At 40.6% G+C, this 52202-nt stretch overlaps 2 protein-coding genes and 1 non-coding gene across 6 annotated transcripts; 1 reads left to right on the top strand and 2 right to left on the bottom strand.

Moving 5' to 3' along the window:
- Window positions 1-219: 219 nt before the first annotated feature.
- On the bottom strand, window positions 220-8828 carry gltpb (glycolipid transfer protein b). Its single transcript, XM_063014098.1, has 5 exons — window positions 8691-8828; window positions 5750-5808; window positions 5535-5668; window positions 4316-4466; window positions 220-1276 (listed from the first exon to the last, which is right to left on the bottom strand). The coding sequence occupies exons 1-5, from the start codon at window positions 8791-8793 to the stop codon at window positions 1094-1096; spliced, it is 630 nt and encodes a 209-aa protein (XP_062870168.1). The 5' UTR covers window positions 8794-8828; the 3' UTR covers window positions 220-1093.
- Window positions 8829-12964: 4136 nt separating this feature from the next.
- Window positions 12965-51919, bottom strand: git2b (G protein-coupled receptor kinase interacting ArfGAP 2b). Of its 4 annotated transcripts, XM_063014840.1 has the most exons (20): window positions 51736-51919; window positions 49577-49710; window positions 49133-49245; window positions 43730-43835; window positions 43520-43606; window positions 41835-41965; window positions 40152-40246; window positions 39663-39708; window positions 37199-37250; window positions 35981-36053; window positions 35698-35795; window positions 34709-34820; window positions 34306-34448; window positions 31353-31505; window positions 27720-27932; window positions 27389-27478; window positions 24652-24734; window positions 23287-23478; window positions 18977-19040; window positions 12965-15522 (listed from the first exon to the last, which is right to left on the bottom strand). In XM_063014840.1, exons 1-20 carry the CDS (start codon window positions 51785-51787, stop codon window positions 15316-15318), a joined length of 2244 nt encoding a protein of 747 aa, XP_062870910.1. In that variant the 5' UTR covers window positions 51788-51919; the 3' UTR covers window positions 12965-15315. The 4 variants fall into 4 exon arrangements, with proteins under 4 accessions (XP_062870910.1, XP_062870911.1, XP_062870912.1 ...); XM_063014841.1 differs by lacking the exon at window positions 27389-27478; XM_063014842.1 differs by lacking the exons at window positions 27389-27478; window positions 27720-27932.
- Window positions 28374-28447, top strand: trnat-agu (transfer RNA threonine (anticodon AGU)). Its single transcript has one exon. It is a non-coding gene; the product is annotated as a tRNA-Thr (tRNA).
- Window positions 51920-52202: the final 283 nt, after the last annotated feature.

The raw sequence follows: 52202 nt of genomic DNA, 5'->3' as shown, positions 1-52202 counted from the left end.
GGCCCGGTAATAAATGACCTGGCCCGGTGGTTGGGGACCACTGTTCTAGAAGTTGCTGTTTAGGAATCACTTATTGCTAAGAAACCCAGTAAACAAGTCAAATGATTTGAGTTTGGTAGCTGCCATAGACTACATTTTTCAAGGATTCATGTTGAATTTATTCCAACCTTATAAAAACTTGTAGCGTTTAAAAACAGCACATATGAAAAAATAAATGAGTTATGCTTCTTTAACATTGCATGGTACCCCACAGTACAATATGGTGTGTATCCAAATCCAAAAACGTCTGTGCCGTACCTGAGGTGCTATTGTCTGCTTCTGATTGCTCAAAGGTACTCATAAAAGTAGGACAAGATTGCTGAACATTAATTGTCATAATACCAAACAATTGTTCTTTTGGTTCGCTCCACTGGCAATTCTGTGACGATTGCAGTTGGCCAATCAATGCTCTGTAATGTTTCTTTGTTTCTTTCTCCAGCCATACAGCCTTCTCCAGTATGCATAGTTTTTGATCAAGTATGGTAACCAAATCCAGCACAGGAACTTACGTACAGTATGGGTTACTTAAAAACATTTACTAAATGTTGAACCATGGATTTAAAAACATACCATATTATAAGGTACCACACAGTAGAAAAAAGCCATCTCTGACCAATCCTAAGCAGTCTTTCAAACACACACACACACACACTGCACATGTTACAAGTCTGCCACCACTAACTACTAGCTGGAATGGATTCCAGTACAAACTCTTCTACCATGCAATAGTGTTCGTTATACAGACTACAATTCAGCAGCACAATCGTGTTTTGTTACACTGGGTGCAACATCCCTAATAGAAAAGCTAAAAAAAAAAAACACAGCATTTGTTGGTAAAATATCACATTCACATCACAGGAAGTTCATATGACCCTTTAAGAATATATAATGCACTTCAGGTTTTTGCATAGCCTAAGCTCTGACATCATCTCACCGCAAAACCAATATTATTATTAAAATAAAATGAGACTTGCATTGTTAATTTCAGTGGAACACTATCTGACCTGAGAAGGACACAGCAGGGCTGAACCCAAACTGCACACAGTGCAGAACTTCAAACGATGTAGTCTAACTCGGCATTCATCTCTGTATACATCTCATAAATAGCATCCACGGTGGCTGTAAAGTTCACCAAGAACTGCCGAACTTTTGCAAGGCACTCTTCATCAGAGACCTCCTGACCTTTAGACAGGGCCTTCAGGAAGGCTGACCTGTATGGTAAAGCCAAAAGAGCAGCCTAAAAGACAGAGCAAGAAAATGGTTATGGCTTGGTTACTATCAGGGTGGCTCCTGCATCAGCTATCGCAGGTAAAGATACACACTTACACATTGACTTATGCACCTAGATGTAATTGTGAGAACATGTTAAACGTATTATAGTAATCAGAGGTACAGTGGGGCCAAAAAGTATTTAGTCAGCCACTGATTGTGCAAGTTCTCCTACTTAGAAAGATGAGAGAGGTCTGTAATTTTCATCATAGGTACACTTCAACTATGAGAGACAAAATGAGAAAAAAAAAATGCAGGAAATCACATTGTAGGATTTTTAAAGAATTTATTTGTAAATTATGGTGGAAAATAAGTATTTGGTCAATAACAAAAGTTCAACTCAATACTTTGTAACATAACCTTTGTTGGCAAAGACAGAGGTCAAACGTTTCCTGTAAGTCTTCACCAGGTTTGCACACACTGTAGCTGGTATTCTGGCACATTCCTCCATGCAGATCTCCTTTAGAGCAGTGATGTTTTGGCGCTGTCGCTGGGCAACACGGACTTTCAACTCCCTCCACAAATTTTCTATGGGGTTGAGGTCTGGAGACTGGCTAGGCCACTCCAGGACCTTGAAATGCTTTTTACGCAGCCACTCCTTCGTTGCCCGAGCGGTGTGTTTGGGATCATTGTCATGCTGGAAGACCCAGCCACGTTCCATCTTCAATGCTCTCACTGATGGAAGGAGGTTTTGGCTTAAAATCTCACGATACATGGCCCCGTTCATTCTTCCCTTAACACGGATCAGTCGCCCTGTCCCCTTTGCAGAAAAACAGCCCCAAAGCATGATGTTTCCACCCCCATGCTTCACAGTAGGTATGGTGTTCTTGGGATGCAACTCAGCATTCTTCTTCCTCCAAACACGACGAGTTAAGTTTTTACCAAAAAGTTCCATTTTGGTTTCATCTGACCACATGATATTCTCCCAATCCTCTTCTGGCTCATCCATATGCTCTCTGGCAAACTTCAGATGGGCCTGGACATGTACTGGCTTAAGCAGGGGGACACGCCTGGCACTGCAGGATTTGAGTCCCTCTTGGCGTAGTGTGTTACTGATGGTAGCCTTTGTTACTTTGGTCCCAGCTCTCTGCAGGTCATTTATCAGGTCCCTCCGTGTAGTTCTGGGATTTTTGCTCACCGTTCTCATGATCATTTTGACCCCACGGGATGAGATCTTGCGTGGGGCCCCAGATCGAGGGAGATTATCAATGGTCTTGTATGTCTTCCATTTTCTTACAATTGCTCCCACAGTTGATTTATTCACACCAACCTGCTTGCCTATTGTAGATTAACTCTTCCCAGCCTGGTGCAGGTCTACAATTTTCTTCCTGGTGTCCTTCGACAGCTCTTTGGTCTTGGCCATGGTTGAGTTTGGAGTCTGACTGTTTGAGGCTGTGGACAGGTGTCTTTTATACAGATAACGAGGTCAAACAGGTGCCATTAATACAGGTAACAAGTGGAGGACAGAAGAGCTTCTTAAAGAAGAAGTTACAGGTCTGTGAGAGCCAGAAATCTTGCTTGTTTGTGGGTGACCAAATACTTATTTTCCACCATAATTTACAAATAAATTCTTTAAAAATCCTACAATGTGATTTCCTGGATTTTTTTTCTCATTTTGTCTCTCATAGTTGAAGTGTACCTATGATGAAAATTACAGACCTCTCTCATCTTTCTAAGTAGGAGAACTTGCACAATCAGTGGCTGACTAAATACTTTTTGGCCCCACTGTTTGGCATAAACTTTACCAGTTGTGCCAACATGAAACCAAAATTAATAAGAAAATAAATGTCTTTTTATGTCTAGAAAATAAAGAAAATCTGTATGTTTTAGTAAGAATGTTCTGTTCTTTAAAAACCCTCTTTTTGTGTTTACATCACTCCTATGTACTACATACACCGATCAGCCATAACATTAAAACCACCTCCGTGTTTCTACACTCACTGTCCATTTTATCAGCTCCACTTACCATATAGAAGCACTTTGTAGTTCTACAATTACTGACTGTAGTCCATCTGTTTCTCTGCATGCTTTGTTAGCTCCCCTGTTCTTCAGTGGTCAGGAGCCCCACAGGAGCACCACAGAGCAGGTATTATTTAGGTGGTGGATCATTCTCAGCACTGCAGTGACACTGACATGGTGGTGGTGTGTTAGTGTGTGTTGTCCTGACCATTGATGAACAGGGTGAAAGGGGGCTAACAAAGCATGTAGAGAAACAGATGGACTACAGTAAGTTATTGTAGAACTACAAAGTGCTTCTATATGGTAAGTGGAGCGAAGTGGAGTGAGTGTAGAAACAAAGAGGTGGTTTTAATGTTATGGCTGATCAGTGTCTTTCTAAGGAAACAGAGTTCAGTTTTTATTTAACCAACCGAAGGGCAGCACGGTGGCTTGGTGGGTAGCACTGTCACCTCACAGCAAGAAAGTTTGATTCCCAGGTGGAGCGACCCGGGTCCTTTCTGTGTGGAGTTTGCATGTTCTCCCTGTGTCTGCGTGGGTTTCCTCCCGCAGTCCAAAGACATGCAAGTGAGGTGGATTGGAGATACAATATTGTCCATGACTGTGATTGACATTAAAACTTAGAACTGATGAATCCTGAATAACCAGTGATTACCTGTTTTGTCATGAATGTAACTAAAATGTGTAAAACATGATGTTAAAATCCTAATAAATAAATACTATTTAACCATCTTTACATAGGGACATTATATAACCAAATGTTTTTGGAACAGGTGCATTAAATCACTTGCAGACTTTCTAAGCAAGTCTGGTATGCAAGAACCTCAGCAGCCTACATGGATCCCTCAGTCTCACTGAGCACAGCTGGCATGAATTGGAACATCACTGCTATTTTGACTAAGTGGACACAAATATCCACAGATATACTCTAAAATCTTGTGGAAAGAGAGGAGGATGTTAGGGCCCCCCAGTTAGACAACCTCCCCCTTAATCCCTATAGCTTTGGAATGAGACTCAACAGATCACAGATTTCATTTTTATCATCACTGACCTTGAAAATTTGCTGCACTATCCAGCCGTGGTATCTCTTCAGGGCTTGATCGTAGGCTTTAGTGATATTGACTCGAATCAGATTGGGATTATTCTCATCTCGGTCTCCATCTGCCAGACTCTGAAGAAGGATCTGAATGAAACGCAGACCTCTGAGGAACACAGTCAGTAAATGGTAAGGTGTAAATTTTTACAAGCAACACAGTCCCAAAAATTGTACTTTCAGAGTATTTAAATAAGCAAACTACACTCTAGAACATTTCAGCTGATTATACACATCAATCTTCAAGATTACTTTGAACTAATGACACTCAGTGATTTAAAATGAATCCCTTGAGGCTTTAGATTAATAGTATACTATTCAATAAGCAAGGCAGAGTAAACATGCCTTAAATAGCAACTCTTGTCATTATGCAACATTAACTGGGGAACTTGATTGAAGCAGCAGTCTAATGGGCTAGCCCACCACTACTGAGATCTCCTGCTCGAAGTTCGAATTACAGCTGTTTTACTGACTGGCCAGGTGCCCACACAGACACGTTTGGCTGTGTCTGATAAAGGGTGGTCAAACTGGCTCCTTATTGCTACTGCAACCACGGTCTCTGCTGGCTGGTAGAGGCACCTGCACAAAATATGGTTGATTCACAGAAAGCAGTGTGTGACTTCATATATTATACTGCTCTCTGTGAGACTCACTGGCAAGTCAAATAAAGGGGTCAGCAACTGGGCATGTCGAAAGGGTACAGGATAGTTGGCGGCTCTCCTCGGTCAGCGTGCAGGTCTGCAGAGGTTTGCATACTGTGGACAGTGTCATTCATTTCCGTAGATTCCAATTCATGGTTGACCTGTTTTATTAATGGTTTTAACATTGCATCTGACCATCCAGACATGTTTCCTTTTAGCATCATTTGAAATTATTTGTATGCAATAGATAGGGGTTGAGATCAGGGGTTTGTGCAGTCCAAGGGCCCAACAGTCACAACCTGGCAGTGGTGGGGCTGATTATTAGTCCAGTACCTTAACCACTAAGCTACTGCCTCGATACAAATGTCTTACAAGACATTCTCTAAGCAGTATTTGTTTAAACCTGATGGTGCTATAATACACCTGTGGTTATGGTTGTCCCAGTGGTCCTACATATCGGCTTCTGTCCCATTTTAGTTAGAGTCAGCTTTGTACAGTTATTACTTATAGCAAACAATTTGGCTCAGGTGTCTTACCTTTTTAACCACATAAGAGCCAGCGTTGCGCCTACTTTAGGCCATTCGGACCCATATGTGCTCTTCTCTACCTCCAGGAACTTCTGTAGCGTCTCATACTTTGCTGGGTCAGAATCGTACACAGCTTTGATTTTCTTAAAACAATTGAACAAATAGTTAATTACAAATCTTTTGAAAAAGTTTAAAAGCACAGTTTAATAAGTGATCAGACTTACTGTGATGTTTCCGGTAATGTCTGCTTTGATAGGTGCAAATATTTTGGATCCGAGACAGTCTGTTAAAACAGAAAGAAAGAAAACTTTCAATTGGGGCGCTCGGGTGGTGCGGCTTAAAACACGCTAGCATACCTCATGAGTTCGAATCTCAATGATTGGCATGTCCATGGGTGGGATTAACAAAAGGGATTCCTCATAACTGCTGCAATTATGATCTCTGCTGGCTATCCAATGGCGCCTGCACAATGGGACGGGGGGATAATGAAGATTGGTGTGTGACTCTCTGTGTGCAAAACGGATCTCCGTATAAACCCACCTTGTGCAAGTGAAAAGAAGCAGTCAGCTATTGCACGTGTTGGAGGGTTCCTCGGTCAGCACTGGAGGTCAGCAGAAGTCGAGGAAGCAAAATGTGATTGGGTAATTGGATACAACTAGCTTGAGAGGAAAATTGGGGCAAATGCATAAAAAAAGGAAACTTTCAGCTGTAATTCTAATGTATTTCCTCAAATAAAAACTGTGGCAGAGAAAAAGTGTTTTTTGAATAAGATTAAAAACAATGCATCTGCAAAATAACTACTGTCTGATAGACTAGCATTTGCAAAATACTACATTGGTAATAGGATTCCATTTAGGAGATGCATGCAAGAACCTTGAACCTTTCTAAAAGAAACCAGTACAAAAATGTTTCATATTATTAAGAAAATGTAAATATGAAGTAAACATAGTTGCCACAATCATATTTTCTTTCTTTGCCCATTTGTTTCAATTTCCATTTAATACACCAATCAACCATAACATTAAAACCACCTCCTTGGACGACTTGTGGTTAACTTTCAACTTCTGACTCATCAACCCAATTACTGACAGATGGTTTCACTTTTTCTAGCACTTTCATTCAAAAGTTGTTTAATAATTTAGTCCCTTATTATTAGTTCCAGTAGTTATTTTTCCATTAACATCTAAAACTTAATTTATTTTTATTAAACCTTTGAAAATACACTTTTTAAAATTTGGTGACAAAACCCCCCTTTAATTAGAGTTTTTATGTACACTGATGAGCCAAAACATTAGGACCACTTGTCTAATATGCTTTCAAAACATCTCCGCCCGATGAGACATCTGACATGAGACACCAGCAGAACATTACCAGCAGGTCTGTCTGTTCTGGAGATACTTCAACCCAGTCATTTAACCATAACGATTGCATAACAATAGAAATATGCATCCACCATCCATTTAGCTCAGAGTGTCATGTGTGTATCACGTGTCATTCTTCTCTGCTCTGGATTGCCTTCGTGTCCATTGTTTCTTTGATATGCTTTTGATTCACAATTTTTCTGACCAGAATAAAACCACAACCGATTGATAAATGAAACAATAAACAGATCTGACCAGAACCACACTCAGTGTTGCCACTCCTTAGGATTTTTCCCGTAATCTTGGGATTTTTACTTTGCACTCAAGCAATTAAAATCTGCATGCAGTTTTATGGTCGACAGCCATAAATAAGGAATGACACAGCGTACTACTAATAAATAACAACCTTTGGTTGTCGCAGGCCATTTCTACAGCTACTGTAAATTTACTTCTTTACTTACTTACATTTTCTTGGACGTGAGAACATGACGTCAGGTCTGTTTTTTGTTGTTTTTTTTGGTAATTTTTGTGATAGATTGCAGAATTAAATCTGTCGATTGTGGTAGTGTAAACAGTTTAAAATCTGATTTTCTCATGGCATCGTTTGATGATTGCGACACTCTATGGGTTTGAAAGACATTCGTTTTTTAATATTGCAATTTGTATATATTAATATAAATATATAATAATATTATATAATGATCCCGCTTTTTCTTTGTCAGTTATTTTGGGATTTTTGTTTTTGTGAATAATTGTAAAAATACATTATATAAATCTTCACAATTTTGTCGTTTTCAGTTACTTGGGATTTTTAGTACAATCTTGGAATTCTTTCTTGCTGTGAGGCGACAGTGCTACCCACTTAGCCACCGTGGATGCCATGCCATGGAATGCAGTGGCTTTCCTTTGGGTATTCCGGTTTCTTTCTAATTTCCCCACAATGTGATGTGAGTAAATGAGTAATTGAATTTTGTTTGTTTATTAGGATTTTAACGTCATGCTTTACAATTCGGTTACATTCATGACAGGAACAGTACCTACTCATTACACAAGATTTATCAGTTCACAAGTTTATATTGAACACAGTCATGGATAATTTAGCTTCCCCAATTCACCTCACCTGCATGTCTTTGGACTGTGGGAGGAAAGCGGAGCACCCGGAGGAAACCCACACAGGGAGAACATGCAAACTCCACACAGAAAGGACCCAGACCTCCCCACCTGGGGATCGAACCCAGGACCTTCTTGCTGTGAGGCGACAGTGCTACCCACTTAGCCACCGTGCTGTCACAGTGTATGCCATGCCATGGAATGCATGTGTATTCAGGTTTCTTTTTAACTTCCCAGCAATGTGATGTGATTAAATAAGTAATTGTATTGGTGAGTTTGTGTTACCATGCAATGAACTGGGACATGGACCAAGTAGATGAGTAAAGTGCACTTATCACATCAGCATGCTCATTAATATTTAATCAGACCGGAATTTGGACTGCACCATCTCGGACTTTAGTGGGGGAGACAAGAATTTACATCTGTTTATAAAACGCTGACCTACTTCGACCTATTTAAACTCCAAACAAAACATACTAGAACGACAATGGTAAACGTTAATTCCATACGTGTCTTTTAATATAAATGTGGTGTGTTGTTTTATAAGGTTTAAGTTTATATTAGCCCCCCCCACCAACTTCAAAGTCCCACCTGTATATTGTACCCTATATTAATCATTATCTATATAAGGGAGGAATTAGTGTGCCACTGCTCGTTCAATCGACTCACCGTTCCATAGACTAACGTTACTCACCGAAAAAAGGCGGAAGATGAGATACCGATTCCAAAAACGCTTTTGTAGACACCTCTTTGGTATTTGAGAGCTCAGAGAACTGGTTTTCTATTAAAAGCGCCATTATTAAACAAACAAACACCAAACAGCAAAAGATAAACACCGCCTGTCAGTGGAAACACTATCAACCCGGAACAAGCCCGAGAGTCACAGTACACTAACAGGGACGCAGGGGAAGGAGCCAAATGTGAATATTCAACAGGTGGAAACGAAAAGAGCCAATCAGAGATCAGACATTCAAGCGCGTGTCCGAGCTGACCAATAAGAGAGCTGTATGCCGTGGCAGGTTCACAAACGGACAGTTCAATTCAAGTCTCTAGATACTTAGACCTAGTGATGAGCAAAAGCTTAGCAACACACGCCTGTTATGCTGTCAAAGCAGCTCTGCCCCGCCTAGAAATTGACTCAAAACAATCTAAACGAACTTCTTTATGGTGCCATCCAGTGGCGGCTCCTGCCAAATCTCTCAGGGGGGGATTAATCATAAAATCATAAAATGAAGTAAAGCCTTCACACTAACAATTTAATTCACTCATCATCAGATATCATTTTATTTTAGGTGCAGCAGATCCTGAGGTATGAGGTCATGTTGACGAGATCGCTAGCTGCTCCAATTAGGGTTGCCAACTTTCAGAACTGAAAAATAAGGAACACCCTGGGCTGGCGAGTTGGTGGAAGGCATAGGGGGGGGGGGGGGGTATGGCGGGTGTTTACCTGAGCGGGAGCGGGGGGTAGGCGGTTAGGGTTGCACCTATGAAAAATATAACGGGTCTTACACCGTCATAGGAACATTATCAAAATGTTTTATTTAGGCTGTTTAACATTTATTATTTTCATTCTTTATAATAATAAATCAGATTCATATTTTAGGCAAAACAACATAAAGAACATCATGTAACATTTTTTCTCAATAGTGCAAACAACATTTTTACATAATCCATCCTCACACTGACATGCAGCCCCGGTTCTGGACTGCGTTGCTTAGGGGGCAGTGAGAAAAGTGCCGGCCCTGCTTGTGTTACTTTATTTTCGCCCTAAGCCGGATTGGAACCTAGGGCGGAAAAATACACGCGACGCGCTCTGCCCACTGCACTACTCAAACACTGAAGTAATAACAGGTTGTTACACTGATATGCCTGCGCACACACGGCGTTACTAAGACTAAAAGTGAACACTACTTAAAATAATAACCAAACGCTTTCTAATTCCCACAGTAGCAGCAGTTTCCTTCTGTTACATACCACACTTCGCCCTGTCTCAGTCTACTCTGCAGCATTTCTCTCCCATTGATAAAAATACGGAACATCACGTTTAGTTTTCAAATAAGGAACGATTACGTGTGACGCAATTCAATTCAAAATGCATTGCAGTGCCTGCAGTTCGAAAAAAAGAGCTTTAACATATGAGAGTCTATCAGAGCAATCCGGGGCGATTTTCAGTCAGACTGGAGTCTGTACGGAACACAACTCGACGCTGATTGGACTACGATATTCCGAGGCAACTCCAGAACAGTCACAGCTAGTTTAACACTGGTTGAATGTGATAGAAAAATGTCTTCCCTTTTGCCCTTTGGTGGTGCGTAGCCCGATCGCCCTAAGGAACAAGCCGCCCCTGGTGCCATCTCTGGTGCCATCTCTTCTGCGGTTGAACAGTGCACCCATGTTCAGTCTTCCACATAGTCTTGGGGGCGGCATGGTGGCTAAGTGGGTAGCACTGTCACCTCACAGCAAGAAGGTCCTGGGTTCGATGCCCAGGTGGGGTGGTCCGGGTTCCTTTCTATGTGGAGTTTGCCTGTTCTCCCCGTGTCTGCGTGGGTTTACTCCGGGTGCACCGGTTTCCTCCCACAGTCCAAAGACATGCAAGTGAGGTGAATTGAAGACACTAAATTGTCCATGACTGTGTTCGATATAACCTTGTGTGAACTGATGAACCTTGTGTGTGGTGAGTGATGACCGTTTCTCTCATGAATGTAACCAAAGTGTAAAACATGACGTTAAAATCCTAATAAACAAACAAACAAACATAGTCTTGGAGAAAACAGGCTTTCACCCTTGCATTGTAGGCACTTTTGATAGTGGACAGTAGTTAGCCTGTGCTCTTTGACCGACCTGCGACTAAGCAGCACCATACACAGAAGGGTTTGATGCACTGTGCTGTGACACATTGACATTCTCTGGCACGTAACCCTCATCACCAGTATTAAAATGATCTTCAATTTAACCCACAGTAGCTTTAAGGACTGCATCAAGGCCAACATCGTCCACAATGGAATAGCCCCCAAGCAGCTTGAGGAGTGTGCACAGGACCGAACTCGATGGTACACCCTGACACATAAAGCAACAGAGATATTTAAGGACAAACGGCGTGCCAGCATCTCTGAGACACGTGCAAAAAAAGAAAGCAGCAGTAGCAGCACTGAAACCCCCAGGCCAGTTTCCCTGCCCCCAATGCGGACGTCTTTGCCGTTCCCGTCTTGGACGCCATAGTCACCTCCGAGCCCAACCCTGCACATAGATGTCATTGTTGAACTCGACGGACCACCTATTATAATTTGACCCACAGTAGCACTTCTGTTTCTCTGTACCAGACACCATAGCCTCCATGTCTTCTGGCATGAATACATCTTGGATGCCCAACTACCTGTAAGTGGTTCATGGCATGTCCCTTCTCTGACCACTTTCTTTGGGTGCTCACCATGGCTGGCTGTAAGCTCGCCTTGCTGTTTCGGACGTACTTCGACTCTGTCATCTGACCATAATGATTTGACTGATATTCTGATATTCTGCTAGCGCACCAGCACCAAAATTCTGAACTCTTCGGTTCAAAACCCAGCGGTCAGCTGGGTGCCATCTGGCGGGAATAACTGGCAGTGCCTGCAGGCAGGGATGACCGGAGTATGTGGACGGGGTCTTCAAACCCTGTTGGCGGATAGAGGTGCCAGTGCAGAGTGCATGGGTGGAAAAGGGTTCCGTTAAGGGCTGCGTGCAAATAAGAGGAGGCGTGAGCAGCACCCTATATTAGTTTAATGTGGGTTTCTTAAAAGTATACATACAGCACTAACATTTGATTATACATACTTTAGGTCTTTTCAGCTCAACCAGGCACTTGATATTCATTTTCAAGCCGGTAAACATAGCACTGGTTGGATGTTTACCCACTTGGCAAAATTTGTTTGGCTAATTGGTCTTGAGTTATTACAGTCCACTTATTCTTGATAGAGTTGAGGTCAAAGCATTTTAAATGCTTAATGTAAGCCTGAACTAGCTTTTCAAAGAACATATTTTGGTCAGTGTCCAGTTGAAACACCCAACTTCATCCAGCATTTATTAATTTCAGTCTGTTCAGGTTGGGGCAAAAATGTTAGGTAAGTTTTTTTCCTCATTACTATCTGCAGTGCAAAACTGCACTACAGCATAACACAATATCAACCATGATTGACAGTAGATACAGTGTGGTTGGGTTTAACTAAACATTTGTTTTATGAGACCACACACCATTAGAAGGATTTTTCTTTGTTTAGCAATAAACTAATTTTCAAGCAGGATTTTAAATTTCACCTGCATTTAGCAGGTTTTGGAGTATGGCATTATGGTATTTTTTGGATATTGGGTTGTGTATGACCAAATTTCCACTTAATATGACTCAAATGACAGTTTGTGATGTCTTGCTCCATGTACTTTGTATTACAGAGCATTGTTTATACAAAGGTCTTGGGACCTGAAGTTGATTAGAAACAGAAGTGGAATCTGCACAGAACTCTGCAGACTTTCCCAATTTAATGCTTGTCACTCAGGCTGATGCAGGGGCATGAAGATTTGTGTTTTCCCCCTTTTAAGGGACCTAGGTCAGTCCACAAAAGGGCTAATAATATGTGTTTAATGAAGTTCTACGCCAAAGTGATGTACTGTGACCCTTGGTCTGTGTGTGTGGTAAGGCTTGCCCTATTTAAACAGGCACAGAGAAATCACGTTAGTCAAACATGCTATTTTATAATGAGGAATTAGGAGGCATTCATTGTCATATGTATAATTTTAGAAAACCCACAACAAACTTTTTTAAATATTTAATATCAGATTTAATTCTGATTCAGCAGGAATGACCTTATCAATGTTAGCAATCTGATCTGGGCATCCATATTCAAGGACAGTAGGTTCAGAGGACTTGAAGTTGATGGTAAGCGACATAACTACACAGACACAGGCATCCAGACACAAAAATTATACATGTACGATAGATATGTTAAAAATTCTGCTTTTATTATATTCAATGGCAAGGTTTTCACAGAAGCTAAACCAACACGGTTTTTTTATCCCTGTACGAGGATGGGACTGAGCCAACACCACCTTATTATTTGCATATATAGGACAGAGCTTAGCAGCATGTAGACATTATACACTGTAATGAAGAATACAAGGAGTTATTTATTTATACCACATATAAAAGTCACAAGCGCAACTGCTAATGGACATACGAGACAACGCAACCAAACACATCCTTTGGATGAATCTCCATTCATAATTGCACAAAGCACAATTACAAAGAAATGCAATGAAAAGAATAGTGGAAGATATGTATGTACAGTTGAAGTCAAAAGTTTGCATGCACAAGTGTGTCATGAGATCTCAATAATAATAATATCAGTTTATTTTGGGTCAGTATTACACATAACTGGTATTTGTTATTATGATGGAATGCATCTGGTTCAAGCCTCACTACAGCCAAATTGCCATTGTTCAGTCTCTGAGCAAGGCTCTTAACCCTCAATTGCTCAAAATGTATTCAGTCACAAGTGTAAGTCGCTTTGGATAAAAGAATCTGATAAATGATGTAAATGTCAATGCACCAATTTAAACAGTAGTTTAAAGGTCTAGACAAAAAACTTCAAACTGTCACCTCATGCTAAGAGTCTGGCATGAGTCAGATGCTGTTAGAACATGGGTGATACTGGCATTAGTCATTTAACTTAACATTGCCATAGGCTTAGAGGCTGCTATGACAGAAATAAGCTCCTGCTTTACATTAGGCTCCTTTAAGAAACTTTAACAAAAAAATGCTCATCACACACATAGAATAAAAAAAACATTAATAGGTGCTTTTTCTTTGCTTTACAGCCCCGAAGCCTCTACAAGTTATAGGCTCGCTTGACTTTGAAAGTGCCAAGCCATGTTCCCACAGCTTCTTATTTATGGCAGACTTTATTTTATGGTTCTTGGATTTATATCTGACCATCTGGACAAACTTCCACTAAGCACAAGGTAGAGATAATAACACTCTGGCCGTCTTAACCCGCAACGCACGCAATGGGTAAATGTTCCAGCCAGCTTCCGGCATAGTGATAAAGTGCCGCTCCCTACTTCAAATGGTGGAACACCCTACATAGTGCACTTCACAGTAACAGATCATGCGAATGGAACGCTCCTACAGAATTGGCGCTAATAATTGTAAAAACCGCTTTCTGAACCAGTCAGACCTTCTAATTTTAATGTTTAGTAAGAAATGCTGTTATTTGCATGTATTTTGTTTGCAGCGTCACTACAAGGTAAGGTAAGCAGTATTATGGATTTTTTGCTGTGTTTGGGATTTTGGCTGCCGCGCTGCCATTTGCAATGAAATTAAAACGTCAGTTTAAGCTTTTAACTGGTACCTAGGAAAGTAAAGGCACGAAGTAAAACAGCTAAATACAGTTGCTAATCTGTTGTTGTTTTTTTATCTGAACTTACAGATTATTTGTTTATTTCTACGCTACATTTCCAATACATGTTTTGTGTAGATTATATTGACTCGTGACTTGACCCGGACTCTAGCCTAAAGACTCGTGACTTGACCCGGACTCTAGCCTAAAGACTCGTGACTTGACTCGGACTCGTATTTTGTGACCTGTGAACATCTCTGGCACAAGGTGACAGTTTGAGTTTTGTTCCCTACCTTGGCGAAGAGACCAGAAAAAAAGAACAGTTGCAGAAATCTGCCATGACATACAGTGCATGTTCTACACTTCTGACTTTAACTGTACTCGGTTTATTTGCCAAGAAAGAGTATTTGGGGAAAAAAGCTGTTAAAAAGCAGAAATGTTTACTTCAAACCCAAAATCAAAAAAGTATTATGGGTTCTCTGGAAGATGTTAGCACAGTGGAATGAGGTATTAGAGTTTACAGACTGAAACATTACGAAGTGAGAGGCTCTATACTTTTGGTACTGTACATTTTGTAAAGGTCACAGGACGAAGATTAAAGTGGTGGTTCATGCGTAACGGCTCAGAGGACTAAATATTCACAAATTATGGCTGGGATTTGTTACCACATTAGACTAAATCGTCACATAACCATTTCACAAATGACCAAAGATTGGCAGTACAGACTGAAGCTACGTGATTGTAGAAAGGTAAAACCGATGCTTCGTCCACATGAACGTTATGTGTAAAACATGAAAGGTTATAACTTAAAATGTTGTTAAAACACAGATCCAAATTCCTTTAAATAAAATAATACGATAAAAATACTTTTCATAATACTGATGCTGTAAAAAAAACAGTAAGGACGACTCAAGGCGTCTATTGAAATGTAGAGGACAGTAAAAGGCGAGTGTCTCAGTTGCTCTCTTTGGTGGTGACGGTGACGAGCTGCTTGGCAGCCTTTGCGATGTCGTAGGCGCACTGAATAAGCTGCTGCGTAACCAGCTGGGAGTCGGCAGGGCCGGAGTCGACCGGGGCTGCCCGCTGGCACTCACCCTGCAGCCGGCTGGCGCTGGAAGTCAGCAGGCGCAGTGAGCCGCGCACCATCTCTGATCTTGGCCTCTAAAAGAAAGAAAGAAGGGCAGGGGTTATCGATTAACATTTATTTCGGGATGAAATTATTACATCACAACTTTATAAAGATACAATGAAATCTTCATTACAAAACCAAACATAAAGAAGTAACAACCAGCTTTTGGTTGGCTCAGCTCTCTAATATGCTAGCCCTCCACCGTTCAAATCCGGGTCCTGATCTCAGCTGTTATCTGCCTGCCCAGTGCCTACACAAACAAGATTGGCGGAATGTCCAGGGTAGTTCTGCCTCGTGCCCAGTGTTTCCTAGTGGACCTGGACCCACCACAACCATAACCTAAGAAAACCCCTCCTTAACCCTTTGCTGACCAAACCTCAGGTGAAAAATTTAAGAATTAAAAATGAATTTTGTGCAGTGGTTTAGACAACCTTCCTGTTGTAATGCCTCCAAACTTAACGCCTGACTGTAAATGGACTTCTAGGCACCCAGGTGGTGCAGCTGGATATTCCACTAGCACACCAGCTCCAAGATTCTGAACTCCTCGGTTCGAAACTTGGCGTTGCTACCGGTCGGCTGGGCACCATCTAGTGGGCGTAATTGGCTTCTGCTATGGCGAGATGACTGGACTTTGTGGGTGGGGTCTTCAAAAGCTGTGTAAAAGACCCTGATTAGCAGATAGAGAGGCACCTGCGCAGAATATATGAATAAAAAAGGGTTCGGCTAAGGGCTGCACACGGATCGGAGGAGGCGTGAGCAGCAATATACCCACTTCGACTGCAATCAGGGATCCCCCAGCAGCGGAAGACAAACTGACTACACTAAATTGGGAGAAAATGGGAGAAAACGCATAAATGAAATAGAAAAAAAAAAAATAAATAAAATAAATAGACTTCCTAGGAATCGTTAGGAATTATAAGCTGATGACAGTTCTAGAAGTGTTCAAACCTTGTGCTAAAGCAAGGGTGCCCAAACCTTTCTTGTTAGAGGCCAGATAGAGTAAAAAATATGCAAACAAGGGCCACAGACTATTTTGTAATAAATAAAAATATAATAGACCTACTACTTCTTCCTAATTATCTATCTTATTTATCTATGTACAGTGTTGTAAACTAAAATGTTGCCAATTTCACTTACCAGTTTATAATCCCAATGGGAATACTTATTTAAATTAAACTTCTTTAAATTAAACGTACACACTTCCCTCTGAAAAAAATATTTATTTTCCCAGCACGTCTGAAATCTTCTGCATTCGCTGTTTTGGGGGCAGCGCGGTGGCTAAGTGGGTAGCACTGTTGCCTCACAGCAAGAAGGTCCTGGGTTCGATCTGTGTGGAGTTTGCATGTTCTTCCCGTGTCTGCGTGGGTTTCCTCCGGGTGCTCCGGTTTCCTCCCACAGTCCAAAGACATGCAAGTGAGGTGAATTAGAGATACTAAATTGTCCAGGACTGTGTTCAATATAACCTTGTGAACTGAAGTGTAATGAGTAACTACCGTTCAAACAAACAAACAAAGCTGTCTAGTTTTTGTTTCTTTGTAGCCGCCATGTTTATCCAAAAATGGGAACATTACTGTAGGTGTAACGTTAATGTTTTGAGTTGGGGGAAAGAAGATGGGGAGCATTTTAGATTAGTTTTAAAAACTGCTTAATAGCCGACAAGCTTTAATGTTATTTCTAAAATACCTTGCAAGCAGTTTCGAGTTTGAACATCCCTATGCTAAATGGTTCAAGCTCCTATTGTGGCACTGTGTTTTACTGATGGGGAAAAAAGCATACAGTAGTGTTAAAAAAAATAGCAGTGGTTTTAAAAAAGTTAATAAAGCACAAAATCATTATGATAACTTTTATTTCCATAAATGCAAATGCACTGAAAATACTCCACTTTCAATTCTAATTCAAAACATTAACAAAATTTAGCCAGTTTGTGTTAATCCTTTACAGAAAGTTAAGAAAAATTAATATTAGGCTGTTCAAAAAAATAGCAGTGCCAGCATTTTTCTTTAAAAACTCAAAAAATGTATCTATAAACTGAAAAAAATGTTTGAGGTTTTACTTTACTTTAATATTTAACTAATAATAACTAATATTTAGTGGCATAACAATTGTTTCTGAGATCTGTGTTGCATGGAGTCGACCAACTTCTGGCACCTCTGAACAGGTATTCCAGTCCAGGATGATTAGACGACATTCCACAGTTCTTCTGCAATTTTGGGTTTTGCCTCAAAAAAACGTGTTTCAGCTATCAGCCCACAAGTTCTCTCTGGGACTGAAGTCAGGGGATTGGGCTGGCCACTCTATTACCTCAATCTTGTTTGTCTTTAACCAAGATGTTTTGGGTCATTGTCATGTTGAAACACCCATTTTAAGGACATTTCTTCTTTGACAAAGGGCAACATGATCTCCTCAAGTATTCTGATATATTTAAACTGATCCATGATCCCTCGTATGTGATAAATAGGTGTAACACGATGGTATGAAAAACATCCCCATATCATCATTTTGTACCACCGTGCTTTACTGTCTTCACAGTGTACTGTGGCTTGAATTCAGTGATCGGGGGTCGTCTGACATACTGTCTACGGCCACTAGACCCAAAAAGAACAATTTAGCTTTCACCAGTCCACAAAATGTTGAGCCATTTCTCTTTGGACCAGTCAATGTGTTCTTGGCAAATGTTAACCCATTCAGGACACGTCTTTTTCTTAACAACGGGACTTTGCAAGGAGTTCTTGCTGGTAAATTGGCTTCACTTAATCATCTTCTGTACTCACTGATAACTTCAGATGTTCCTTGATCTTTCTGGAGGTGATCATTGGCTGAGTATTTGCCATTTTGGCTATACTTTGATCCATTTGAACAGTAGTTCCACACTTCCTTCTGCATCTTTCAGGTTTTGGTTGTCACTTCAAGGCATTTGAGATCATTTTAGCTGAGCAGCCTAGAATTTGCTGCACTTCTCTGTATGTTTTTTCCTCTACAATCAACTTTTTAATAAAAGTACGCTGTTCATCAGAACAATGTCTGGAACAACCCATTTTACCCAGTATTTCAGAAGGAAATGCGCTATGACCAACCTGTGCAACATTTGCCACCCTCCTACCTTAAATAAGGGCCAAAATTGACACCCGTTCTTCTGCATAATTAATGATTTCACCAATTGAACTCCTCACTGCTATTATTTTGAACAACTCACTTTCAATCAATGCTTCGATTACTCAGAATGAGCGGCATGCATGTTCTAATTGTTGGGTTTGTTTTGTTGTCATTACTCTACTACACTTTCAAGTGAATTTTTTGATATGTAGAAATAGCATTTCTACTAAAAACAGTGATTTATCAGGTTAATGGTGTTGGACTGCTATTTTTTTTGAACACCACTGTATGTGCGGAAACAGCTACAACACAAGCTGCATTGTTGAATGGCTTTAGACGGCTGGTATGTAAAATGCACAGAAGTGCAGTTTTTCTCTGTGTGTGCAGCCTTACCTTTGGAAAGAGGGTGGCCATTTCAGTCACAGCTAGATGAATTCTTTCAGAGCATGGAACAAAGCTACAGAAAGAGAAACCATCAAAATCAGTTGGCTGTACAACAAAAGTCATGAAACATGCAAATTCACATCAAACTTTTTTTTTATTTTTATGAAATATTCCAACTTAATAATATGAGGCACATGTTTAGAAAGGTATAAATGTGCTCATGTGCCTAACAAGGCTGCAAAAACTGGATGGCAAAGATCTAAAGGTCCTGAATGTGGACAACAATTGAAATCTAGAGTTGTCACAAATGTGCAGTACACACAAACACACCGGAGAGGTCGCCAGTCAGACAGACAGACAGACAGACACAGACACAGACACACACACGCCAGGTCACTACGTGATGCTGGTGGAGGAAAACGTTTCCTGACTCGCTTCTCCAAAACACCCCAAAGTGGCTCAATAATATTTAGATCTGGTGACTGTGCAGGCCATGGGAGATGTTCAACTTCACTTTCATGTTCATCAAACCAATCTTTCACCAGTCTTGCTGTGTGTATTGGTGCATTGTCATCCTGATACATGGCACCGCCTTCAGGATACAATATTTGAACCATTGGATGCACATGGTCCTCCAGAATGGTTCGGTAGTCCTTGGCAGTGACGCGCCCATCTAGCACAAGTATTGGGCCAAGGGAATGCCATGATATGGCAGCCCAAACCATCACTGATCCACCCCCATGCTTCACTCTGGGTGGTACGCTTCTTTGGGGCTTCTCCACACCGTAACTCTCCCGGATGTGGGGAAAACAGTAAAGGTGGACTCATCAGAGAACAATACATGTTTCACATTGTCCACAGCCCAAGATTTGCGCTCCTTGCACCATTGAAACCGACGTTTGGCATTGGCACGAGTGACCAAAGGTTTGGCCATAGCAGCCCGGCCGTGTATATTGACCCTGTGGAGCTCTCGACGGACAGTTCTGGTGGAAACAGGAGAGTTGAGGTGCACATTTAATTCTGCCGTGATTTGGGCAGCCGTGGTTTTATGTTTTTTGGATACAATCCGGGTTAGCATCCGAACATCCCTTTCAGACAGCTTCCTCTTGCGTCCACAGTTAATCCTGTTGGATGTGGTTTGTCCTTCTTGGTGGTATGCTGACATTACCCTGGATACCGTGGCTCTTGATACATCACAAAGACTTGCTGTCTTGGTCACAGATGCACCAGCAAGACGTGCACCAACAATTTGTCCTCTTTTGAACTCTGGTATGTCACCCATAATGTTGTGTGCATTGCAATATTTTGAGCAAAACTGTGCTCTTACCCTGCTAATTGAACCTTCACACTCTGCTCTTACTGGTGCAATGTGCAATTAATGAAGATTGGCCACCAGACTGGTCCAGTTTAGCCATGAAACCTCCCACACTAAAATGACAGGTGTTTCAGTTTCATTGTCCAACCCCTGTATATATATATGGGTGAAAGACAAATAGGGTGTTCCAAGTACCAAAAAAATAAAATGGTTAAATTGTAAAATGTTTTTATTTAATATTGTGCACAAATGTGTCACCTACTGTATGTAAATATGTATTTTTTTTCTCAGCACTTTGCTTATTTGATAATTTTAGTGTTGTTGACACACAACAAGGGCACAAAAATTTCATTCAGTGCAACGACTAATTTATGACAAAATACACACACAAGGAACAATCTTAGCCATTTCAAATTTATAAGTTTAGTATATCTCTTACAAAAGATTTAAAACCTCAGAAGAAACTGTACTTACTCTGTTTTGAATTTTCTGTGCATTGTTTGTACTCTAATGCGTCTTGGGATTTTGTTTATTTGTATACAAGATGTTTTTGCTACACATTCTATTCTACTGTATTTAAAACCTAATCAAACTCTGTTTTCTATGAAGCAGGCCTGGATTCTCTTGCATTCACATGAAAAAAATATATAATAATTACTTATTACAGTTATTTTAAGCAAATGTTTTTGTTGCACTGTATGATGATTGTATGTTGCACTGAATGACATATTCCAAATTATCCTGTTACATCAGAATATTCATGACTTAATTTGTTTTTAAGTTCTTTATTGATTAAAGTAGCAGTAGTAGAATGAAAATATGCTACACCAGTGGCAAGTATGTGTTATAATATTACTACATCATGAAAAAAGTAAGGCAATCAAAAACATAGCTAATGAAGCCATCATAACAACTTGTAAGGCACCAGAACAGTGTGGAAGTGTGGAATTTGTGACATAACACGTGAAAAAGTTGCTGCAGTAAATCTAAATTCATTCAGCCGTGAAAACCATTTGAAGTCGCATTTTATTTCATGAACTGAACAAATGTCTTTTGTTGTTAACCTTGAGGTTCTTGCTGTACATGGCTTTGGTTCTGCGATTATGATTTTGACATCAGACTTAAGGTAGTAAATTTCATCAGGTGGATTTGGCCACACAAAGGAATTTCTGTTTCAATTTTGTAGCATGCAGCTAACTTGCACCTCATCTCCTACAGACAGCAGTACCTGCCCAACGAATGGCAGGTCATCGTACTTGACAATAACAAAATCTCAGGGACCACTTCATCAAAAACATAATTATTAATATTCATTGTAATTACTGCTCTTATTAAGGAAGACTAGAATGGAAAAAAGTGGTTTTAATATTTAAAAATAATTTTAAAACATTATAAAGTCAGTATAACAATGTCATTGTCAATTTAGTGCAACAGCGAAATTCTGTTGCACTGAATGACAGAAATTTTACTTTAGCACATTTTACAGTTATCCCAGTGGTTAGCAAAAGCTAACATTGACCTTAGCTCAAAGACATTTCTACACATATTCACATTTAAATGTTAATAACCTTGTTTGTTTACAAGATTAACCGTAATATTACGTTTTCTGTGTTGTACTGAATGACACTCAGTTTTGTTCTTTAATGTACTGTGTCAGTAAAAAGACATTTTTATCAAATAATGTTAAAATGCATTGACCTCGTGTGTGTGCTGAAGGGTCCCCAGGAGTCTTCTTTTGTTGTTATAATTGGTCACATGACTGCAGTAGCTTGATTGCATATTAAAATAAGGCTTTTTATTAACGTTGTACTGAATGACAACTGAAGATTGGGAAAATGGGGACTGAAAGTATCCTGAATATTATTAATATTAAAAAACACATCTGATTGAATATTATTTAATATGTCACACATGACATTTGTACAATTATGCCAAAGCAGTAAATTTTAAGTTTTACTTAAGATTAATTAGTTTTTTCTTAATGGGGGACCGTTGCACTGAATGACATTTTGGGGGTTTCAAGGGTTATTTTTTCAAAAATCATACATTTTCCGTAAAAATTACTTTAGGTTTCAGTAAAGATGTACAAATGGATTAATGTTTATGATTAATGTTCTGATTAATGTTACTATTGGTGTTAATGGCAAACAAGAAAAACACAAGTCATGCACCCAAAAAAGTTAAAAAAGTTAAAAAAGCTGAAGCATTTAGTAAAGTTGTCCAAAAAAGTTACAACACATTACTTGGCGGTGCTACTGAGAAATTATCAGAATGCAATACACAAACCTCAAACAGACATAGCCATTAATGTCTGTATACAGAAGCTTGACTAGCTGACAGCACAGCTGGAGATTCGAAACCTCCGAGCCAGCTCCCAGCTTTGATTCAAAAGTACCAACTCAAAAAATTATTGGATTATTACTGTGACACCATTATTAATCCAGAGAGCAGCTTACACAACACTCTGGCATCATCTGGACTCCTGATCGCTAGACTTGTACTTTTCACAGCAGAAGCCAACAAATTCCATAAACATATACACATATTTTATTTATGAAGTAGGGCAGTCTAGGTGAAAAAGACTAGTCTAAGTCAGGATCCGACTTCTCCTTATATAGTACAGTCTGCCAAGACGTGTGGGATTGCCTGTTGTTTAGCTGATAGATATAAATGCGGGGAATGTGCAGTTATGAATGCCAGCTGCATTTAACACATCAACCACTCAGCACTCAAACAAAAGAGCTCCTGTGCCCACCATGCCATAGGGCTGAGCTTACAGTACCAGCAGGAAGAGTCCACCTGCAGCTCGGCGCAGGGCAGCAGGCCACTGAAACAACCTGGCCTGAAATACCCACATACCCACCCACAGAGACACCAACACAAAGACATTCCCACACAGTAGACAGGATGTAAAAATGAATGATAATAGAAGAAAAAAGAAGACATTTCATGTGTGCATCCAGCTGTCTGCTTTCAGTTCCCATTTTCATGTCTGTGCGCTCACCTTTCTTGTTTGTTTTCCTGTGCAGCACGTAGCAGCTCCTGGATGTTTTTGGTGATCTGCTCAGTCTTGCTGATGACGTCCTCTGTGGAGGGCAGCATGGGGTCGACCTCGCACTCGTCTGGGTCACCCGATTCAGGGATGGCACCCTCGCTAAGCCAGCCACCAGTTCTGGAAATGTTTACAGGGCATGTCCTGACATGGAAAGAAATCAGGACAGGATTATGTTGAAGTTGTCGCATTTAGCAGACAGACAATTCATATGGACTGAATAAAGTATTGCTGAGCTACCACAGGTTTGCATGGTTATGCACACTTGTAATTGAATTATATATGGACAGTTTCCACAGTTATCTGATACCTTGATACCAAACTGCATGTATTATTAGTAGGTTCACTTCTCCATGAGTAGGTATGCATGCAAATTGGACCGAAATTATGTGGACACCTTGCCCAATCATAGAAGCCAGTGGTTTAGCCAAACCCAATGGTAACAGGAATCTTAGTAGTTGGCTAGACATTAACACATGCTTATGACGAGCTATGTCTAAGGTGGGGATGGCTGAACACCAGCCATGGGCACAATGTTTCCCGGTAAAATCAGACCCACCATTGCCCAGACCAGAATAAAGTCATTGATGAAATTAAATGAATATGCACTTTTAACTTTGTGGAAACTGTTTGAAGAAGGTCCTTTCTGGTTCCGGCATTACTGTCCCCCTGTGATTTAACAAATTTGGTGTACAGAAACCCTGACCTTAACCCCTCTGAACACATTTGTGGATGAATCAAATGGCTGAGCATTGATTAATGAGCATTATATAGCCACAACATCTTTTTGGAAAGCCACCCCAGAAGAGTAAAAGCTGTATATTGGCAAGTCCATACTAATACCCATGATATTGGAATAGGATGTCCATTAAGCCAACCTACATGGGTGTCCACATACTTTGGCCATATAGTGTATATTAATAGAAACACAAACAATCCAGTAGACTTATTATAATGATGTGTTGTGGAAGCCTGTCATTATTACAGACTTAGGCTGTCATTCAACATGTAGTCCTGCAATCCCTAAAAGTATCTAGTTATTACACAGATAGATTTTGACCTGTCAGTAAGCTTCAGGGTAAAAATAAAAAAAGCTTATTGGGACAGTAAATTTCGTTTGTTTGTGTATGATGGTAATGCATGTTTGTACAAACCGACAGTCAATATATACATTTGCATATTATATTTACTTACCTGTCATGAGAATGCAAATAATTGAAACTCCTATTGTTACTTACATGGAACATCACTCACAGTCATGGTTCCATGCATATTAATAATTCTAAGACTAACTACTCAATAATTTGGTTGCCATACCTAGACTCATCCAGCTCGGCATGGTTGGGTGTGTTGTCATAGTCACTTTCAGAGGTACTGCTCTTTCCATCCACTCTGGATCCCTGTGGTGACAAGGAGAAATGAAGAGAGCTCTACCCATGAACTCCGACAGCTGTGTTTTTTTTTATCAAAAAGACAATGTTATTATAAAGACTTTTAACAGGGCTTGCTAGAGACATTGTTGCTGCAGCCTAAAGACATCATTCCTCATGCTTTAAGGTGAAAAACAGATGCCTGATAATAGGCGGAGACAGTAGATTGCATACTAGTGTTAAAAAGTCTAAGTCCAATACCAAGAACTGTTTATATTTCATCATTCTTGTATTACCAAGATAATTCAGCAAGGTTTGTTCTGATTGAGTCTATTGAGGCCAGCCGGCATCTCTTAATGAGATTCTGAAGAAAAGTTGGTTATGAACAGTGCTAAAACTGAGCCTCACTCCACCCACATCCTGCCTCAACACTCAAGGTTTAGCTCACAACACACACAAACCTTAATATGAATGTTCTAAAAACAGACCTACAATTTTATTAAGTTCTCTTGGAGGTATTTTAATGCACTAAGGTCTGTTTTGCATCCTTCAAGGTAACAGTAGAAATTTCACCTGCATTTCGCTGCATTTTTTTAGAAATCAAACATAACTGACATTGTTCACAAGTGGTATCCTGGCTGCGTCCCAAACCACATTCTGTATGCTACGCAGTGTGCTCTTATAATCAAATGGGTACTGATTGGTGGGCAATGAAAGTGCACTGATTGAATGGGCACAACACATTCCCAAATGATTTAGTTAATACCAATAGTATTGGAATAGCGTTTCCATTAAGGCCAATATTTGGTGCCCAGATACTTTTGGCCATACAGTGTATAGAAAAACACACAAAAAAAATCCATTAGACTGTGTAAGCCAGTTAATAATAAAGACTTCTGTTCAATCCAGCATGAATGAGTTCCAATTCAGCATTTTGACGATGGTATGAGATCTAGTGACTGTAGGGCGCGAACAGTCTAGCAGTTGAGGGGTACCAGGAAGGGCATCAGGTATGTGGACCAGAATGATCACAACTAGAGATGCATGAGTACCGATACTGGTATCGGGTATTGGCCCAATACCGCGCTCATTAACTTGTACTTGTACTCGCAAACCAGGCTCCGATACTAAACATCCAATACCGTGTGCCTAGTGCACGTTGCTGCGTTATGCCTGGTTCACACTACACGATTTTTGCCCTGATTTTCGCTCGGCGACTGGTCGGCGCTAGATTTGCCGGCTCGGGAGCAACTCGGCGTTCGCTTGGCGATCAAAACTCGGCTCTCGATCGCTAAGTGTGAACTATCCAACAACTCGATCCGAGCGGCTCACCGAGCGCTCGGCGACCGGATCGAGTTTTCTAGCATGTCAGATATCTGATCTGAGATGTGCGACTGGGAATGAGTGACATGTCGAACAGCCAATGAGAACGCAGGATACGGTGTGAGGGGAAACGCAGGAGAGGAGTGTAAACAGGTGGGACAGGGGTGTAATATAGTTTATATCAGAATACACTGGCACACACACACACACGTTTTACAGTATTTCTGACCTGATCGTTCTCTACAAAACATAACAACAAAACACCAACATTGCAAAAATATTTATTAACCTCCAACTCACTACAGAACAATCCATGCTATTCGTGTTGCCAAATCCACTCAGATTCATTTATTTTTCCTCCTTGATTTCATTACATCAGCGCACAAACACTTTGATCACTCGCTACTTGTTGACGTGCATTTTTGGATGTGGTATCATTAAACTTCTCGTCACTTCTCACGTGTTTTTGTTTACAAAAAAAACGGTATTCTAAATAGGTATTGGTATTGGTATCGGCAAGTACAAAAATACATGTACTTGTACTTGTACTCGGTTGGGAAAAAATGGTATTGATGCATCCCTAATCACAACATTTTTTTTTTTTTTTATCATAATGATCAGGTGACCACTTTCACAAAGCCTCTTGACCCCCAAGGGACAGAGTAAACCCAAAACAAGTCAGCAAAGTAACCCCCATTGTGCAGGTCAAGCATTCAGGCCTGTCCCATTCTTTTAGTTTTCGCTTTTTAAAACACTAGCCCACTGAGCAGCTTTTGTTAGCGAGGTTCCCACCCTTATAAGGAACCCTGTGTCACAAAGACCTTTACTTAAACCATTTTTATACAGGACACAGAAGATAGAAGTGTGTTTTTATATCATGCAGTACACCGGTCTCTGAGTGACAGATATGTTTGTCATTTGCTATGTTTGTGCCTTCATTTATTTACATTTTTGTGAATTATCGTGCCATACGCCTGTATATTTGGCAGTAAGTAATTTTTTGGTTTGACTTCTTCTTTAACAAACCATTGCTCCTTCTTCAACCCAACATTGATAAGGCCTGAACAGCGTCAGTTCTTGGGAGGAGACCCAGACTTTTGTACACCAGTCGTAACAGTAAACACAGTGTCTCATGGACAGAAAGGCAGCATTGAAGTGACATTAGTAGCAAGACAAAGAAGCAGTCTATTGCAAACCCTGCACTGTCTATAAACACAGTGTTATTACTGAAACAGTGCTGTGTGTATGGTGAAGTGGATGCACAATTGCAGTGCTGAAGTGCAGCAGTGGGTGGAGGTGTGCTGGTGGAAAAAGAAGAAGAGACGAAGGGAAGCCAGGCAGCTTAGGAGCGAGTACTTCACCCTTTGTCCTCGCTCATCCCACACCCAGGACAGGGAGGAAGGGAAGGTTGGAAGGGAAGAGGAGGCGCCCACAGAGGGACCCTTCCCAATCTAGAAAGGGTTCAAATCCATTTTTGTGTCTATTTGCTTTTCATAATTAAATTGCATCATATGGTCATTTTACAATCAATGAAAAGAAAACTGACATGATACAGTTGGCATGAAACATTTACAAGTATTTGGATAAACCATCATGAGCAAAAACAAATGAAAAATGCAGGATCATACAGGCTAAAACCACACTCAAAGCTTCAAATCAAGTATGGCACGTCCTCTATTGATCTGAACTTACACTAGGCGGAAGAGGTTGGAGGGTGAGGCTGCCAGGCTCAGGGTGCGCACCGTCTGCTCGGACATTGTAGTGTTTCAAGCCTGAGCCCGTCTCGTACATGGACATGGCTCTGCCTCCACGGGACGGTGCCCGGCGTTGCGGCTCCTGCGGGTGCGACACGTGGTTTGTACCCTGCCATTTCAGACTGGAATTCTCGTTCTGCAGGGAGTTTAGCTGGAGACGAAGCAGACACACATGCGCAAACGTGGCTTCAAGCTTTCTGTTTTGTTCTGGTCTCTACTGAAGTTTCGAAATATTGTGTACACACATCAGTGTTGTTTTTATATACATGAATTAAAAAGATGATATTAGTGAATACCCCTGGTCTATCATTAACTTGTGTGAGGTAGTACTGTGGTATTGTTACAAACATTTTAAATGTGTTATTAGTACATGCTGCACATTGATGGAATAGAATGTTTAAGCTAAGATACCTAATTAAGATATTAAGTATATAACATATAATGAAATATTTAAAATATTTATAATATTACCAAAAACTTGGCTAATAAGCGAGATCAGATATTTTGCCAATTCGAGCCTGGCTGCTCTGCTCCCGTGCTGGCCCAGGAGAGCTGAAACTATCACAGGATCCCTCTGACACAAAAACACAAGGGCAGTTGTAGCCTAGCGGTTAAGGCATTGGACTAGTAATCCAAAGGTCGCTGGTTCAAGCCCCACCATTGCCAGGTTGCTGCTGTTGGGCCCTTGAGCAAGGCCCTTATCCCTCAGTATTGTAAGTCGCTTTGGATAAAAGCGTCTGCTAAATGCCAAAAATGTAAATGTAAATGCAGGTCAGTCAGCTGCATCTTTTTCACCAGTGGTGAGAGAGATGTGTCGCGTATGTAGAGTTACCAAATTGGTTATCCTCATCCATACAGCAGTGAGTACAAATAAACAGCAGCAAAACCCTTTTTGACCTCCCTCTTTCAGGCACAAGATGGACACAGTTTGGACACCAGGTGTGGTCGACAGCACTCCCTGGGATTCAAAATCCAGAGCTGGAGATCTTCAGCCGTGGTGGACACTAGTCATGAATGATCTAAAGTTCTAAGTGTGTTTTTTTTTAATATGATGCAGCTCTCTATGAAATTTTATCACAGGAAGGTGAAAAGACTGCGGAATGAAAAGAAAAGATGCGGATGAAGACTGTTCAGGTGCCAAGAGCAGTGTATTATAATCTTAGACCTTTTAAGCCAGTTTGATTTGGGAGAAGGGGTGATTGGTCACTAGACACAAGATTACAATAGAGATGAGCTGGAGATGACTAGATAGTAACTCAGTTTTGAAAGAGTTTTTATACTCTACTGATTACATAGAACTTTTGCCCACTGAAAACTATTAATTAAGGATGTTTAATGCTCTGTCTCTTTCCTCAAGCTTATCTTCCCTCAGGTCTCTATGCCTGATCATTTGTGCTGCATTTAACATGTGTATCACAAGTAACTACTATCAATCCAACATATAATATACACCGATCAGCCATAACATTAAAACCACCTCCTGGTTTCTACACTCACTGTCCATTTTATCAGCTCCACTTATTTAAAGAAGCACTTTGTAGTTTGTACTACAATTACTGACTGTTGTCCATCTGTTTCTCTGCATGCTTTTTAGCCCCCTTTCACCCTGTTCTTCAATGGTCAGGACTCTCCCAGGACCACCACAGAGTAGGTATTATTTGTGGTGGATCATTCTCAGCACTGCAGTGACAATGACATGGTGGTGGTGTGTTAGTGTGTGTTGTGCTGGTATGAGTGTATCAGACACAGCAGCGCTGCTGGAGTTTTTTAATACCGTGTCCACTCACTGTCCACTCTATTAGACACTCCTACCTAGTTGGTCCACCTTGTAGATGTAAAGTCAGAGACGATCGCTCATCGATTGCTGCTGTTTGAGTTGGTCATCTTCTAGACCTTCATCCGTGGTCACAGGACGCTGCCCACGTGGCGCTGTTGGCTGGATATATTTTTGGTTGGTGGACTATTCTCAGTCCAGCAGTGACAGTGAGGTGTTTAAAAACTCCAGCAGTGCTGCTGTGTCTTATCCACTCATACCAGTACAACACATACTAACACACCACCACCATGTCAGTGCTGAGATTGATCCACTACCCAAATAATACCAACTCTGTAGTGGTCCTGGGAGAGTCCTGACCATTGAAGAACAGCATAAAGATTACTAACAAAGCATGCAGAGAAACAGATAGACAACAGTCAGTAATTGTAGAACTACAAAGTGCTTCTATATGGTAAGTGGAGCTGATAAAATGGACAGTGAGTGTAGAAACAAGGAGGTGGTTTTAATGTTATTGCTGATCTGTTTATAACTGACCGTGACATGCACATTTTGTACCAAATAAGTATTGCCATTCACATTTTTGAGAGGCTGCCCTAATGCCGATCGGCGTACATGCTAAGGGTAAAACACCAGTGATACATTTTAGGCCTTACATTCTGAAAGAGTAGATAACGGATTCATATATACATGAGGTTTGGGACACAATCCAAATCATTAGGCTATTTACCTGCACAATTACCTTGTGAACAGGCTAATTGTTGGTGCTTGGTTACCTTAGTTATTAACATTTAAACACAGTTGGGCTTAATATTACAGCATATAATTACAAACAGTAATCATCTCAATTTTGCATGTGGCCATTAGAAGCACTGTCAAGCAATATACACCAAAATTGCCAAAGGCATATTAATGCCACTTCCATTAATATGAAGTTGGACCCCCATTTGAAGTCATAATCGCCTATAATCATCTGGAAAGGCTAAAGTCTGTGGGAATCTGTGAGTATTCTGTCATAAGAGCATTTGTGAAAACAGGTACAGGTACTGAGGTTGAGGTTAGAGCTCCACACTGAACTTTATGAACCTGGATATGTGCACAGGCACACAGTCATGCTTAACTGTTGCAACCAAGTTGAAAGCATATCATTTATTTTATATATTTTCTACAACTGTTAGCAACAGCTGTGGTTGAAACACTTAGCTAAATTGTTAAAAACAGGTCTATATACCTTTAGCCATCTAGTGCATTTAAATATTTTTACAATTGTGTTGATGTTGGGGGTTCAGTGGAACATCTATTGCTCAAAAGTAAACAGAACACGAGGGCTGAACATGTCTTTGTTTAATCAGATCAGATTTCTGTACACCATAGAAGGAAAATTGTTGCTGTATAATATTCAAAGCAACCGCTGTCATCGAATCAAGTTTCCAAGTGGGTCGGATTTCAAACTGGAGAAAGAAAAAGGCATTTCAGACTGCCTATTTGAATATAAACGTTCACCAAATGAAAATAAATATTTCTAAATGGATCAGGCTTTCAACAGCTTGTCCGCATGAAAAAGCCACTGTAGCTATGTGTGCAGGGTAAACACTGATGAGCTAGTAAGCCAGGCTTGTGAGGACACACTATCTGACAGCTCATCAAAACACTCAGCAAACGCAGATCAGATAAGCATGGCGGCTAAACGCAGGGCTAGCAGGGCTCCCACATGCAGCGTTCAGCTAGACAAAGCACAAGCGGCATGTGAGTGCATCTGCAGTGCGTTACAGAAAGACAGGTTATGTCACCACCCACCTTGCCTTGCATGACCCTCAGCTCCTCGCTCAGGTGGCAGTTCACCTTGAGCAGCTGCTGGATTTTAGCCTCGGAGGCGTTCAGGGCGTTCTTCACCTCCATGAACTCCTGCACGGTGATGGGCCCGTCTGACAGGTCAGAGGACTCTGAGCTCTGATGACATAAAGAGATCAAAGCACATTTTAAAACGATGTTAGAAACATCGTCTGTACAGCTTGAAAGGCCCTCGAGTCCAACGTCTAGGTAAAATTCATTTATTCATCTTCACTTATTAAGTAGGAGTGTACGCTGAGTAACAACTGACCCATTGTCTGTGGTAGTGATGGGAGCCAAGAAGACATCAAATACAATATTTGACCACAAGTATGTTGAAACCCCTCCAAATGTATTAATCAGCCAGAAATTATACTATTTATATGAACTCTGTGGCCAAAGTTTGGGAAAGGCCCTTTTGTCTACCAACATGATTTTGCCACTTGTGCAATATTAAGGTTTATTACGAAAACAGTTTGATGAGTTCTGGCCTCAATCCTACTAATCATCTTTGGGGTGATCTGGAATATTAATCACATCAGTCCCAGACACACAACAACTTATTGTGGAAGGTCTATCCAGAAGAGTGAGGCCTAAAAGAATTCCTTTAGAATGGGGTGCATTCAAACTGAAAAAAAAGATCTGTAAATATTGTACACTGTAAATACTGTAAATATAAGCCTCCTATACAGGGTGGCTCTGATGGGTGATTTAAAAAAATAAGTGATCTGAAAAGAATTGTTATTATAATTAGGTTTGAATGTGTCTGTGTTTTCCTAAAATGAATAAGTCTGCATGACTTATTCACAACTTCTTTGTTAAAAAGGTAATTACATAAGACTGAATAAGCCTTCTGGTTGAGTTCTTAAAAAGCATCTGCTTTTAAAATGTATTATTTACTGCCTCAATTCCCTTGGCCTTCGTCAAGCTTATCTATAAGAGTATTAGATTAGCTCAGGTTCAGATTTGTTTCATTTTGGCAGCAGATCATTCTGTCTGTATACCTGATCTGGCACAATTTTACGCCAGATGCCCTTCCTGACACAACCCTCCTTTATTTTAATCCAGGTTTTGGACCAGCACTAAATGCACACCAACAAGTGCACGACCTAGTTCAGCCTCCCCCTCCCTCAGACATAGCCAATCATGTTTGTATGAAATGAGAGTAATTTGGGAAGAAATATTGAGTAAGAAATTAGTAAAACTGAAGTCAAATAGAAAGAGACAGGGCTCTAGAGTGCGACCAATTTGGTTGCATGTGCGACCTAATTTCTCAATGGTGCGACTAAGAAAAATCTGAGGTCGCACCGGTGCGACCAGCCGTTCGAGGGAAAAGTGTCCGCGACTCTGAAAGCCTTCCTGTGGTTCAAAAACAGACACACATTAGGCCCATATTGCGGTATAAACCAGGGGTTTTCAACCTTTTTGGACATGCGCCCCGATCCGTTTGCCGACCGCGAACTTGCGCGCGCGCACACACACACACGCAAACTTGCCATCCGCATCCCATCTGAGCCGATTCTATGAACACATGATATAAACTCGTGGTTCACTTTTGTAAATCGTAAGCGGTTCTTGCTTTTGATGTAGATGAGAGCAGAAAACGTTACAGAGCCAAGCAGAGGCAAAAGTACATCAATGACTAAGTTGGTTGGTTCAGGATCATCTGCTTCGTCTGACTAAACTTTTAGCCCACAGGCAGAACGAGTCTGACTCGGTTACCGCTCTGTGGTAATAGCATTAATTAAATAACTAAATAATTAAATATCATGGTAATTTAGCCTGCGCTTTATACGGTAAGCGAGTCACACATAATGTTCCAGTAACTGGTGTTTATTTAAAACCGCAACATTCATTATAACAGTAAAAGAGATAACTGTGAAAGAAACTTACGATTCGCATCTTATGAATCGACTCATGACTCACTTATAGCGACACTGTGAACAGAGAATCTCCGACACCTTTCATAAAGACACACACACGTCCTATAACAGCACTCACTGTTTAGTCACCGATTTATCTTCACAGTTAGCCCTATTTTTAAACTGGATAACATTAAACGTGCGTTTGTGCATGGTCAGCAAGACTAATCAAATATGTCTCCTGTGGATGAAAAATGAATTGCTTTAGTTTAAAAAGTTTAAAAAAAAAATCTCATAATGCCACGCCCCCTGGACAGGCACTCGCGCTCCCCCAGGCAGGTACTGGTGCCCCCTTTCTTGTTTGTTTGTTAAGATTTTAACGTCATGTTTTTACACTTTGGTTACATTCATCACAAGAACAGTAGTTATTCATTACACAAGGTTCATCATTTCACGGAAGTTTATTTCAAACAGTCATAGACAATTTTGTATCTCCAATTCACTTTACTTGCACATCTTTGGACTGTGGGAGGAAACTGGAGCATCCAGAGGAAACCCACGCGGACACGGGGAGAACATGCAAACTCCACACAGAAAGAACCCGGACCGCCCCACCTGGGGATCGAACTCAGGACCTTCTTGCTGTGAGATGACAGTGCTACCCACTTAGCCACCATGCCCCCCCCCCTTCTTGTAGAATTGTGCTTCAAATAAAAAGCTTTATATTGAAGAGATTGTTAGTTATTTACAAGTCAATATTGCCTATATGGACAGCGATTTGAAAAAGAAAAAGAAAAAGTGAACCTGTAAAACTGCTGTGTTAAATGCAATGTGGTCGAAAATTTGGGTGCACCTAACTTTTGTGCTGGTGCACCTAAGAAAAAAAGTTAGGCGCACCAGTGCAACTAGTGCAAAAAGTTAGTCTAGAGCCCTGAGAGAGCTATACTATATAACTATACAAAACTACACAAGCATAAGAACAAACCAGATTGTGCAAACTAACTTCACAAAGTAGAAACCAGATGGGAAATTTGTGGAAAAAATAAAACGATTTGTACCTTGGTGCGCTCATCCTTCCCAGAACCTGGCTCTCGTTCTGTGTCTTCATCTGATGCCACACTGTCGTAATCTGGCTGATCCGGCTCTTGGCTGTCACTTCCCAGACGACTGCCGATGTCTTTGAGAATCAACTCAACGTTTTCTGGAAGAAAAAATGAATTGAGTAGAACAAATATTAACACTTACAGTTCATTTTGATTTTTATCAACTGCCCTATTCTGGTCAGGGCCTTAGCAGGCACAGCTCCACAGGGAAACACTGGGCACAAGGCAGGAACACCCTGGAAGGAGCACCAATTCATTGCAGGCCTTCAGCTATTTTCCCCTAAGACATAGCCAAATGTATCAGTGTAGACGCCTGGCCACCAATAGCACCATCATATTTTAAAAGTTTATTTTTTACCTTTAACGTTGTCTGGGGAATTTCCTTGCTGACGCCGTTTTGCATCAGTTAAAATGTCAATAACTAATGTGGCAAACTCGTGAGCGTTGAACCTCGCCAGTTTCTGCCTTCCCTGCATCAAAAATAGATGTGAGATAAGTATTTATTCAGAGAATAGCAGACACCGACAGAAACATAAACACTGCACAGTCTATAGTGTAGCTGATTATTTCCTTTTTACTTTTTTAAATATCTTTCCATCACAGATCTCGCAAATCATTGTTTATATCACAGATCTCTCACAGATCTCACAAATCATCACAGATCTCGCAAATAGTTACATATAATGTCAAATAATCTCTCACAGAACTATCAAATCAACCCAGATCATATATATAAGAGCTCAGAAAGCTGTAACTGGACACAATGCCTTTGTAACAAATGACGGATGTTAATAATTTGTTGTATTTGACCACTTAATTGCTGTTTATTTCCCAATTAATTGCTTATTTATTTATTAATTATTAATATAATTATTATTTATTAATACAAAAAAACTCAAAAGAGCTTTATCCTGGTCAGGGTTGCAACAGGTGCAGTTCCACCAGTAAACAGTGGATGCATGGCAGGAATACCCTGGATAGGGAGTGCACATGTTTGATTTGGCACTGCTTTTACTCTGATGCCCTTCCTGACACACCCCTCCTGTTTATCCAGGCTTTGGACCGACACTAAGGGTGCACTGGTATGTGCCCCCCTCTCAATGATTAGGTTCATGTAATGGCCTGGGATTCAAACCCTCTGAACTCAGGCACCATACAGGCTCACCAGATTTCTACATAAAACCATAACAGATATTAAGGAACACACTAGATGAAGTCTAGCCTAAATAAGGTCAACCACTCGTGCAGGCACTCTGACCAGTTAGCTCGATACGTTGAGCAGTGACAGTAGCAATGTTTATTCGAGCGCAGTGCCACCCTGGTGCAAAGAGAGAAGTTTAAATGTACCTGGTTCCTGGTGGAAGAGTATTCAGGGTTGACTGGAAGAAAGGGAACCACTGTGGTTTCAGTGACAAGGGTGCTGTGGTTCTGAGTTGTGAGCCAGACTGCAACCACACAGATAGTTTAGATTTAGTTTAGATTATCATAAACTATAAGAGCTGTATAAACCTAACAAACATGTTTTTATTCTAATAGACAAAAACATTGAAATAAATATATTATAATAAACATTTAAAAAATAAGACAGTGATAATAACAACAGTGAGAGTATAAAGCTGACTAAACAAACCTGCATCTGTTTCTCTCCTGTCCACTTCATCATAGACATCCATAGCTAACTCCTCAAACTGATGATTGCTAAGCTGGAATCAAGAACAAGAAGACATTATGTGTATAATGAAAAGATCTGGGCTATATTTATAGATTTTTAATAATACTTTTTTGCCTACATTACATGACAGACCGCTGCACCACCTGAGCACTCTGCTTTATTACATTAGCCCACCACTGATAAGATCTGGGTTGAATTCCCAATGCTGTTTTCAGCCAGCAGGACATCTTTTTCTACACAGACATGATTTAATTGTTCTCGAAAGTCATACTACTAGAGTTTCTAATATAGCCACAAAAGCATTAGTGAGACCAGAAATCAAATTGTTTTTTGTTTTTTTTAATTCATTCCTATGATAAGAAGAAAAAAAAATTCTACCGCAGCAAACACTGCCAAAACAAAAAACAAAAAACAAAAAAACTGCCTCAGATCCTTATTTCTTCTACAGCAACCTCCACCCTGCTAGCCCAACTCCTGGTATTTAACTCGGATCACTCAGTCAAACCAGACAAAATCTGCTCCCGAGTCCAATAGTAATGGGATTTACACCACTCAAGCAGACACTAAATAGGATGATCTTAAAACTTAGCAGCTGCTCAACCATGTAAACTTTAAAGGAGAAGTTAAATAAACGATTCTAGTGGTGACTTGCTTTTGGAAGCGGTTTGGAAGCAAGGATGGACAACTTGTATATGCTTCATCATTCAGTGGTAAGATTGCATGGCCATGTTTTAAAGATGGTCTGAGATGTTTCCCCTTTACAAAACAGTTGACGAAGTAAAGCCTGGCAGGGAAAAAAAATGAAAGGCTGACGTGTTGGAAAGGTGGCGGGGTCACGGTAGGTTTAATTTCCCCAGAATCATATGACACAAATGCAGTAGTACACTACACAGGTTGCCAATATATCACAATGCTGCCCCCCCTACCCCCAGACAAAGCCAATCCTGTCTGTATTCAAACACCCGACCGGCTGATAGCACCACTGGGGAACCCTTTAACCCTGGATCCCAGAGGTAGGGGGCTAGCTGCACCACCAGAGCACTTTCTCGGTAGAATATATGACTGGATTTTATCACTACGGCTAAAACGCCCAAACACTTCCTGATAAGAAGAGGGTATGCATATATTTTTGGCAGGACGCATGGAAATAGAGAAATACACTAAATATCAGCTTACTGATTGGAGCTTTTTCTTTGCAGCTTTAGCCAGCTCGGTCAAATCCAGAGTGCTGTATTGAAACACAGACAGGGAAAAACATTTGAATATACAACTGTATTCAATAACATGGAAATGTCTCAAACATGGAAATGTATTATCAATTTTATACTTACACATTCCTTATCCATTTACAGTGAGCAATAAGAAAAACAACATCCAAGTTACATTTATGCATTGTTAAACTGTGTCAGTGTTAAATAGAGATGAGCATGGTTATTTAAACATTAGACATCACCTATAGACTTCTCTCAAATAAGAAATTATGTCTTAAATGGGTGAGAATAAAGTCTTATTAGTGCAGGAACAAACTCGGTTTTAAATGTTCTTAGCCAAGGACATCAGCTGTATAATGTGTCAGTCCACCGAGAGCTTTTGAGGTGAAATCTTAGCTTTGCTACTGAAGCAAAACACAACTGTCTTTGTCAGAGTGGAGGTAATCGCTGCTGCAATTGCAGCCTCTGCTAGCTGGTTAAGGCGTCTGCAAAAGAGATGGTTGATTCACAAATAGAATGGAATAGAATAAAATAGAATGGAATGCCTTTGTCTGTCAGACAAAATGTATAAAGCCCCTGGAGCCATGAGGGTTAGGGACCTTGCTCAAGGGCAGTAGTGTGGCTGCTTAGCAAAGCTGGGATTTGAACCTACAATCTTTTAAATTCTAGCCAAGAGCTCTACCCACCCACTAACCTACCACTATCATAGTGGGTTACTGCAATGGTTACTGCAAGAGCTCTACCCACCCACTAACCTACCACTGTCCTAGTGGGTTACTGCAAGAGCTCTACGCACCCACTTACCTACCACTGTCCTAGTGAGTTACCGCAATGGTTACTGCAAGAGCTCTACCCACCCACTTACCTACCACTGTCCTAGTGGGTTACTGCAAGAGCTCTACCCACCCACTTACCTACCACTGTCCTAGTGGGTTACTGCAAGAGCTCTACCCACCCACTTACCTACCACTGTCCTAGTGAGTTACCGCAATGGTTACTGCAAGAGCTCTACCCACCCACTAACCTACCACTGTCCTAGTGGGTTACTGCAATGGTTACTGCAAGAGCTATACCCACCCACTTACCTACCACTGTCCTAGTGGGTTACTGCAATGGTTACTGCAAGAGCTATACCCACCCACTAACCTACCACTGTCCTAGTGAGTTACCGCAATGGTTACTGCAAGAGCTCTACCCACCCACTAACCTACCACTGTCCTAGTGGGTTACTGCAATGGTTACTGCAAGAGCTCTACCCACCCACTAACCTACCACTGTCCTAGTGGGTTACTGCAATGGTTACTGCAAGAGCTCTACCCACCCACTAACCTACCACTATCCTAGTGAGTTACCGCAATGGTTACTGCAAGAGCTCTACCCACCCACTTACCTACCACTGTCCTAGTGGGTTACTGTAATGGTTACTGCAAGAGCTCTACCCACCCACTGACCTAACACTATCCTAGTGAGTTACTGCAATGGTTACTGCAAGAGCTCTACCCACCCACTAACCTACCACTGTCCTAGTGGGTTACTGTAATGGTTACTGCAAGAGCTCTACCCACCCACTAACCTACCACTATCCTAGTGAGTTACCGCAATGGTTACTGCAAGAGCTCTACCCACCCACTAACCTACCACTATCCTAGTGAGTTACCGCAATGGTTACTGCAAGAGCTCTACCCACCCACTTACCTACCACTGTCCTAGTGGGTTACTGTAATGGTTACTGCAAGAGCTCTACCCACCCACTAACCTACCACTATCCTAGTGAGTTACCGCAATGGTTACTGCAAGAGCTCTACCCACCCACTGACCTAACACTATCCTAGTGAGTTACCGCAATGGTTATTGCAAGAGCTCTACCCACCCACTAACCTACCACTGTCCTAGTGGGTTACTGTAATTTTGGCTTCTGCTGGCAGGTGCCATATGTGGAGAGTGAAAAGAAGCAGTCGGCGAATGCTTGTCGGAGGGGGCACGTGATGGTCTGTGTGCCTTCCCGGTCAGTAGCGGCAGATGAAGTTAGAATTAGGGAATTGGATACAACTAGATTGGGAGGAAAGATAAGCCTTATGTGCTAATCACACCTAGTTCAGGAGAGGCTTGAAGCAACAGTGAGCAAATCCCAAATGTCTTCCTGCATCTGGCGACATCTGGTAGGATTGAGCCTGACCAAAGCGTTAGACTAGGAATGTTAATGAATAACCAAATAATGGTTAAAAACATTGTGCTTATTCATTTCCAACAGCTGAATGGTATTTAAATGAGGGGTGAAGCTGATTTTGCCTTTCATTTTTTGTTATGCTTGTTGTCATTTGAAATTCCCTTTTGTGAGATTGTGCTGCGATAGTAATTAAGTACTATGGTGGGGGGACGCTGAAAAATAAATAGATAAATAAGTTGCCCACCCCCAGTCTGAAACTTACCTGTCTGCTATCTGTGGAATAATGAAATCATGTCCATTTTTATGATCTGAAAGCAAACAAAATGGTACTGTCATGTTTAAACACAGACACACACACACATAACCATTTAGCTGTAAATTTACGTGACCTGTATAATGTTCATATCTTCTGTTTGAATGCATAAATGAATAACAAATGAAGTCACAATATTCACACTTCCTGCCCTCCCACATCCTCACAGCTTGAAATGTATTTTCTGATGCAGTATGATTCATTGGTTTTAAACCACACATACACAGGTCACATCTAACAGGAAATTAAACAGCAAGCTTCTAATAATATTTTGTTTTGTGTTTGCTTTCAGTGGTGTAGAGCAAATTTAGATGATGCTGGTAAAAGGCCAGATTCACAATAAACCAAGTGCAAGACCTGTCTGATATCATCTAATATATGTAGGTACAAGCCGAGCAATAAAAAAACAATAATTTTAGACTGCAGGGGTGTAATTACCTGGTTTTCTTCCACATAAGTAGAACGCTAATCTGTCTGTTAGTTCATACTGGATCTCCACCAGCCTGTCAGCCAGGTCCTGATGCCCTGCTTGTCTAAAGGAAATAAGTAAGCAGTATTAATACCAGTGAACAAGTCATTTTATGCCAGCTAAAATAATCGACATGCTATAAAGTACACTGATCAGCCATAACATTAAAACCACCTTCTTGTTTCTACACTCATTGTTAATTTTATCAGCTCCACTTACCATATAGAAGCACTTTGTAGTTGTGCAATTACTGACTGTAGTTCATCTGTTTCTCTGCATACTGTGTTAGCCCCCTTTCATGCTGTTCTTCAATGGTCAGAACCCCCACAGGACCACTAAAGAGTAGGTATTATTTGAGTGGTGGATATTTCTTAGCACTGCAGTGACACTGACATGGTGGTGGTGTGTTAGTGTGTGTTGTGCTGGTATGAGTGGATCAGACACAGCAGTTCTGATGGAGTTTTTAAAACACCTCAGTGTCACTGCTGGACTGAGAATAGTCCACCAACCAAAAATATATCCAGCCAACAGCGCCCCATGGGCAGTGTCCTGTGACCACTGATGAAGGTGTAGAAGATGACCAACTCAAACAGCAGCAATAGATGAGCGATCGTCTCTGACTTTACATCTACAAGGTGGACCAACTAGGTTGGAGTGTCTAATAGAGTGGACAGTGAGAGGACATGGTATTTAAAAACTCCAGCAGCTCTGATGTGTCTGATCCACTCATACCAGCACAACACACACTAACACACCACCACCATGACAGTGTCACTGCAGTGCTGAGAATGACCCACCACCTAAATAATACCTGCTCTGTGGGGGTCCTGACCATTGACGAACAGGGTGAAAGCAGGCTAAAAACGTATGCAGAGATGGACTACAGTCAGTAATTGTAGGACTACAAAGTGCTTCTATATGGTAAGTGGAGCTGATAAAATGGACAGTGAGTGTAGAAACAAGGAGGTGGTTTTAATGTTATGGCTGAACAGTGTATATCGAAATGACATAAATAAAACAAATTATTTTAAGAACAAAAGACTGATGTGCCATTTCAACTCAGTCATATCCAATATGAAAAGGCTGAAAAGGTCATCAAAAACATGAAAGCCATTGCTCAGGCAGAGTAGCAGTATAACAGGCTATCCCACAACTGCTGAAATCTCAAGCTCTTAAGTTGGAACCTCAGCTCTGCAATCGGCCGGATGGACGCCTACACAGACATGATTAGCCTGGTCAATAGCGCCTGCACAGAGACAGGGATTAACAGAACTATGCGATACTGATCCCTGTGTAAACCTGCCTCGGGCAAAAGAAGCCATCGGCTACTATACATGTGTCAGACAGGGCATGTGTAAGGACTGGCCCTACTCTGTCAAGATAGGGATAGATACAACTAGATTGGAAGAAAAGGGAAAAAGGCAAAAATAGAAACATATAAGCTACTCAATGTGCACTTGATTGGCTGGCCTGCACTGTAGCCTTGTACACATTTTAATTTCAGTGGCACATTTAGGAATGACTAGCTGCTATAAAATAAATAAGGTAAAAAATATAATGCAAACTGAGACTGAAATCCCACTTGTTTCTACAAGCAATCAATCAAAACTACCAGATTATATTATAAGGGCTACAACTATATACAACTTCACCTTGCATGATCAATAGGTGTGTTCCCACTGCTGTCCGGGGCACCAGGATCTGCACCGTACACGGTGAGCAGCTCTGCCTGGAGCAGCTGACCGGCTTTAGCTGCGACATGTAATGGAGTGTTTCCTTTCTCCTACAGAAAACAGACGGTAATTACTTTAAAGGTCATGAGAATAATTGTAACATTACCTAAACTCAAATACAAAAGGGCTGACTGCACATAAAAGGTGACATTACAGCAAAACCATGAAACCATCAGTGCAAGAAATATAATGTGACCGCCTGTAGTCGCTCCGCATACTTGACATTCACAGGAAGTGGCAACACATTGTTGTGCACTTTATAAATATAGTGTATTGCCAAACCACAAAATATGATACTGCTGCATTAGATTAAACACAACTAAACATACAACCCTAGTTTTTTAAAGCATAAAGAAGAGATATTTACATTTAAATTTTTTGCATTTAGTAGACTTTTATCCAAAGTGACTTACAGTACTGTGACAGTACACTGTCTAAGCAATTATAAGTTAAGGGTCTGGCTCGAAGGCCCAACAGTGGCAACCTGGCATTACTTGTCCAGTACCTTAATCCTTAGGCTACACCTGCCCTATATGGGTTATTTTAACTAAACGTATTAATTTTTGCTATATGTTATGCCTGCAACACCTTTTATTAAAGTTGTGGAGTAAAAATATGTGGAGTTATAACTGTTTTGGGAAGCTTTCAGCTGTGCTATCAAACAGACACAACTGGCTGAGCTTGATGGGGGAAGATGGACTGAGGTCCTCGTTGTTGTTGGTTTATTTTATTAGGATTTTAGCCGTGTTTATACACTTTGATTACATTCATGACAGGACAGGTAATTACTGGTTACACAAGATTAATCAGTTCAAGTTTATAGTCAAACACATCCATGGACAATAGACAAATCTCCAGTACACCTCACTTGCATGTCTCTGGGCTGTGGGAGAAAACTGGAGCTCCGGGAACAGAAAGGACCCTGACCACTCCATCGGGGAATCAAACCCAGGACTTTCTTGCTGTGGGGTGACAGTGCAACCTCTGCTGGCTGGCTGTGGTACCCGTTTCTCAGTACATGATAATGGTTCTGATTTATATTTGAATGGTGGAGAACAAACAAGAAAACACAGTTAGCAAAGGTGTATAATTGTGAAATCTACCATGATTTTTTTATTTAATTTAATTTTCATGTTTTACCACCGCTTTATCCTGGTCTGGGTCGAGGTGGGTCAGATTTCCCCAAAATCACTGGGCACAATGCATTAATGCACCGGACAGGATGTCAGGGTACTATGTAACTGCATGTCTGTATGTAGGTGCCTGATCGGTTGATTAAATCACTAGGAATTTAAATCTTGGAACCCATTGGAAGTGGTTAGCATAATCTAGTGCTGTGCCACTTGAGTCACTCAGGAGCCAGTATTACAAACTTCTACAAGTTTATTGCACTGTCCCACCTGAAAAGAAAAAAAAGTGGCACCAATTTCTCACACACATTTCATTGGATACACTGATTTAAAACTGTTCAAGTTGTTCCGTTCCTTCCTGGTCTGCCGGCCAAACAGGCAGAATGATTTATTTGTTACCACAGTATTAAATCACAACCTTGTTTTGTTAAAACTAGAATGTTAGGAAGCTATTAGGGATAAAATGGAACTTACTGGATGGAAGAAGTTTGCCTGCGCTCCCAAAGACAACAGCCTCAAACATGTCTCTAAATTACCGGTCCGCACACTCGAGTGGAGTTGCTGAAAAAGATATGCGTTTTTAATATATTTTAAATTGTGGTTTAGAAGTTTCATATGCATTAACTCAGTGGGCTAAAAAAAACTTTCTATTAGTGAAAAATTAACTATAATTTAGTTTCTTACCTTGCTCAGATCTTTTGCAGTCACACTATCATCCTCGCGACATGGCATTCGGTGAACAAAGGCCAACATTTGATATTTGGCCTTAATGAATTCTGTTTTGTTGGGGCTAAACAAAAACAAAGATTTAAAGTTAGAATCAAAGTTAGAATCAAAGAAAAATGACTCCTTATTACATTTACATTTCTGCATTTAGTGGACGCTTTTATCCAAAGCGACTTACAGTAATGTGGCAGTATACAGTTTAAGCAATCGAGGGATAAGGGCCTTGCTCAAGAGCCCAACAGTGGCAACCTGGCAGTGGTGGGGCTTGAACCAGTGACCTTTTGATTACTAGCCCAGTAGCCCAGTACCTTTTACCGCTAGGCTACAACTGCCCTCTTCACACACACCAAAAAAGGTGCAGTAAAGAGTGAGTAACCATTCCCATGGTGTGGTAGATCTATAGCGCTTAACAAATTAAGGAAAATTGTCTTAGTTCTGCATAACAAACAATTCTAGACCAGTAGAAGAAAAAGTACCTGGGCTGGACATGTCACTAGCTTAAGACTAGCAGTTATTGAAAAAAATTTACTCAGTAACAGTGTGGTAAACATTTCCTTATTTCTTCAATCAACCATAAAAAAACTTTCACTTTAAAAAACCTTTCCTATCAGTTTATGGCCAAAATCATGTAGAAACCTGACCATGAAGTTGTTGGCCATTACCCTAGACAGTTATACGTTGTGGGAACTTATGCTTATGTTGTGCTTATTCAATTAAGTTAGTCAGTGCCATGTTTTGTATGCAAGTTTGCAGCTCAGTAGCACAGCCAGCAGAAAGTGGTTTTGCCACGTATTATGTAAAAAGCTTAACGACTTCGATAAGCGGCAATATGCACCCAGCCTCGCAGTGAACTAAGCGCAAAATGTGACTGCAGCCTTAGGTAGAACAATAGAATGCCTTTATTTGTCATATATATCTATCTATCTATCTATCTCTATATACAGTGTATCACAAAAGTGAGTACACCCCTCACATTTCTGCAAATATTTCATTATATCTTTTCATGGGACAACACTATAGACATGAAACTTGGATATAACTTAGAGTAGTCAGTGTACAACTTGTATAGCAGTGTAGATTTACTGTCTTCTGAAAATAACTCAACACACAGCCATTAATGTCTAAATGGCTGGCAACATAAGTGAGTACACCCCACAGTGAACATGTCCAAATTGTGCCCAAAGTGTCAATATTTTGTGTGAGCACCATTATTATCCAGCACTGCCTTAACCCTCCTGGGCATGGAATTCACCAGAGCTGCACAGGTTGCTACTGGAATCCTCTTCCACTCCTCCATGATGACATCACGGAGCTGGTGGATGTTAGACACCTTGAACTCCTCCACCTTCCACTTGAGGATGCGCCACAGGTGCTCAATTGGGTTTAGTCCATCACCTTTACCTTCAGCTTCCTCAGCAAGGCAGTTGTCATCTTGGAGGTTGTGTTTGGGGTCGTTATCCTGTTAGAAAACTGCCATGAGGCCCAGTTTTCTAAGGGAGGGGATCATGCTCTGTTTCAGAATGTCACAGTACATGTTGGAATTCATGTTTCCCTCAATGAACTGCAGCTCCCCAGTGCCAGCAGCACTCATGCAGCCCAAGACCATGATGCTACCACCACCATGCTTGACTGTAGGCAAGATACAGTTGTCTTGGTACTTCTCACCTGGGCGCCGCCACACATGCTGGACACCATCTGAGCCAAACAAGTTTATCTTGGTCTCGTCAGACCACAGGGCATTCCAGTAATCCATGTGCATCTTCATTGGTACTAGATAAAGGGGTACCTCAAGGGTCAGTCCTGGGGCCCCTGCTTTTTACTATTTACATAAATAGTCTCTGTGATAATGTGCCAAATGCAAGATTTCATTATTATGCTGATGATACTGTTATTTATTGTTCAGCTAAAACTCAAAATCAGGCTGTAAGTATTCTGCAGGAAAATTTTGAAATTATACAACAGAGACTTTTTAATTTGAAATTGGTCTTAAATGCTGATAAAACAAAAGTAATGGTGTTTACAAAGTCAAATAAGATGCCACTAAATCTTCCATCAATAATCACCTTGTCGGGGAGTGTGGTTGAAACTGTATCCACATATAAATATTTGGGTTTAGTGTTAGACAGTTCTTTGACTTTTAAGGCTCATATTACTCAGCTCACAAAGAAATTAAAGGTTAAATTAGGCTTTTATTTTAGAAATAAATCATGTTTATCCTTTCAAGCAAAGAAAAAGCTTGTCTGTGCCACTTTTTTACCAGAAATTGATTATGGAGATGTTATTTATATGTATGCACCCATATCTTATCTACGTTCACTTGACACTGTTTATCATAGTGCACTGCGATTCATTACAAAGTGTTTGTTTTCTACGCATCATTGTGTTCTTTATGAAAAAGCAGCTCTGTCCTCATTAACCACACGAAGATTAACTCATTGGTACATTTTAATTTATAAGTCTATTTTAGGTTTATTACCTTCATATTTATGCAATTTTATAAATCGTAAAGAACCTGGAAATTATTGTCTGCGCTCTTGCACCTTGTATCTTCTTAAGGTCCCCTTGGCACGTACGAAATTAGGGAAACAGGCTTTTAATCATGCTGCACCATCAGACTGGAATACACTGCAGAATGTTTTAAAATTGCAGGATTTGGTGAATTTAAGTTATTTTAAAAACATGTTGTTGAATATGGACATAGGTAAAACGGTTTGTAATTGTTTTAAATGAGCATTGTATTGTCTATATTATGTATTCATGTTTGTCGTATGTTGTTTGTGTAAGTGTAACTATGTACTATGTTGCTGCTTATCTTGGCCAGGACTCTCCTGCAAATGAGATTGTAAATCTCAGTGAGATTAATTTCCTGGTTAAATAAAATAAAATAAATAAAATAAAATGTTCTTGGACTGCTTGTTTTCAGCAAACTGTTTGCGGGCTTTCTTGTGCGTCAGCTTCCTTCTGGGATGACGACCATGCAGACCGAGTTGATGCAGTGTGCGGCGTATGGTCTGAGCACTGACAGGCTGACCTCCCACGTCTTCAACCTCTGCAGCAATGCTGGCAGCACTCATGTGTCTATTTTTTAAAGCCAACCTCTGGATATGACGCCGAACACGTGGACTCAACTCCTTTGGTCGACCCTGGCGAAGCCTGTTCCGAGTGGAACCTGTCCTGGAAAACCGCTGTATGACCTTGGCCACCATGCTGTAGCTCAGTTTCAGGGTGTTAGCAATCTTCTTATAGCCCAGGCCATCTTTGTGGAGAGCAACAATTCTATTTCTCACATCCTCAGAGAGTTCTTTGCCATGAGGTGCCATGTTGAATATCCAGTGGCCAGTATGAGAGAATTGTACCCAAAACACCAAATTTAACAGCCCTGCTCCCCATTTACACCTGGGACCTTGACACATGACACCAGGGAGGGACAACGACACATTTGGGCACAATTTGGACATGTTCACTGTGGGGTGTACTCACTTATGTTGCCAGCTATTTAGACATTAATGGCTGTGTGTTGAGTTATTTTCAGAAGACAGTAAATCTACACTGCTATACAAGCTGTACACTGACTACTCTAAGTTATATCCAAGTTTCATGTCTATAGTGTTGTCCCATGAAAAGATATAATGAAATATTTGCAGAAATGTGAGGGGTGTACTCACTTTTGTGATACACTGTACATATACACATGTACAGTACAATGAAATTCTTTGTTCACGTATCCTAGCTTGTTTGGAAGCTGGGGTCAGAGCGCAGCGTCAGCCATCGTATGGCGCCCCTGGAGGCCTTGCTCAAGGGCCCAACAGTGGCTGCATGGCAAAGCTGGGATTTGAACTCTCGACCTTTCAGCTGATAGCCCAAAGCCCTACCCACTATGCTACCACTGTCCCTAGATATCATACTACATAATACTAATACATAATGTCCATTAGGTATCATACTACATAAGTCTTCCAGTTTAAAAACAGAATTGGACAAGAAAGCTAAACGTTATTTGAATGGTAATAAAAAAGCACTTTCTGTGCTACTTTCCAAAATAATTTAAAAGGAGATCAGGTCACTTTAAGCCTGTCATTTAAAGCAAGTATATGAATACATGGAAATGTGTTTAGAAATAAACAGGCTTGCTGAATGTGTATCTTGGCTGATTGAATACTTTTGGGGTGAAGAAAAAATGTATGTTCATTTTTTATTTTTCAAAACCATTTAGAACCAACAACCAGCTAAGCTTGGTTATGACGGTTATGACATCATGACTGGATTATTAGCACTACAGGAAGTATGCTTGTTCTACCCACTGGAAGCATGGGTGTTTAAAAACAATGCTTTAAAGAAACTGGATTTTTAAGCTCTCAATGTCTGTAATCTTTCGTTTTACATTCGTTCAGTTTTTTTTACCATTGTACTTACTACTAATGTGTTTTAACTGTAGAACATTTGAAGTAAAGATATATTTTACAGTGATTGTGCTTTGATGAGCAGGATTTTTTTGTATGCTTAGTTTTTGTGTTGTTTCAATGCATACTGTTCTCTGTGTAAATGCTGTTCAATGTTTTGGCTTTTCTGTTACATTTATAATTAGTCTGAGAGCATTTTTGAAATCTGGCATGACACACCAGTCCCAATTACTCAAAATATACTTGTTATTATTATTGTTATTATTTATTTGGATTTTAACGTCATGTTTTACACTTTTTGGTTACATTCATGACAGGACAGGTTACTGGTTACACAAGATTCATCAGTTTACAAGTTTAATGTCAAACACAGTCATGGACAATTTTGAATCTCCAATTCACCTCACTTGCATGTCTTAGGACTGTGGGAGAAAACCGGAGCATCCGGAGGAAACCCACACAGACACGGGGGGAACATGCAAACTCCACACAGAAAGGACCCGGACCGTCCCACCTGAAGATCAAACCCAGGACCTTCTTGTTGTGAGGTGACAGTGCTACTCACTAAGCCACCGTGCCGCCCAAGTATATACTTGTAAATACTCATAAATTTCTGATTGTGCATCATCAAACAAAATGTACTGACATGGAGATTCATGGGGTTTGCATTGGCTCTGTAGCTTTTTCATTTAAATGTTGCTAATTAATTCAGTACATGAACAGTTTCATGAACTAGTTTCGTCACTTAAGATCTTTTTAGTAAAGTACAAATAAAGCACACAGTCAAAAGACATTGTAAAAATATCAAGCACAGGAAGTAAATTCAGTAAAACAATCAGTGGTTAAATACTAGCTTCCCCTCACTGTGGGTGCATGTGTAAAAGTTATATGACATCAATTCTGATGTCCTTAGTCTTAACTATGGGTTCTAAAGTGTTCTAATAATTTTATCAGCACTTACTGCACTCTGTCCTGTGGATTAGCTTTGCGTTTTCCACTCATAATAGAGGAAGGGTCAAGAAGACTGTGTTCCCAAATTGAATTTGCTCCATTATTGTATAAAGTCTGGATCATCTGTGGATAAAAAACATCACATTACAGCTAGTATTATTTATATAGAGCTTCATATAGGTGCTTAAATTTGATCATTAACATTTTAATAATTTATGTCGTATCAAAACTGTACTTTTACAGTAACACAGTTTAAACAAACACTTGTATGCCAGCTGTATTAGGAAGCTACAATAAAGCGGCATGAAAAAAAAACCAAAAGCAACTTGTGCTGTTTTTGGTTTGAGGAACTGCAACACAATGCTTCGTTTCCTGACACAGACCGCAGTATGCAGAGGGAAGCACCTTGCAAAACATTTAAATAACACTGACACAACAAACACACATTCTTTACCTGTAATTGGAATGGTGGCCATGCCGTGTGAGTCAGATGGCGAACCTGTGAACTGTGGCGACCCAGACCTCTATGGATGCTGCAGCACTGGTCACAAATTAGAACACCCCTATTGATCGAAGCCCATCGAGGCTCTGTTAAGGAAACACACACACACATTTATAGGTCAGACTCCTTAAACTTACACTAATGATTCAAAACATAGCACCCCAAACGTGCATTGCAATGCCCATTCTGTAACAGTTGTGCATGCCAGTTAGTGATCTATTAAATGTTGGACTGATGGTAGTACACATATTGAATGTAACAGATATGGACAGCATAAACACCTGAGTTATTGATTATTGTTAATTGTTGTGAAGTCGAATCTGACTTCTGGTGACCATATTGATATGTTTCTCTTAAACATCCTGTTGTCTGTTTGGTTCTTCAGACTTCTCAATGACTCATTCATTGTTCCACTAAAGTGCCCTAGTCCTGTCCAGTTTAGTTTGCTAGAGGATACATTGCAACAATACAATGTGTTGACAATACATTCCCACCTTCAAAAATTGCAAAAGTTTACTCACTCACTATCTTTACTGCTTATCCAATTAGGGGTGCGGGAAGGGGGGGTGCTGGAGCCTATCCCTGCTTTTCAATGGGCGCAAGGCACACAGTAACACCCTGGACGGGGCGCCAGTCCATCGCAGTGCAAAAGTTTAATTCATACTAATTTTTATTTTGTTTTCGCAGCTTTGAAGTCTCTTTTTGACTTGTCAAAATTACCAGCTAGACTTCCAAGAGGCTTTGACCTAGACGTGACATACATGCAAGCTGTAATTAGATGACTGGGTTGAAGTAACAGCAAGGTTGCCTGCCTGAGCACCCACTGACCGTGCTCCCAAAAGCCACAAACAGGTTGATGTGTGGCCAAGACTCAGTGATGCCAAGGGGTATGAATGCTTTGCCATCTGGTACGGACCAACAGAAGAGTTGCTGTGGTTCAAATTGCACACAATTTAAATGGTAATGACATAAGGATATCTTTTGTGTATAGGGCTGTGCAGTCGAGGTGCCCATGCTGTCCACTATCAAAACACCTACAATGGACATCAAACCAACTGAAAAAGTCGACTGGACTGGATATTTCTGTTTTGTGGTTGGCCAGACATTCATGAGGCCGTGGCACAATACAAAGAAATCATACAATCATGGACAGATTGATGTCCTTTCCAGACTGTGTTACTGCACTGACTCACGAAAGCCGGGCCCACCGCGATACTGACCAGGATCAGGCGGTGATAAAGCATGAAAACGAAAAATCATATTGGTAAATGTCCAAACAGCGTCAATTTGTGACTGTTTGTCCCCTGAGTAGGGCCCTTAACTCTCAACTGCAAGTCACTCTGGAGAACAGCGTCTGTTTAACACTATAAATGTAAATGACAGATCCAAGCTTTCTCACAATAGCTAATGAACCACCGTGATAAATAAAACCCACCTGTTTTTAGACAAATCCCGCCTCTCACACTAAAATTGGTTAGTAGTTTCTGTTTGCTGCACTATGATTGGCTAATACATTATATTCCACAAGATTGACATTAAAAAAGCCAATCCGGCAATAGGGGCGGGATTAGTACGAAAACAGCTGGAGAAAATATACAGTACTTGCACCTAGTACCGTCGTTACAAGTACAATTACAGGTCAAAATACAAAACATTCGACGAACGCTAACGTTTCAAATCTTTTTTTATTTATGTCTGAAAATATTACCACATCTTCAGTTGTTGTAGCGCTATTTCAGACGCTTTGCTAGATAGCTAGCACGTTAGCTTAGGTTGTCAGGAACATCAAGAAAAAAAGGCAACTTAAATTTACAACAACAAAAACTTTTTTCAAGTGAATAACTTTAAGTCTTTATGTAGTATTTAAGGCACCCAAATAATCCTTCAACGACCAGCTTGTATGTGTACCGTTAACTGCATCTATTTAACTAAGCAGCTTTAAATCACAACCGTCCTTATTACCGGAGTTTAAGCAGTACATACTACCGCACTAAGTAGTATGTCAGAATAGCACGCTACTTAATGACATGTACTATTTATACACACTGTTTAGTACGGTAGTATGCACACACTGTATGGTAAATATGGTAGTGTGGATTGCGTTGACTCACCAAGAGCGCTGCAGTCAGCGCAGATTTCCCTGTTGCGAGGCCTCATTGACATCCTTTTACTGCACAAATTTTTTCAAGTGTTCGTGTTCTTTGACATTCGTGAGCTAGAACACTTATATAACAAACAAATAATCGGTATATAATCCACCGTGCGTGATGAAATGAGTATTAAAGGAGCACAGTTCCGCCGTTGTTCTCAGCTCCTCCACTTCAGCCTGTTTTTTTTCCTACTTCCTGAATGGGGAGGTGACAGAAGAAGGAGGAGCGACTGTTAAACAACTGTAGCTTCACATACTGGTGGGCAAGCTGCTTCATTCTGGTATGTATTAATAACATTTTAGTAAAATTTCAAATAAAACTCAAAATTTAGTCAAATTTGTAACATGACATATGATTTCATAATGCATATTTTCAAGTGTAAAAAGAATTACTTGTCCACATGCATAATCTATATCTTACCACTGCTG

The sequence above is a fragment of the Trichomycterus rosablanca genome, chromosome 18 (genome assembly GCF_030014385.1).
Source record: "Trichomycterus rosablanca isolate fTriRos1 chromosome 18, fTriRos1.hap1, whole genome shotgun sequence".
Lineage (NCBI taxonomy): Eukaryota > Metazoa > Chordata > Actinopteri > Siluriformes > Trichomycteridae > Trichomycterus > Trichomycterus rosablanca.
This window is presented reverse-complemented; position numbering and strand designations above follow the sequence as displayed.

Coding starts and splice junctions, on each gene's coding strand:
- gltpb (XM_063014098.1), bottom strand. CDS start 8,793: ATGGCGCTTTTAATAGAAAACCAGTTCTCTGAGCTCTCAAATACCAAA. Junction 5,809..8,690: donor TCATCTTCCGCCTTTTTTCG/GTGAGTAACGTT, acceptor CTGTTTTAACAG/ACTGTCTCGGATCCAAAATA. Junction 4,467..5,534: donor GCTCTTATGTGGTTAAAAAG/GTAAGACACCTG, acceptor TGTGTTCCTCAG/AGGTCTGCGTTTCATTCAGA.
- git2b (XM_063014840.1), bottom strand. CDS start 51,787: ATGTCAATGAGGCCTCGCAACAGGGAAATCTGCGCTGACTGCAGCGCT. Junction 36,054..37,198: donor CAAAGAAAAAGCTCCAATCA/GTAAGCTGATAT, acceptor TCTTGATTCCAG/CTTAGCAATCATCAGTTTGA. Junction 15,523..18,976: donor TGGCCACCCTCTTTCCAAAG/GTAAGGCTGCAC, acceptor TCTTTCTTTTAG/AGGCCAAGATCAGAGATGGT.